The sequence below is a fragment of the Setaria viridis genome, chromosome 5 (assembly GCF_005286985.2).
Source record: "Setaria viridis chromosome 5, Setaria_viridis_v4.0, whole genome shotgun sequence".
In the NCBI taxonomy this organism is placed as follows: domain Eukaryota; kingdom Viridiplantae; phylum Streptophyta; class Magnoliopsida; order Poales; family Poaceae; genus Setaria; species Setaria viridis.
The window spans coordinates 15,008,223-15,080,311 of NC_048267.2; the positions used below are offsets into that span (position 1 = coordinate 15,008,223).

Below are 72,089 nucleotides of genomic sequence, written 5' to 3' on the forward strand. Positions count from 1 at the left end.
TGTTTGTTTATTCCCTCCTAAAATTCTTGTCACATCGAATGTTCCTAATACTAATTAGGAGTATTAAACATAGACTAATTACAAAATTAATTGCACAGATGAAGACTAATTTGCGAGACGAATTTATTAAATCTTATTGGTTCATGATTTGACAATATGATGCTATAGTAATATGTGCTAATGATGGATTAATTAGGTTCAATAGATTCGTCTCGTGAATTAGCCTCCTTCTGTGTAATGAGTTTTATAATTATCTCATATTTAGTCCTCCTAATTAACCTCTGAATATTTGATGTGACATGAATTTTAGTCCAGACTAAAGATCCAAACACCCCTTAGCCTAACTCATCAAAATGACCTACCGAGTTGAGTAGCCCGCTATCAGGTTTACTCCTGAATATGAATATAGAGTGGATCATTGTCTAATATACGGAGCAATTTAAAATTAAATTATAGATAAGTAACATTCTTTAGCATAATTAATTGTACCTACTAATTAGCAACCTCAAATCATGATCTTCATGGAGATAGTTGTAATAGATATACCATTTTCTTAGTTACGAGCTTCGAGTGAGAGGAAACGGAACAACAAAATATCAAACATTTTAATAACATGACCACCAAGAACCGCTTTTTATACAAGAACTACTCGTCGCTTGCAATGTTTGTTTTTATTGAAAACACCTAATTTCGAATCCGACCACTACCAACTGAAAGTGATCAATATATTTGGTAAACCTAAATATTTTCATTCCCAATTATCCATGACAGCCACATATGATAGGGATGAAAATGATCGGGAATAGTTAGAAATTTGTTTTCATATCTACATTTCTTTTCAAAAGCAAAGTCAAACATGATGTTGCTAGAAACAAATACAGCATCGATATCATACAGAGATCAAGAAAAAACTATCCTACAAAAAAACATTCAATATCAATCGAAAATTAGTAAATTTAAGCCAGAACATCGAAGTGCAACATAATACATACTTAGAAACAACCAATCAAGTGATCTACATTTTATAAGTTACATATTTCAGAGTCCCTCCATCGATCAATGTATGGTGTATTTTAGAACCTGAAAGATTACAAAAACTACATTTTGACCATTAATTTAACCCACATGGTATTGTCAATTGCAACATTGGTGTAAAAGTATTTAGTATTCCAATTATTAGTTTTTATATAACTTTTGTGAACTTAAGGTGCATATATATAATTAACTGATTGTTTGTGAATATTTGTAAGTTTGACCTCCTTTTTAAAATAAAACGCACATTGCGAAGATGGATAGATGGGGTTACACTCGTAGGACAAATTCAGAGCGTCGTGTCTAGGTTAGCCCCTTTTCCTCTTGCACGTGGTTAGGTAATTTATTAATTATTTACTAAATACAAAAAATTCTAGTGGTTAGAGCTCCTGAGCAGCACCCAACAGATTCCGATTTAACTTCCTGTGGGAACAAATTTGGATTAAAAAATATAAAAAAATAGGTAGACCTTCCCCAACTAACTTCGGGCAAAAAAAACATGAATAACAACATTAGTAGCACAGATTTGTATGGGACCTTCCACTTTTATTTCCATCTCCAGCAAAAAGGGCCTCTCACTATTCCCAATTTTTGCAAGCTCCAATTCTTGGTTGAACTCAATGACAAAAGAAAGTTCGTGCACACCACAAGACACCAGAGTTTTCACGTACAGTTAGTTGCTTCAAGTCAACCCCCGATGAGAGCAGACGTCGAACCTTCGATGTCGTGCCAGCTGCTCCGCCTGAGGGGCGTGTTTACGTACATGAGCGGTGGGCGCGCACGAGCCGTGCTGCTTGTTCAACTGCCCGCACGGCCACACGGCAGCAGCCAGCAGTATGGGACTGTTCGCTTCAGCTTATAAGCCGGCTGAAAAGCTGAAACGGCTGATTTGTTGTGAGAGGAAAATACTGTTTGGTGGCTGATAAGCCAGCTGAATAAGCTGAAGCAACGATCCAATGGGCCGTGCGGCCGTGCCAGCCTGCAATCTCAGGATAGCAATCAGACACCAGCAGGACGAGTACAGAAAATTCAGTGGACTGAAGTTTAACGGTGATTGAGCAGGATTTGCCACAAATCAAAACTAAAGGGGTGTTTGATTTTTAGTCCGGACTAAAATTTATTTCCCATATTCAAAGGCTAATTAGGAAGATTAAACATGAGCTAATTATAAAACTAATTACAAGACGGAGGCTAATTCCCGAGACGAATCTATTTAGCCTAATTAATCCATCATTAGCACATGTTTAATGTAGCATCACATTGTCAAATGATGGACTAATTAGGCTTAATAGATTCATCTCGCAACTTAACCTCCATTTGTGCAATTGATTTTGTAATTAGTCCATGTTTAATACTCCTAACTAGTATCTAAACATTTGATGTGACAGGAATCTTAGGAGGTTCTAAAGAACCAAACACCCTCTAAAAGATGGCATCAGTGACAGAGGGCACACGACACAAAAGTTAGGAGGATCAGTGCAACCCCTCCTGTTTCTTCAAACAAATCTCAGTGTAAAGATGTTACCTAGGATCCGGATCCTCTGCCCTAATGACTCTTAACAGGAACTGAAGACATGACTACATGGAAGATCAAGGGGGTATTTGGATACGAGGTGTTAAACTTTAACAGTGTCACATCGGATGTTCTATAAAACTAATTGCAGAACCCTGTGCTAATTCGCGAGACGAATCTATTAAGCCTAATTAATCCATCAGTAGCAAATGGTTACTGTAGCACCACATAGTCAAATCATGGACTAATTAGGCTTAATAGATTCGTCTCACGAATTACACTCCATCTGTTCAATTAGTTTTGTAATTAGCCTATATTTAATACTCCTAATTAGCATCCAAACATCTGATGTGACGGGTGTTAAATTTTAACACCCTGTTACCAAACAGCCCCGAAGAGGCTGGAGCACTGGAAACCTGGAACCACATCAAAATGTCTGAGGCTACACTGTTGGAGAACCGACCTTTTGTACCGGTTAGTGACCCCACTTAGTACCGGACGTCTGACTGGTACCGCTTGTTCGGTACTAAATGCCACGCCATTTAGTACTGGTCGGTAGTACCAACCGGTACTAAACTGCGAGACACGTCGCGCTGTTGCGGATGAAAGTTTAGTACCTGTTGGTTTTACCAACCGGTACTAAATGGTTATTTTTTCCTTTTATTTTAATTCGTGGGTTGGTTAGTATTCGTATTAGTGTAGTATATCCATTTGCGTGTAGTAGTAATATTATGCTAATATATATATATATATATATATATATATATATATTGATCTAGAATATAGTAAAGTTTACATACATTATATTTACATAATTTATATACACTTCAAATATTACAAGTGTTCTGAATATGCACTATGCGTCATCATCTGAGTCCCTGATTGTTGACCCACACTTGTTCCATCGTAATAGAATTCTCCCTTTGGATTTACGACCTCCTCCAAAAGGAATCCACATAGTTATTCTTAAATTGTTCTGAGTCGTTCTAGGACGATGAGATCTTCTCTCATTTTAACAATCTGTCACGTGCAAATTAACATCATCATTTTAAACCAATATACATGCAGATTGAAAAATATTGAAGTTGTATGAATTGTGTTTACGTACACGGTTCCTACCTTTCTTGGGACCTACAATGCCGTGAATGAACTCACAACAGTAGTATCCACATAAGTTGTTTCCATCCTCTTGCCTCAAGCACTAAATATGGAAAAAGGAGTTATGAAATATTCAAGCAGTCGTGATTTTTAAAGAAATGACATGCACTAGATGTCCAAATTAAAATCATACCGGAAAGTTATCCCTGATATGAAGTTCTTCCTTGAATGGTCCTGGGTGTTTTTTTTATGAAGTGAGCCCATACCCTGTTAAGCGCATTTACGAGGCTTTGGTACTCTGCTTTTGGTTTCCTCTTTGGGTCTAGCAGTATGATGTGGCTTCGATCAGTATCCAGTGGAACCTGTTCATACACACACACACACGCAATGTTAGATATAATAATTATTAACTTAAACGGATGATGAAAAAGGGATGTATGACTCACTGAAACTTGTACGGCAAAAGTATGTATTGCATGTGATGCTATTTATCCAGGAAGTTGAAAATAGTCTTCATAGTCCGATTTGGCCATTTCATTAAGCATTCCTCGTTTATAACATGCGGATCCATGAAGCCGACATGATAGTATTGTTTTCTCTAGCAATGTTGAATCTTCATTCTGCATGATACAAAATAAAAGAGGGGATGAGACGGCGCACAATTAATGTAGGAGCTAGGATGTAGATATCAGAGCAAACACTTAGGGGGTGTTTGGATCCCCGGGCTAAATTTTAACCCCTATCACATCGAATGTTTGGACACTAATTAGGAGTATTAAACATAGGCTAATTACAAAACCAATTTCACAATCCCTAGGCTAAATCGCGAGACGAATCTATTAAACCTAATTAGTCCATGTTTGACAATATGGTGCTACAGTAAACATTCGCTAATGATGGATTAATTAGGCTTAATATATTCATCTCACGATTTAGCCTAGGGGTTCTGCAATTAGTTTTGTATTTAGCTCATGTTTAGTCCTCCTAATTAGCATCCGAATATCCGATGTGACACGGACTAAACTTTAGCTCCAGGATCCAAACACCCCCTTACAGAACCCATGCACTAATGAGGGACTTGTCAAGGACGTCTTGATGGTACAAATACCGTAGACTTTTAAACTCAATCCATATGTTATCTAGCCCTCGAAAGTAATCACGATCTTGAACCCGAGCGGCGAACATGATCCGTCCATCTGCAGCAGCCTCCATGTACCATTTATGAAATACATAAAATTTTGTTGGCAGTGAGGCACCAACTGTGGCCGCACAAGAGGTCCCCCAACTTAAACTCCCATTTACCAGCACCTGGGTGAGTTTCGATATCGCCCCCCCTTCGAGTTGCTCTTTTGTGAGATTGATCTCAGCAATCCATTGAGTTAGAATCTCACCTTCTTTTAAAAACAATTTGAGTGGATCGATCGATTGTTGAGATTGTTCTCCAAGCTGGGGAATGGTGGACCGTCATCTTTTTTCCTTCTCAAATGCCTTTGTGATTGAGCGATCATAGTCTGAGATGGGTTCTTTCACCACTTTTTTAACCACTAGGGATTTAAAGTATTTCTTCGTTACTTCACCAATTGGTGGTTCCTTGGGCTTCTTCTTTACCCCAAAGTGAGCAGCAACCTCAGCCATAGATATCGCATGATTTTCCTCCAAGGTTCATTCATATGGAAGCTTCCGAGGTGGAGGCTTTGCTTTCTTAGGAGGTGGGTTCTTCTTCTGCTTCGAAGGTGGCGGGACCAAAGCCTTCGAGTTTTTCTTCTTATGAAGTGGAGGCTGAGGTAACGGTGGACTCATGCTTTGGTCCCTTGTAGCTGGTTGGGATGATGGACTCATGCTTTGGTCCCTTGGAGTAGGTGCATCCTTGGATGGTGGCGTTGGTGATATGTGCCTTGAGCTCTGAGGGGATGATGCAAGAACTGTGGCTGCTTGCAGAAACCTTATGTAGCGCTTGGCCCACCAAATCCAAGTGTGGATGGCGTGTCCCAGTTCGGTTTCACCATCGCCTCCAAGGATCTCGAGGTCCAGGTCTTCCCATCCTGTTTCCACTCAGTCAGCCTAGACTCTAGCATATCCTTCAGGAATCTGCATACCATGAATTGTCCCACCTGGTACCGGTACTTCAGCAATACCGTGAGCCACTAATTTGACCGTTTTCCTCACCGGAGTAAGAAACTCACATGGGGTCCTCACAGTGATGTCGTCCATGGGGTAGTGTTCGTTGTTACCCGCAACCATGTCAGATGATTCTTCTACTGGTTTGGAACTCCGTGGAAACGACGCTGCTACGACGCTGGGAAGTGGGGCTTATTATATCCACATTAGCACCTGATGCAGCTCCTGCTTGGCTAAGTGCTAACGCCTCTTGAAGCTGATCCATTCTTTCATTAGTCGAAGCTACTTGTTCTTCTAGGATACACAGCTTCTCTTCTGTTGCGACCTTGCTTCTTCTTTGATGTTTGTAAGACTCAATATCTTCACTGAAACCTTTCTTCCGTGGAACTACACCCATGCCTTGTACACATCCAGTGCGTTCCGGATTCCCAAGTGCATAAGTCAGCTCGTCTTTATCTCTGTCAGGCTTGAAATTTCCTTGTCGTTTAGCCTTTAGTACATCCTCCAACCTGGTGAATTCTGCTATTAATGAATTGATAGTAATAAACGATCCATCTTCCCTATTTAGTGTGCTGCCATGAGCGTAGAAAAAGTTCTTTGCTCGCAATGACCAATCGAGAGTTGCTGACACGATTCCTCTTTCCATTAGGCCATCTTCCATCCTCTGTCATTTTGGCATCGCCATCTTATAACCTCCTTGGCCAAGACGATGATAATGTTTCTTTTTGCTTGCATTATCTTTAGCTTGTACAGCTTGCTTTTTGGCATCTTTCGATAACTTGTATTGCTTGAATGCTTCCCAATAAGGTGCTAGCTTTTGGAACTTATTCTCCAAATCTGGTTCGATGCCCTTCTTGATAAAGTCTTTGTGCAAGTTTTTCTTGTACGTCTAGAAAGCAATTGCCATATTCCTAAAGGCAAATTCCTTCAGTTCTTTTGCTTTCGCTTTTGGATATGTGAAGTGCAGTATCAACTGTTGCCAACACAATTCCTTCTCTCGCTCAGGGAACGAGGTCTTCAGGTGCATTAGTAAGTGTGGTTGCTCTCCATTTTTTAATGCTTATGGGGATGTTTTCTCGAATAATATACCCACATTGATTGACAAATGTCGTTAACACATCGGGGGGGGGAGTGATTGGTGTGCCTTCCTTATCGACTTCTGTGATGATGGTACGCCCCTTCAACTTTTTCTTCCCGCCTTGTTTCTGTTTAGGCCTTGATGAGGATGTAGATGGCTACAAAAAAAGATGCATTAATTATAACCATTGTTGATAGGTAGAGAATTGAAATCATGTACATGTATATAGTGATTCATATACCTCGGCAATTTCTTCCTCCTCTTCAACTTGAGCATCATCACCGCCATCACCAGTCATATTTAGGTACTGGCTGCCATCATCCTCTTTGCCTGAAGCTTCATCTACTTCTGCGTTCTAGTTGCTGCCTTCATTAATAATATTTTGAATGAACTCCTCTTCGTCCCTGTCTCCCATTTTAACTAGTAGAAGAAAAAACAAGGTATTTAAAAAGTAATTCTAAATAAATGATTTCTCAATGTATAAGAAATAATTACTAAAAGAAATAATTAATAAAAAACTATATTGTTATCTTCCATATTAACAAGTAATTCTAACCATTACTAAAAGAAATAATTAAGAAAGTAATTGTAAATAGAATGAAACTAAATTTAACAAAAGAAATAATTATAGGCATCATGTAAGTAAGTTTCCATGTCATTTTCCAGTAATCTTAATGATTTCTACCAATTTCCTATATTTTATAATAGTTTCCTATATTTTTATCTTCCATATTAATAAGTAATTCTAACCATTACTAAAAGAAATAATTAAGAAAGTAATTATAAATTGAATGAAACTAAATTCAACAAAAAAATAATTCTAGGCATCATGTAAGTAAGTTTCCATGCCATTTTCCAATAATTTCAATGATTTCTACCAATTCATTTTTTATTTTCTAATTTCTAGTTGCTGACATCATCATGGGGCTTGCTGACGTCAATGATCGGGGTGGGGGTTGGGGGTTACGTATGCAGACGAAGGGCCGAGGGTGCGGCGTGGTGGGGGTGGAGGTCGGAGTGTGGGGTCCTTGCGGCGGCCGACGGTGGTGGAGGCTAGAGCGTGGAGTCCAGGATAAGGGCAGAGGCGGTCAGGCCGTGGGCGGCCGGCGCATGGCGAGGACGGGGGTGAAGCGCGGTGGAGCATGGGGGGCAGCCGACCGGAACGGAGCGGCGGTCGGCATCGGGGAGCCTAGAATCGTGCGAGGCGGAGTGCATCGCGGTGCCGGGGAAGCTCTGGGTACGGCCGAACATCGAGGATGCCGAGGAGGAGCCGGGGCCGCGTCCGGCGAGGAAGGGGGCCAGTTGGTCGGGGTGGCGGGAGGCACGAATGTCGAGGAGCAGCGCTCCGTGCAGCGGGGCGGAGTGCGCCGTGATGCCGTGGAGCGCCGGGCGCGGCCGGACGTCGAGGAGGAGCCGGGGCAGCGGGCGACGGTGGTTGACGACGGCGGGGGCGGCGGTGTTGGAGAAGATGAGGGGTGGGTTTTATGTAGGTTAGGCCAGATTAGTACCGGGTTGAGGCCTTGCCCGGTACAAAATGGCTTTTAGTACCGGACAAAGCTGCTGCCCTGTACTAAATTGTGTCATTTAGTACCGGGCAAGGCCACCGCGCGGTACTAAAGACCATCTCAAAGCTAACAAGGCATTGGACCACATCATTCTGTAGCTTTATTAGATTGTTTGGATCGATTGCCTTCTGCGAAATTTCATTGAGGAATGCACATAGTTTTATGATTGCCAATCTCAAATTCTCTGGTAGAATACCCCTTAGTGCAACCGGAAGCAACTGTGTCATTAGGATGTGGCAGTCATGTGACTTTAGGTTTGTGAATTTCTGCTATTTCACATTTATTATTCCCTGTATATTAAAGGAGTACGCGCGCGGATGGGACCTTCATCCTATTCAAGCAAACAAACATGCTTTCTTTCTCCTCTTTGCTGAGAGTGTAGCTGGCAGGACATAAGTAGTGTTGTCCATTCTCTCCTTTTTCCGGATGTAGGTCCTCTTGTTTTTCCGTACATTTCAAGTCCTGCCTTGCTTCCAATGTATCCTTTGGTACCCCATAAACACCGAGGAAGCCTAGCAGGTTCACGCAAAGATTCTTCGTCAGGTGTATCACATCAATTGCATTGTGGACCTCTAGAACTTCCCAATAATGTAGCTCCCATCATATAGACTTCTTCTTCCACATGGCTGCACGTCCGTTATCGTCATTCAGAATAGGTTGGCTACAAGAACCCTTACCAAAGACTATCTTCACATCCTTTATCATAGAAAATACATGCTTTTCCATTACAGTGCAAAGGCTTAGCACGAGTGTCGTGCTCCCCTTTAAAATGCTTTCCTTTCTTTGTTAAAGGTGGTTCGCAGGAAGAAATCAACGATGGCTCATATACACCACCTTCCGATAGTGTTTCAAATACATGCTATCGGTTTCATCTAGACAGTGGGTGCACACCCGATATCCCTTGTTCGTCTGTCCTGATAGGTTACTAAGTGCAGGCTAATCATTGATAGTTATAAAAAGCAATGCTCTGAGAATGAAAGTATCTTGTTTGTCCTCATCCCACACAGGTACACCTTCTTCCTTCCAGAGCAGTAAAAGTTCATCAACCAACGGTCTTAGGTACACATCAATGTCGTTGCCAGGTTGTTTTGGGCCTTATATAAGGACTAGCATCATGATGAACTTGCGCTTCATGCACAACCAAGAAGGAAGGTTGAAGATACATAGGGTCACAGGCCATGTACTATGAGCACTACCGAACTCACCAAATCGATTCATTCCATCAATGCTTAAACCAAACCTTATGTTCCTTGCGTCCTTCCCAAAGTCTGGAAATTCTCTGTCAATGTCTCTCCACTGGGAACCATCTGCGGGGTGTCTCAGCTTCTCATCTTGCTTACGTTCTTCTTTGTGCCATCGCATCAACTTAGCATGCGCCTTATTTCTGAACAAGCGCTTCAAATGTGGTATTACAGGAAAATACCATACCAAGCTACTATCCAGATGAACCCTAGACAACACTTAGGACTATACGCCAGCGGAAGCATCCTGCAAAGGCCAACACCACAGGCAACGTTGGGTGTGGAAGCAACCTCCTACTCGATATCCTCGATGATGAAATTTGGATCTTCCTCTGAAGCAACAAAACAAGAGTGAGTAAAAAAGTACTCAACAAGTACAACCCCATCCACGGAGGAGGATACAATCAAGGATATGCATAGTATATATCAAGGATAAGGCTAAGGTTTATCTGTAATAAAGTTAGATTTTAACACATGCAAGGGTTTAGTTTGAAAGGGTTTTCGCAAAGCATTTCTTTAGTAACCGAATCATTAAGTGGGGTTGATCCCATACAAAGGATCCAAGTTTTAATACTATCAGACTCCCCGTTCGCAATAACTCATGGCACAACTGCCGAACACTTCCAAAATCCAACACACGCCGTGAAAACCATCCATCTCCCAAAAGCTAGTTATATGACCAAGCCATAACTCATCCAATGCCTTGGACATGGCTGTTCGAATAGGTTTTAACTCTGTAGAGGTGTACACTTTACCCATAAGTAAGGTACCGCAGCACGATCACCTTAGTGTCAGTGTGGATCCTATCAAAGCCATTACCCACCTTAGCTAAGCCTGACTAGCCAACACGGAAGCAATCAAGGGGTTACCAACCTACCAACAAGGTCTTAATCGGGACTTAAGTCACATAGACTTACTCCTTCTCCATGATTTCCCATTGCTCACCAGCTCTCCCGATGACTAACAGATTAGCTAGTGGGATTTATGCTAAGCCGTTGCCGCATACAATGGTCAAGTGGTTGCACGATAAATTGGGTTAGGCAAGATAACACATCAACTCGGTCCTTAACCATGACAAGATGGATATCTCCCAACCTACTCAACCACAAAGGTACGAGCCCAAATTGGCATTTCACACAAGAAGCACCCATCCATCTCATCTAAGCGGTACGGGTCTTCGGGCTCTGGCTCGCGGTATTGGCCTTCAAGCTCCTCTTCGGGCTCCTCCTCGGTCACTCCGCGATCTACGACACACACAAGGAAGAACATAATAAATAAAAGAAAATAAAGTTTTACCCATTGAGCTTGAAGAGAGGGAGTGAACTAAAAATAGAAAAGGAGGAGTTTTTTTAGAGGAACTGGTATATGATTCAGCGGAAATATATTTGAGAACGACATGGTCGAATTTGGGGTTCATTGGGGGGGATTTAGCGCATAAAATGTTGGAGAGAAGGTGTTTAGGGGCTGGTTTGAAAGGAGTTAGGGACCTTTCTGTAATTATTTTTGAGAGGGAGAGGGCTTCTGATGAAAAAGGGAAAAAGAGAGGTGGGAGGGCCTCGGTGTAAAAAGGGATAAGCGGAGGGGCAAAAAAGCAAAGCTGCCCTTTTCTTCTTCCTCGGGACAGAACAGGCACGGGAGGAATGGGAGGAAGCAGCTGCCCGGGGAGGGGTGGCACCGGGGCACGACGGCAGCCGAGAAGTGGGGGAAAATGGAGAGGAGGCTGAGGGGGTCCCATTCCCCTCCTGACCTTGGGCTGGGGCGGCTCGTGGAGGTGGTTCTATGGTGGCGGGCGGGAAGCAGCGGAGGTGGCTCTGGCGGCGGTGCTTGGGGGCATAGGAGCGAGGCGGAGTTGACCGGGGGAGCTCATGGTGGGGTGGAGAGCGGAGCGGAGGGCCTTTTATAGGCCGAAGGTGTAACAACCTAGCTTAATTAAGCCATGTTTAAATCTTAAACAAAGTCATTAGTACATAAAGGAGAACTTTGACAATAGTGAAGGCTGGTGAAAGGATACTTTTGCCCCTCACAAGCTAAAATGCTGTTCGAATAGTAACTTAAATTTTTGCTTAAGAAATTAAAAATCTGTCCAACTAAGAGTTGTAGAACTCAACTTTCCTGACAACTTTTATTTTGGTGTTTTGCTGAAATCTGAGCGGAAGACCTTCAAAAAAAAAAACTCGAAGTACAAATCTGTGTCAGTTTAAGAAAAACAGATTAAGTCCCGACTTTGGGGCTCTGTATTTCAAAATTTATAATATAACCTCAAGCAGAGCTCTATACCAAAGTTTTAGAGCTTCGAGACCTTAACAACTTTAATTCAAGGAGTAAGTTCTAAATCTGCCCCGAAAGCCTTCAAAATCCAAGTCAAAGTCATCTAGGTTGGTCAACTCAGCCTAAGATTTTCAATCTAGACTAAGTCTAGAAATCAGATCAACTCTACATCTTGGTACGAGCTTATCTCTCAAAAGTTGAACCACACATTAGAAAAATCCATTATAAGAGTTTGAGAATGAAGCTTATACAACAACTTTGTCAATTGGACTCTAATCCAATTCGCCTCCAAAGCCTTTCAAAATCGAAGCTCAAGTCAGCCAAGCACCTTGAAAACAGCCAACTGGCTGATTTTCTCTAAGTCCCAAAAATCAGCGTTCCTTCAAACTTTGGAGCCTTGTACCTCCAAATCTATCACTAATTTGAACTCGGTTCAATTACAAAAGTTGAACTCTGGTCCGAGGACTACAACTTTTGTAAAGGGAGTTAATTTTATGCAATGCTATTCAAGAATCGGGAGATCTAGGTGCTTGAAGACTGGCCCTGCAAAATGATCTCGCGGACCCCTCGGCCAGAGCGCGCCCGAGTGTGTGTGCGTCACGCTTCGCTTGCTGGCTGCCCCGTGGTGCTAGTTCACTGGCGCCGCCCCGTCGCCCCGTCCCCGACCGTGACAAGCTAGGTCGACGCGCTAGCAGCCCCGACAAGCGCACGGACGCCCTGCCTGCTGCCCCATCTTGTCTCCCCAGAGGCCTCGCCGGCCACGCCAGGCGCTCTGCCCGCAACCCTGCCACCGCCCCGGCCACTCCACGGCCGAAGCCGGTTGCCGCCGTGCCCGGTGCTGCCTTGCACCCCGCATGCAATCCGCCCTACCAGGATCTCCGGCCGCGCCCCGACGCCCCTCATCCCTCCCGTCAAGACCTGCCAGGTGCTCTGCCCGCTCACGGCCCACAACGCCGCCGCCTCCACCAACTGTCGCACCGGCCGTGACAAATCCTCCCCCGCCTCGCAAGTAATATGGCCTAGCAAAGCTGCTCATCCCGCACACGCTTGCGTCGCTTCGCCCGCACCTATCGTCTCGCCTACCGCGCCCCTCTTTCCCCTCTGTCCGCCAGTGGCGTCATCACCATTAATGGCCGTGACAGCATGTGCCCCGCTCTACTCCGGCCCACCGGCCAGCCGCGAGTCCCCGTCACCTATATAAACCCCCAACGGCGCTACCGCGCTCCACTTCGCCTCTCTCCCCGCTCCAGCTAACCCTGTCCAGACCCTCACCCACTCGCCAAAGCTCCGCCGCCGCAAGCTCCTCTGCTTCGCGCTCAAACGCCACCGCGTGAGCTCACCGTGAAGTGCTCCCTTCCGCTCAACCCCGCACCTCATCGACACCACCAGCCGCTTCGCCTCCCTTTCACGCAGCTCTAGAGCCTGCTTGTTTCCCACGAAGAGCGCTGCCGCCGCCGGAACACCACCGGACTCTGCCGCCACCCGAAGCTTCCCACCCTTCCGCCATTCCGCCCCGACCGAGCATCCCTGTCGCCCCCAACCGCTTCAAACCAGCCCAAGGTGAGCCCATAAGCCCTCCCGGACACTCACCGTTCCAAGGCCGCCAGTGCATCACTGGGATTTTGCCTGCCCGCCGCCATGCGCCGCCGAGTACCCAATTGTAATTGGGGAAGTTGAATCAGGGGCCTTAGTGCTAAAACTCAGGACCTTTGTACGATTAAACCCTAGACCTAGGGGTTAGACAGTAAGTTCGCCTCGGTTTTTCTTTTTATATCGGTAGAATATATTAACCTTGAAAAATTCACCAAAATTCGTAGAAAACTCACAAAAATATCAAACCAATTTTGCTAGACTCAGTATAAAGTGTAGTTTCTAATAAAAATACTTTTGGCACATGTCTCTGCTAGAATTAAGGGTATGAGTTTTAATTCTTGTTTAAGCTGTTTAAATCATAACAAATCATAGAAAAATGATAAAAAGTTAAATCCAACCCTCAAGTGTCTGTTTCAGATAGTAGAAGGTTGGAAAAATGATTTGGAGCCCAGATCAGATGTTTAATCATCTGTTTAAGTTTTGGCATGGAAATCTATGCTTGGTTTTGCCTTTTTGCATAACAATTAAATCAGAACTGCGAAAAATATGAAATGTTTTGGATTAAGTTAGTGGTGTAATGTACATTGTGGGAAAAATATGGAAACCCACCAGAAATAAATAAAGGTACCATTCTCCTATTTAGGGAACAAAAATAGGGTGAATGTATAAACAAAGATGCCCTTGACTAAAAATTGTGAAAAAATCATCAAAGGCTCTGTATTACCCCTATAACTCACTGTTAATAATTCATGACCAGTTTCAGTAAGTTTTCTACTATAATAATGTTTAAGTATAAGCTACCTTTAAGGTAATAAAGGTAATATTGGAAGAGATACAAAAGAACATTCAGAAATAGGATAACTTTCCGATCTAAGGTTTAATAAAGTTGAGGTCTATATATGTACACAATCGCCATCAAATCCACCCTCAGCGTGTACCACATCCCACCCTCCTTATGTGAATAAAGAAGAGTAAAACCTTCTTTAGGTGAATGTGGCCCTAATATAGCTTCTTCAACACTAACTCGTGTTTTACGCCCTATGAGCAAGTTGGGAATATTAACTTGATGCATTGCATTTCGTGTAGAGTTGAACCTCGCTGACGGGACTTACGAGCTTCACCCAGCGCCAAAAGAAGGAGCCGTAGCTGAGCTGCAGCCCATCGGAGCCGAGCCCGAGCACGCCGAAGACCCGTTCGCTACCTCCCCACGTGAAGGGAAGCCCCGGAGCATGATTTCCTATTTGTAAATAATTGCAATACAATTGATTGCTTTGCTTGCGCATTTACGTTCTAGGAGTTGATTGAAACCATAGATGCATGAATATAGTACCTTGATCTGAACACTAGTATGTTAAGTCGAGTAGTTGCAATGCTTAATAGGACTCGGTAAAAGTCGAGTGATTGACTGTCACTCGCGAGTTATAGGAGTTGTTTGCTTTCCTTTGGTTAGAACTATAAGGACGATGGACGGGGTAGGGCTTTGGGAACTATTTTGGTGGTCGGTGGATTGCCCTGTCTATCTACATGAAATTGGACTAAGGTCAAGATGTGATAGTGTTCGTGATAAGTGTTTGAAAAGTACTAATCTCATACCTAGTATTGGGGAAGCCTAGTACCTGATTGAACCAGGATGTGAGCGGTTCGTTCCACTATCTCTGGGACGGAGTTCCCTTGCGGCCGCATGTGGTGACAAGTGCGGTCATAGGATGGCATTGGCCAGGTCTATGGAGCCTTGTACCAAGGAAAGTGGGCCCGACACGGGTCTGGGAATTGATGGGGACAGCCGACAAAGGAAGCGACCCTTCATGGTGCGTGGATGTTGTGAGATTAGGTTCGCCATGCATGGTTAAGAAACTCGAATCGATTCGTCTTCCTCTCACATATTGGGACTACTTGATCGTTATGCTACACTGTGTAAAAATGGACTTGATGATGATATTAATATTAATGCTTGTCCTAAATTATTTGGAAACTATGCTTGTTTAGTATAGTTGCTAACTTAGACGGGTAAATGAACTTAGAACTTGTGGCTAAAATATTGAAAGTAAGGACCTACTCTAGTCGCTTTTGGCAAAAACAAACCCCAGAGCCAAAAAGCTTGCATGTCTAGGTGTTGGTGGATCAGTACCACCGGTCAGTTAAGTCTTGTTGAGCGTAGTTGCTCAGCCTTATTGTGGCATATCTCTTTCAGGTGATGTTGACACCTCTGAGCTTGCTGCAAGTGGCACTTGGCCTCCCCAGCTTCCTCCTGGGTGGACAGTCGAGTGGGATCCCTCCTCGGACGGCAAGGATCAGGATCATTGATGTCATGATTGGCTTCATCATGATGTCCGGCAACGACGTTAGCTTCTGCTTATTTATTTCTGTTGTTTGAACTTTGCAACTATGTTTGAATTTCGAACTCAATGTTGTAATAATCTTGATGCGCTTGTTTAATCTGGATGATCAATTGTAATCTCTGGAACCACTCACCTTCGTGTGAGCTATACTTTCTCGGTCCTGTGTTAAGTGGTTTATTGGATGAAATCCGACGGACTACCGAGTTAACTTGATTAAAGTACATGATCACGTGTTAGGTGACTTAAATGTGCTTTAGCTAAGTTAATTTGGGTAGTTCCGCCATAGGAGGCGAGGGAGAGGGGGTGGCAATGGGTGGCGCACAGGGCCTGGCGGAGTTAACGGACGTCGGGATGCTCGGGCACAGGGCGAAGCACAGGGCGGAGCATAAGGTGGCGCACTGGCGACAGGGTGGTGGCGTGGCGAGATGGAGTTGCGTGTGCGTGGCATGGCGAGATGGTGGGGCTGGGCTCACGCGACGAGGTGAACAGGGGCGCGGTGGCGTGCTGGGCTGGTGGTGCGCGTGCTCGGTGTGGTGGGTCCGGGCGTGCACGGGGGGACGGCAGGTAGCGGCGCGGCGTCGGTGTGCAAGGTGATGATGCAAGTGGCAAGCGTGGTGAGTGGTGGCAGGGCCTGGCGAGCGCAGGGTCGGGGCACGAGGCAAGCGACGGGCGAGCGGGGCAGGCATGGAGCGGGCGCGCGCAGTGGGGCCAGGCAGCGCGTGGGGGGCCGGGCGCTGGTGCGGTGCGAGCGGTGGGGCTAGGACGCTGCACGGTGCGTGGGTCAGGCGGCGTTGGGGGAGCGCGCGGGGCCACGAGGGGCCCGGGACGCTGGGTGTGCTGGTGCACGGCAGGGAAGGAAGAAGGAAAAAGAAAGAAAGGGAAAGAAAGAAAAAGAAAGGAGAGAGAAAAAGAAAGGGAAGAAGGAAAAACGAAAAAGGAAAAGGAGTTAAGGTAAATTGGATAGGAGTAAAAAGATAGAATATAATTGTGGGAAAAGTTAAAGATGTAGAGAGGGAGACGGCGGGAATTGCAAAAGAGGTCGTGGCGCGGCGGTCTTCTGACCTGCACGCGGCGTGACTCGCAGAGAGGAAAAGGGAGAAAAGGAGGGTGGTCGGAGAAGATTTGAGGAAGCAGTCGGATCGGCAACGAGGCGCGACGCGTGGGTGAAAATGAAAGAAAATGGACGGTGGTCGGCTTTGGTGCTGGGATCGCGGAATTGCCGGGAAACAGGATTTGGGAGCTCAAACGGTGAAAAGATTTTGAAAATGATTTTTAGCGAGTGATTTAACTTGGTGGATTTTTTCGGGACATTACAGTTCTTTACGATTCTCAATAGCTCCCCCAATCCCTTATTGGTCAGACCACTTGCTACCTTCCTTTACATCAATTCCAGTGTCCTACCCAACTTTTTGTAATCATATTTGCAATTGAGATATAACAACTTTTTGTGATCCTCCAATATCTTTTCAAATTTATTTGTCTCCTTCATATTTTCGGAGTTTTTCTTTGCATCTAGCAACACCTGACCCAATTCATCAACTAGTTCATCTTCTGTAAAATCTTCTTCAGCCTCGCCCATTTCAAAATCTGCAAAGGCATCACCTTCAGCCCAGTCAGCTAGAATGTTGTTATCATCATCATCTTCTTCACCGTGTTCCATTACAACTCCTCTTTCGTCGTGCTTGGTCCAAAGAATATAGTTATCCATGAAACCCCAACGAAATATGTGGTTGTGTAGAGTTTTTCTATTAGAGTAATCCTTGCTATTTTTGCACATTCTGCATGGACAACACATGAACCTTTCGGCGACTTGTTGGCCTCTGCTGCTTCGAGAAAAGTCTTTAGGCCATTAAAGAACGACATGGAGCACCGGTCGCCGTACATTCATTGCCGGTCCATCTGCAAAAAGTTTTTAATTTACTTCTCCATTTGTAAAGCAACAAATGTAAAAAAACACTTTCTGAGAATTTTGGCAGCAACTCCCTTTATCCTGAATCGTCGTTAGCTCGAGCTCAACTATGTCATTTATGTAAAGCAACAAAATTAGTTGATTATTTTTATTTCAACATTGTAATGTTATTTATGTAAAGCAACAAAAGTAATTAACATAACACATATTTGTCAACATCCAATACGAATTTCTCAATATCGAACGGACTTTCATAAGTAAAAATTCTACATTCTACATGCATATATAAATTGAAAAACTCTCCATTCATCCTATTCTAATAAAGCATAAATTTCTCTAGCTACAAAGCATAAAACATAGAATACTAATTATGAGAGGAGGGAGAATGAAGTTCCTAACCTTTAGAATAGTTGGAAGAGTGAAATCCTCCCAAATCGTGGGAAAAATAGGCAGCCCTGGCGAGGATAGATCCCCTGTACCGGCAAGGAAGGAAGAAGTCGGACTCCTACTAGGATTCCTCCTTATAATCCGACTAGGACTCATACTGGGTACTCCTACTAGCATTCCTCCTTATAATCCGACTAGTTCTCCTACCCCCTGGAGTATATAAAGGAGGGCAGGAGTACCTAGACCAGCAGCTCACCTAAGCTCACCTAAGATAAGAAGTGCAACTCGACACAAGTTCAATGCAATCAACACACAGGACGTAGGATGTTACGCGATCTAGCAACCCAAACCTGTCTAAATCATGTTCCTTGTGTCACCATCAACTCCTTGATTCTCGACAACACCTCCCACACAAAAGACCACCTTGCGTACTCCCTAGATGGGTTGCCGGTCTAAAACACCGACAGCTGGTGCGCCAGGTACAAGGAGTCGCCAAGTTTCTCCGCGCGAGATCAATTGCACTAGTCATCATCAAGCCGATGTTTGCTTTTCGAAGCGGGCGCAACCTTCGTCTTCAGCTCTTGGCTTTGCATTGCTGACGGTGCTGAATCCTTCAATGCTGCATCATCAACAACCAGGAGAAGAAGCATCTCAATGAAAACTCTCTTCGACAAGAAGCAGAAGATCTCGTTGAGAAAATCAACAATTTCGATCTGTTCAAACACCGAATTCGACTACAACTTGGACTCGACCATGGCTCGGATTAGTCTGCGTGAGCTGGCAATCAAGTCACCGCGCGGACCGACTACAACTCCAAGTCGTGTCCGTTCGGACTCCACAATACAACCGCGGTCCATCAAGCAATCCTTACTCGAAGTCCAATCCGGACTAGAGTCGAAGATGATCACGACGCTCGCCGATGACTACTTCGACAGGCGACTCACCGACGACTACTTCAACTACCCGTCTCGACTAGAAAACTAGTCGGGGCAGACTTTGCAGTGTCGACAACTAATCGAAATTGACTCCAACCAGCCGGCTTCACCAGCAACTGTCGCAGCTTCGTCGATGACAACTTCGACTCTCCATCTCAACTAGAAAACTAGTCGAGGGCGGGTCTTGCGCCCTCGACAACTAGTTGGAATCAACTCCGGCTGGTTGGCTTCATCAACGACCGCTACAGCTTCGTCAACAATCGTCCACGAATCAAGCTAAGTCTCTTTTCCAACTATTTTTCAGCTTGCTTTCCTCTCACGCGCAACGTGCGCTCTACTCGCTGGAGGACATCAAAGTCTTGCGCACCACATGCGCTCAACTCGCTGAACTCTTGCGCACAACACGCGATCTACTTGCCGGAGGACAGCAAACTCTTGCGCGCAATCACGCTCTCTTTTTATTGCAACAGCGACTACTCACTTTTGTCTTCTCTTAAGGTCACTACTCTTCTCGAGCAGAATACGCCTTAACTTGTGAAAGCATCAGGCACATCTGTCATGCCTAAGCCCATACGCGTGTATGAGATAAAGATCTCTCACACACAGTGGCAACGGCTACCCGAAGACTGAGAGCCTAAGCGTAATAGGCTAACTACTCGGTAAGAAATGACTGAAACAAGAGCATGACACACAACTTTCATATTGTGATTGAAACAAGAGCATGACACACAATTTTCATATTGATCACTGAATAAATTTCAGCAGTTTCAATATCCTACAAAAATGCTACATAATGTACGCATATTTTCTTTCAGGACAAGCTTTAGCGATGACGCTAAGCGTACCTCCGAAGGCACAGACTAGTTCCCAGGTTCGGGGGCTAAGCACCAATCACTACTCGGAATATCTCCAATGGCTCAGCTAGCTTCCAAGCTCGGGGTCTAAGTGCCAATAACTACTTGACGAGGCTCCTACGGCTCACCTAGCGCATAAGCTCGGGGGCTGGTCGCCGCGAGACTACTCAGATGATGACCTGAGTGAAGATTCAAGATCCTTGAGTTGATTACTCAATCAATTCAAGGCTCGGAGGCTAATAAGCTACACCCAAGATTTCTTTTAAACCAAAAGAAGAAGATTCAAGATTTTAACCCTCAACCTAATTCTTCAATTCAACTTAAGGCTCGGGGGCTACTCCATATGGAGTGCGACTTTCACCACCCTTCATATATGAAGACTACAATATCAAGATGATCAAAGGCTTTGACACACCATAGCCTCATGGCAGCCTTGAGAAATTTTGAAGATTCAGATGAAGTACTCGAAGAGCACCAAGACTACTCACCGAAGATGCATTCGACCATGAAGCGCTCGGGGGCTTGACAGGGATAGATCCCCAGTACCCGCAAGGAAGGAAGAAGTCAGATTCCTACTAGGATTCCCCTATAATCCGACTAGGATTCATACCGAGTACTCCTACTATGACTCCTCCTTATAATCCGACTAGTTCTCCTGCCCCCTGGAGTATATAAAGGAGGGCAGAGTACCTAGATCAACAGCTCACCTAAGCTCACCTAAGCTAAGAAGTGCAACTCGACACAAATTCAATACAACCAACACACAGGACGTAGGGTATTACACGATCTAGCGGCCCGAACCTGTCTAAATCGTATTCCTTGTGTCACTATCGACTCTTTGATTCTCGACGACACCCACCGCACAAAGATCACCTTGGGTACTCATAGGCGGGTTGCCGATGTAAAACACCAACAAGCTCCTCCCCTAGGTCATCATGGGAGTGAAGAAGCCCGAGCTCTTGGTCAAATGTTGAGCTTGGGCTCAAGGAGGAGGAAGAAGATTATTTTATAGTGTGTACGTTAGTACCGGTTGGTGCCTCTAACCGGTACTAAATTATGACATTTAATACTGGCTGAAGATAACAGCCGATACACACGTGCGTGAACATCATTTAGTACCAGTTAAATCTACCAGCCGGTACTAAATAGCTTCCAGGGAAATCTAGCCGTTGGCCACCCGGTCCTCATGCCGCTATTTAGTACCGGCTGAGGCTCCAAACTAGTACAGGGGCTTCAGTGGTACTGTGCGTAATGACCGGTACTAGCGTCACACGTTAGTACCGGACAAAATGGCGTCTGGTACTAACGTGTTGGACGAATACTTAGTTTGTGACGTTAGTACCGGACAAAATGGCGTCTGGTACTAACGCGTTGGACGAATACTCAGTTTCTCAGTAGTGCTACCAGATCACAGGAAATGGGTGCGGACACCAGCGATAAAACCTAGCTTAGGAACCACATCTTCAGCTTGTTGCAACAGCACCTACCGTCTTCTGAAGTTGAAGTTGACATGGAGGGCATACCGCATTCTTATCTGATCTACATCATACACTATGTACTCGTTGTGAAGCAAGCAACCCTGCAACCAGACGTCAGTGTTTTCAAAGGTAAGCAAAGTGCCTCAGCCTCGTGGGATTTGTATTTGGAAAACAATGCAGTTGCGCAGATGCTGCGCGGGAGCGCACGTACCCTTTTGGAAGTATCCTCTTTAGGTTTCCCAACGGGAACAAGCATGCCGTCATCAGTAGTCCTAGACTCTGCTAAGTCAGGCATCATTCGACCAATTCCTTTTGTGCTGCAACAAGACAAGTGCAACCATATGTTTTTACATATCAAGCAGCAAATACAATACTTTCATCTAAGGTTTTGATTCATCAGTAGTTTATCATGCAGTGTTAAAACGGAATAGATGAGAACAGCTAATGTTGTTTCAGTTGACATGCACCTAATGGACTATCAAAATATTCTCCAACCTTGCACATTATTATATGTACTGATTTAACATCAGGAATTGGCCGCAAGAAATATACATACAAGATGATTTGGGAAAAAAATAGTTACAAGTAAAAGATGTCGCATAAATAACCTACCTTAGCTTTCCCTGGGGCAGGTTATTAGCATTATAATCTCCATCTAGTAGCTCATTCATATCGCCCAATGCAACCTGGAAAATTGAAGTTTCAATAGGCATTATCAACACTGCTGAACTAAAATAATTGTGCAGAACTCCTGGCAGTGAAAATGCTGCACATGTATGACAAAAGTAAGTAGTGTTGAACAGATAAATAGCACACACTCTGAGGCTGATCAAAAAAATGCATGAGTATAGCTCAGAGGTAACTATGGCGACAAACAGACCTCACACAGAAGCAGGACTCCAGCTCTAGATGCTTCGGAAGCACAGCAATAGTTTGCACTTTTTGAAAACATATCGGCGAAGTAAACGCCCTTGCCGAACATGTAACCAGAAACCGGTTACAGGAGGAGCAATTCGCAAACCTGGGGCATAATATATTATCAGAATCGACAATCACAGATCTTGTTCCAACTTTTGAATAGTGTATGGTAGCACAGCTGAATTTGTCGTTTTCTAATGGAATGTATAATTCTGAACTCTGCACAGTAAAAAAATAATTTCCAACGTAAAGAGGTGCTACAATTGTGAAGTAAATCTGCAGCCAAAAGTCACATGAAAACGAAAGAAAAATTCATGCTGATAGATACAGGGTTGATATTTTTGCAAATGCAATGATTACAAGAGGCCGAGTAAATAGCAGGAAACAACTCATCAACTTTGAAAGCTGGATGAAGCATCTCTATACATATTGAAAAAACTGGTAACAAAATAGTTGTAGATAGCACGAATTACCCTGAGAAAGGATTCCAGCCCAGTTGCTCAACCGAGAACCATGCCATAAAAGCGTCCTGTTTTCTGTACTAGCAAACTGCATAAAAGTTTTGAAAATTAGTCATGCGCTGTTCTTTTGGGTTGTGCAGATAGATTAGAAATGAATCTCACCTTCTGAAACTTCTCTGTTTCACCATGCCTGGACACCTTAAATATTTGCACTATGTCCACAGTATAGCCTGAGTGTGCTTTGCCATGTGTGTTCATCAAATATGTTTTTATCTGGTTAGTGGACGTTTTTGTAAATGATCAGAAACCAAGAATAAAACACATTCCATCATTCCATGTAATTTGGTGCTAATAAAAAATTTGACAAATTTTATGTTAGCTTGAAATGTGAAAATTGTTCCCTTTTGTAAAAATTACAAACGACAATAGTGCATCGAGCTACAGAATTTGAATGTCCACACAGTTTATATGTAGATTGTTGGTAGAAAAAAAATACCATAGAGTAATCTTCTGAATAAGCTTCCAGAGGTGTGAAGTCACAACGAAGTTGCTTGTATCAAGCGTAGAGTGGATCATCCTACATTTGGAGGCATGATACTGTTATGTTTCAACATGTGCATGGGTATGATATACAAGAAATATTTTAGTTAAACAATTTATGGTGCTAGCTAACAGCAACAAGTGAAAATTATCAGGGTACATTTTACAAAATTTTTAGCATAACTCTCTAAATACTACATGTTTCAGTTTGAATTCACAAAAGACAACTATACACACATTAGTAAAATGTTTCAAATAAGTTCCCCATCTGCTAATACCTGTCAAATGCCATGAATGGGAGACAATATGTTGAATGTTGAGTTCTATGAAGTGTGTAACCATGGTAGTTTAACAATATATGTATGTTTGCAAAATCACTAAAAATAACCATACTTATTTAGAATGCGCTTAATTCATGGTTCTTAAGGTGGTAAGGCGAGGTGTGCCAAGCCTCCCCATCTACCTAGGAGATGCCCAGGCGCGAGGCAAGGCAACACCATATATGAACCTAAGGGGGCGTTTTCTTCCACTGACTTATTTTTAGCACGTGTCACATCGAATGTTTAGATAATAATTAGGAGTATTAAACGTAGACTATTTACAAAACCCATTACATAAGACGAATCTAAACGGCGAGACGAATCTATTAAGCCTAATTACGCCTAATTAATCCATCATTAGCAAATGTTTACTGTAGCAACACATTGTCAAATCATGGACTAATTAGGCTTAATAGATTCGTCTCGCCGTTTAGATTCGTCTTATGTAATGGGTTTTGTAAATAGTCTACGTTTAATACTCCTAATTAATATCTAAACATTCGATGTGACGGATGCTAAAAATAAGTCAGTGGAAGAAAACGGGACCTAAGAAACTGCTAAACACAGCACATGGTGGAGGATGTGAAAAAGAAAATGAGTAAGGAGGCTGGCCCAGCCCAGCCGTATGCCCCTTTCCTGACACCTAGAATTCCAGCACCCGTCGTCACCTGTGTGACGCCTTGGAAATCATGGTCTAGTTTATTTTTTTCTCAAACAACGCAGGAGAGATATGTGCCATTTCATTAGGATAGGAAAAAATCCGAGTACAACAAGTCAAGCTAACAGCTCAAGCTCAGCACAAACACACACCAGGGGAGAAAATAAATTTACTGAAAACCAACAAAAGAGATGACACTAGCCAGGGAAGAAATGGTCCTTTTATGTGTCATTCAGGTTAGATGTATATGTACTGTTGGTAATTTACCTTTTCTGTTACGGGGTTTTCTGTATATTTCCCCCTTCTGTACTTGTATATATATGGGCCTAGAGTCCCTGTTATGAATACAAGTGCTATTCCTAACATGGTAACATAGTCAAGCTAGGGTTAGATTTCTTCTCGATCTACCTGACTACCTAGGATTCTTTTTTTTTCACGCATGTTGCACTTGCGTGCTATCTCCTCCCGTCGGATCCATACTGTTGCCTGCCTGCGCAGCTCCTAGCCGCCGCTCATCCGGTTCTCCACTCGCCGGATTTGCCGACTGCTTGTCACCGCCGGCCCCCGTCGGCCGCTCGTTGTCACCCGGCCCCGCCGGCTGCTCGTCGTCGCCGGCCACTACTGCCCGCAAACTGCCGGCCCCCACCTGCCACTCGTCGTCGCCGGCCCCCACGGCCCCACCGTTCGCTCGGAGCCGTCACTTGCTCGAGTCCTTCCCGCGTGAAGCGATTAGGTCGGGACTCCGCGTGAAGCTACGCGTTAAGCGATAAGGCTCGTGGCCTGTCCTCTCGGGTGTACAGAGGTAAACCTTCCGTGAAGGTAAAAAAACAAAAAAAAAACTGCGTACTCTCTGCTGCTTTTGTGGGCTGCTTTGCCTCTGCGACGCATGGATTGGCTCTTGAGTGTCAGTAAAAAAAAAACTTGCACCGCTATTCGTCTGCGCTCTTGCTGTTGCTTGCCACTTTTTCTTTGCACTCTCGTTGTTGCCATGGCTCCTTCGGCTCCTTCATCTGGTAGTGTCCCAGTGTTACGTTGTCCCGTGCTATTCATTGGCACCAACTATCAAGATTGGGTTCCTCGCCTACGGATTCATATTCGTGGTCTTCGCCTTTGGGAGTTTCTGACCGGTGAGTTGCCTTGCCCACCTTGTCCTACTGCTCCTACGTACCCAGTGCTTCCTGAGAAGCCTGCGATATCAGAGAAGGTTACGGCTGAAGAGATGGATCGGTTGCTCGCTACTCATGATGCGGCTGTGGCGAAGCTACTCATGATGCGGTGCCTTCTTCTGAGAGTCGAGGGGGTGGTCTTGTGACGGAACCACCTCGGATTAACTCAACTAAAGCACAGTTACGTCGCTTAAGATGCGACACTCATGCCTTAATCGAGTTAACTCAAGGTGCTGTCGGATTTCCTCCGATTTAACCACTTAACAGGACCGAGTTAGCATGACCCACACGAAGGTGAGTGGTTCCAGAGAATACAATAGGTCCACCATTAGATTAACAAGTTGTTACACACTTGGTTGTAAATCAGAGTTTAACAAGTTCTGAAGAAAACAGACAGAAGGTAAAACAAGCGGAAGCTATTCGTCGGGGTCGGACGTCCCTGGTGAGACCAGCCAGGACATCAATGATCCCATTCCCCGCCGTCCGAGGAGGGATCCTACTCGATCATCCAACCTGGAGGGAGCTGGGGCGGCCAAGAGCCAACAGGAGCAAACTCAGGAGCTTCAACTTCACCTGAAAGAGAGCCACAACCAAGGCTGAGCTGCTAAGCTCAACAAGACTTAACCGACCGGTGGAGGACTACTCCACCAACGTCTAGACATGCAAGGCTCCTTGGCTGAGGGGTTTGTGTTGCCAAAAGCGACTACAGTGGGTTTGTACTTTCGATATTTTAGCTCAGATTCTAAGTTCATTAACCAGTCTACATTTGCAACTTACTCTAAGCAAACATAAATCTATCTTTATGTATATAAGCTCATCAACAAGACCATGTCATCATCAGACTCTTTCATTACTCAGTGTAGCATAGCGATCAAGCAGCCTCAAACTGTGAGAGGCAGACGAATCGATTCGAGTTTCTTAACCATGCATGGCGAACCTAATCTCACGACATCCGCGCACCACAAGGGTCGCTTCCTGTGTCAGCCGTCCCCATCAATTCCCAGGCACGTATTAGGTCCAAACTTCCCTTGGCATGCAATGCTCCACAGTCCCGGCCTCTACCGTACTATGACCGCACTTGCACCCACATGATGCACCATGGGAACCTCGTTCCAGGGACAGCAGGGGTATAAGCCACGTCCTGGTTCAATCAGGTACTAGGCTTCCCCATCCCATACTAGGTATGAGATTAGTACTTTCAAACACTTGATCACGAACACCAACACTGTCGAGCCTTAACAGATTCCATAGACAGATGGGGTGATCAGCCGACCACCAAAAGAGTTAACCAAAACCCTGCCCCGTCCATCGTCCTTATAATTGTAACAGAAGGAGAAACAACCAACTCCTATAACTCGCGAGTGACAGGAAATCACTCGACTTTTACCGTTTCCTATTTAAGCATAGCAACTACTCGGCCCAACAAACTAGTGTTCAGATCAAAGGAACTATGTCATGCATCTAAGGTTGCAAACAACTCCTATACGTAAATGCACAAACATGAGAAAGAAGGCATGCGCAAGTTTGGGAAAATTTGGGGTTCATGCTCCGGGGCTTGCCTTCAAGCGGAGGGAAGGGAAGCTGGTCTTCAGCTGGGGCGACTTCGGCTTCTGGAACTAGTAGCTCAGCTACAGCTCCGTCTTCTAGCACTGGGTGTAGCTCGTAGACGCTGTCAGCAAGACGAAACTCTACACGAATGCAATGCAGGAGTTAGTGTTTAGACGGTTATTTTAACAGCAACACTCGCAAGTCTTAGCCCATAAACATGTAGCAAAGCTACGGAAAAAGTGTGGGGGTTCAAGCTTCAGTGGATAGAGAACAAGACCAAGGGTCGGATTGGAAGAAACTTATGATCTGACCCTTAAACCTTAAGGGATAACTGTGTTTTGGGTCCTCAGATCTATCACAGAGAAGTCCCCGAAATCTTACACAGATACCCTCGGGTCAAGGAAAAAGATACAGCCGAGTCCTCGGGCGAGGCAGATAAGGGTCGGCTAACAGACAGGGTTGGGCGAGATGGAAAAGGGGTCGGGTGAACAGATAGGGTCGGGCGAACCGGTGAGGGGTCGGCAGCTTACCTTCGGTTTATAGGTGAAGCTTTAGGGTCGGGAAGGAGCAGACTTGGGTGGAAGGTCTTAAGCACTAGGGCTTGGGCGGAGGCGATGTCCGGTAGTGCTCCGGCGGCGGCGGAGCTTCTTGTGAGCAACAAGGAAGCTCTAGCACAGCGCGGAGGAGCAGGCGGCTGGGTGGATTGGGGGGGGAGCGGACTTGAGCGGAGAGGGGAAACTTTCGAGATTTCAGCGGGAGTGCTCAGGTGCTCTCAGAGTAGGGGCGGCGAAACAGCAAAGGTGAAGGAACTCCGGTGGAACTCTAGCGTTCCCTTTTTATAGCGGCGCGGAAGAGAGAGATTTCGAGTGGCACAAAGACCGGAAGAGAAGGAGGGAGTGCGCTGCCATGGTGGCGATTAAGCGGCGATGGGCGGCGGAACAGGACTTCGGAGATAGTGTCTTCGGCCATTTGGCACTGGAGACAAGGCGACGCAGGCGCGGTTTTGCCAGGGCTGAGATTTTAGCGGAGGCGGGCGTCGTCGAATGGTGGATGTGATTGGTGTGACAGGGAGAAAGGTGCTGCAAGTGAGGTTGCAACAGGTGAAAAGACAGGGCGAACGACGTCGCAGTCGAGCACGATACAGCGGCATTGCCGGCGCACGGCACTGGGGGAGCGAGAGAAGGGAGCTGACGCTGCCGGAGTCAGGGTTGGCGATGGAGGAATCGTCGCATAGCGAGTTCGTGGGCGGCGCGACTGTGGAGAGGCGGCGGAAAAGCCGGAAGGCATCGGGCCTTGCAGCCGGGGATCCGGCGAGATGATGGGCGCGAGCCGCGAGGCGGTTTGATGCAGCAGGCGGCAAAGCTCTGCCACAGCGGCGAAGGAGCACCAAGGCGCGGCCGGCGAGGGCGCGAGCGAGACGAGGTGCTGCAGAAAGGGTTGCAGAGGGGCTTCCGCTGCGATTGGGGAGGAGGGCACGGGAATCCATCCTGTCGCGGCCGGCGACTGGGTGAAGCGGCGAGCGTCAGAGGGATTTAGCCACGCGGCGGAGAAGCTCTGAAGCGGTGCAGGCCGCTTGAGTGCGTTTGCCTTAGGAGATCCGGGGAAAAGATTTGCAAGTCCACCGGTCAGTCTCGGTTGTCCCACAGCTCCAAGATTGAAAGGAGCACTGCCTTGGGGAACTCAGAAGGAACCGACGGGTTGGTTGGTTTCCTAGGGGTTGGGACTAGGACCGGAGGTGGAGCGCTTAAGCTCAGGGGAGCCGAGACAGAGGGATTAGAGACTCGGATTAGGATTAACTCGGCGGATTTCAACCAGGGTCGTCACAGGTCTTAAATGTGATTGGTGTGGCAAGGATAATCATGTGGAGGCATTTTGTTATAGGAAGAAGAAGGCTCAGTCTCGTGAGGGTCAGTCTCGCCGCGGTGGACGTTTTTCACAGGGTCCTAGTGCTCCTGATGGTTCTGCTCGTTCTTCACTGGGTGCTAGTGCTACTAGTGGTTCTGGTTCTGGAAGTCCTCAGAGGAGTTCTACTGGTTCTGAAACACAGGAGATCATCAGGTTGGTCAGTCGCCTTGTTACCTCTACATCACCAGGCACTGCGGGTTCTGTGACTCAGCCCTCTGCACCTACAGGTTCTGCTGCTGCTTCGCAGTCTTCTGCTTTGGGATCACCTTCCACGTCTACTCCAGGTATTTGTCCATGGATTCTTGATTCTGGTGCTTCGTTTCATATGACTCCTGATTTCACCTTCTTTCTTCCATACGGTTTCCACCTGGTTCTCCTACTGTTCATACAGTCGATGGTTCTTTTCTTCCTGTTGTCGGACATGGCACTCTCCTATCTAACTCTTTTTATGTCCCTGATGTTTCTTATGTCCCCGATCTGACCATGCAGCTCATGTCCGCTGGCCAGCTTATTGATCGTGACTGCCGTGTCATTCTTGATCCTATTTTGTTATGTTCAGGATCGTCGCATGGGTCAGCTGGTTGGTATTGGCCCTCATCGTCGTGATTCTTAGCATCTTTGGGAGCTTGACTGGCTTCATCTTCCTTCCGCTGTGCCCGTCAGTCTAGTTGGCTCCGCTTTGGCTGCTTCGTCGACCGCATCTTTTGATCAGTGGCATCATCGCTTGGGTCATCTATGTGGCTCCCGTCTATCTAGTTTGATTCGTCATGGTCTTATAGGTTCTATTTCAGGTCATGAGTCTTTAGCTCAGTGTCAGGGTTGTCGGTTGGGCAATCAAATTCAGCTCCCTATCATTCTAGTGAGTGTGTGTCATAGCGTCCTTTTGATCTTGTTCATTCGGATGTCTAGGGTCCTGCTCCCTTTGTTTCTAAAGGGGGCCAACGATACTATATTATATTCATAGATGATTTTTCTCGTCATACATGGATTTATTTTATGAAACATCATACCGAGGTCTTATCCATCTACAAGTCTTTTATTTCTATGATCCGCACTCATTTTGACACTTCTATTCGTGTTTTTCGTGCTGACTCTGTGGGCGAATATCTTTCTATAGCCCTTCGTCAGGTTTTCTCTGAGCAGGGCACTCTTGCTCAGTTTTCTTGTCCTGGCGCCCATGCTCAGAATGGTGTGGCTGAACGCAAGCATCGTCATCTCCTTGAGACTGCTCGTGCTCTTCTGCTTGCTTCTTCTGTTCCACCTCACTTTTGGGCTGAGCCACTTATTTGACTAACATTCAACCTTCTTCTGCGCTTCATGGTGAGATTCCTTTTGAGCGTCTTCTAAATAAGGCGCCTGATTATTCTAGTCTTCGTCTATTTGGCTGTGTGTGCTATGTGCTTCTTGCACCTCATGAGCGCACGAAGCTGACTCTGTCGGTGTTTTAGACCGGCAACCCGCCTAGGGGTACCCTAGGTGGTCTTTTGTGCGGTAAGGGTCGTCGAGAATCAAGGAATCAATGGTGACGCAAGGAACATGATTTAGACAGGTTCGGGCCGCTAGATCGCGTAATACCCTACGTCCTGTGTGTTGGTTTGTATTGATGTATGTTCTGGTCCTGAGGATCTATGTTTGAGGAAGGTCCCTGCCCGGCCTTATATACACGGGAGGGCAGGGTTACAAGTCTGAGTCCTAGTCGGGTACTATTACAGAGTTCTACTCGGTATCAGCCCAAGTAGTTTTCCATAAACATACAAGACTAGTCTGAGTAGGATACGCCCATCTTTATTCTGATCATGTTCGAGTACATCCCTTAGTGGGCCGTCCGAGGCCTACTCGTGGGTCCGGGAGTAGTCCCGACAGACTCCTCAGTCTGTCGAATGTGTTTTTCTCGGCTATAGTTCTAAGCATAAGGGATATCGTTATTGGGACCCAGTTGGGCGTAGGATGTGGATTTCTCAGGATGTTATTTTTGATGAATCTCGTCCTTTCTATCCTCGTCCTTCTTTTTGATGTTTCCCCGGCGTCTTTGGTCGATCCCCTCTCCTTCTTAATATTACCTGATACTTCTATTGCTATCACCCCTTTATCCCGTCTGGCACCTCCTCAAGAGGTCCCCCTGTAGTCTCCTCGCCTGTTCATCGTGCTGATGTGCTCTCACCGGAGTCTACTTCTCTGGAATGTCCTACTGATTTTTCCATGAAGCCACCAGTGACACATGTCTATACTCGTAGAGTTCGGCCTTCTGATGTGCCATCTTCTATTGTGCCCTCTTCGTCTGATATGCCTTCTTCTCCTACTAAGGCCTCTCTTTTAGAGGATTCACCTCCTAAGCAGCTTCTTCGTCGTAGTCATCGTCTTTGTAGGCGTCCTGATTGTTATTGTCCTTTTGCTTATGCTGCCACTGTTCTTTCGGAGCCGTCATCTTATCGTGATGCTCTTCCTCATCCGGAATGGCAACACGCTATGGCTGAGGAGATTGCCGCTCTTGAGTGCACTCACACGTGGGACCTTGTTCCTCATCCTGCCCATGTGCGCCCTATTACATGCAAGTGGGTTTATAAGGTGAAGACTCGCTCTGATGGCTCTCTGGAGCACTATAAAGCTCGTCTTGTTGCTCGTGGTTTTCAGCAGGAGCATGGTCGAGACTATGACGAGACTTTTGCTCCAGTTGCTCACATGACCACTGTTCGCACCCTTCTTGTTGTGGCCTCTGTTCATGAGTGGTCCGTCTCTCAGCTTGATGTCAAGAATGCCTTCCTTAATGGTGTGAGGAGGTCTATATGCAGCCGCCGCCTGGGTATTTTGTTCCTGAGGGTATGGTTTGTCGTCTTCGTCGCTCACTTTATGGGCTAAAACAAGCTCCTCGTGCTTGGTTTCAGCGTTTTGCCTCCATGGTCACTGCTGCTGGTTTTTCTGCCGGTGCTCATGATCCTACCCTGTTTGTACATACTTCACCTTGTGGTCGGACTCTTCTCCTACTTTATGTCGATGATATGATCATTACTGGAGATGACCCTCAGTATATTGCCTTAGTCAAGGCCCGTCTCAGTGAGACATTTCTTATGTCTGATCTTGGTCCTCTTAGTTTCTTTCTTGGGATAGAGGTTTCTTCTACGCCCAAAGGCTATCTGTCTCAAGAAAAGTATATTCAGGATCTTCTTGATCGGGCTTCTCTTACTGATCATCGGAATGTTGAGACTCCCATGGAACTTAATGTTCATCTTTGCGCCAGTGATGGTGAGCTCCTTGAGGATCCCACTCGTTATCGTCATATCGTTAGGACTCTTGTTTATCTTGGTGTTACTCGTCCTAATATCTCTCATGATGTGCATATCTTGAGTCAGTTTGTTTCAACTCCTACTCATCTTCATTATAGTCATCTTCTTCAGATCTTATGTTATCTTCGTGGGACTATTTCACGCCGTCTATTCTTTCCACGCTCTAGTTTCTTACATCTCCAGGCTTATTGTGATGATACATGGGCTAGTGATCCCTCTTATCGTTGGTCTCTCTCTGCCTATTGTGTTTTTCTTGGTTGTTCCCTTATTGTTTGGAAGACTAAGAAGCAGGTAGCAATTTCTTGTTCGAGTGCTGAGGCTGAGTTGCATGCTATGGCGCTGGTGACGGCAGAAGTGACTTGGATACGGTGGTTGCTTGAGGATTTTGGTGTTTCAGTTTCTGTGCCGACTCCTCTTTTGTCTGACAGTACAGGAGCTATCAGTATTACTCGTGATCCAGTGAAGCATGAGCTTACCAAGCATATTGGTGTGGATGTTTCTTATACACGTTCACAGGTTCATGATGGGGTTATTGCTCTTCAGTATGTGCCTACAGAGTTGCAGCTGGCTGATTTCTTTACAAAGTCACAGACACGTATTCAGCATAGATTTTTCCTCTCCAAACTCAGTGTTCTTGACCAACCATGAGTTTGAGGGGGTGTTAGATGTATATGTACTATTGGTAATTTACCTTTTCTGTTAGGAGGTTTTCTGTATATTTCCCCCTCCTGTACCTGTATATATATGGACCTAGAGCTCCTGTTATGAATACAAGTGCTATTCCTAACAATTCACAGCCAGACTAATGGATCACGGCATAGAAGTAATCTAATTTCAAGCCTAATAGCACCAAACTAATATCAAATTATGTCATGGCATACCAGGGATTAGACATCTTTACGAGGCATATCAAAATTTTGACCCATTGGCAGAGCGGCATACCTGGTCACTTGAATAATCCTCCAGGAGTTTCGTTGCAATCTCAATCTCACCAAGTGCTTCAACCTGGAAAAGTGTTAGATAACAATGTAAGCAGATCCTGAACAAAGATGGGTGATAAGGGTAGGGAATATTACATTCATATGTCAGATACATACAAATAAGAGACATGACTGAATTTCCCAAAAAAGGTAATGTGGATATGAAACTTTAATTCATTGCCCCATTCTGATTGAGCTTTAATAAGAAAGACAGGTAGGTTTCATCATTACACTAAGGACACTATAACCTAAGGCTTAAAATAAAACTAGGATATCAATACTTCAAAGAACAAAAGGAGGTTGTGTCTTGCTTCAAAATAATCACGGTTTCATACCCAAATACTTAAGAGTCTAGTACAGTGTCATGCTAAAAAAATTAGACGACAGTAGTTTATTACCATTTCCAGCTTAGCTTTTAGTTTCTGAGGAGTGTCGATAATAAATTCACCTGTCAGATGGTATGCGTTAGAAGGCCCAGTTCTACTAAACTTAAGAAGGCCCAAAACAGAGGTGGATATAGTATATCATTATGTAAGGTCACTAAGCTAGAAAATTCGGGACTCACTCATCTTTCTGAAGCCAAAGTTATGAGGAATCACGGTGTAGAATTCTCTGCAACCAGTGGTGACATAAAGGAAATTAAATTTCAATAAATATAAAATAGTTTAGAATTTAACTATTTTATAAAAGGGGTTGAAGAATTCGAGCAGAGTAGTTCTGACAGTGCAGAAAAATAGTGCAAAAGAAATGTTGATGTCTCCAGAAAAATATCGTATATTGGCATTTTTTCTAAAGCCTGTTCAACCTCAGATTGGCGAAGGACCACAATCAGTCATTACATCCAAGAGCCATAGTGGAAATAATAAATTTTTTTCATTGATATTTTGCAAGGTTTTCTGGCTACAAATAAATAATAACCAGGATGTCATTTACTTAATGGGGTGATAAGGACTCCACAACATTTTTAAGTAACGAAATGCTTAGATTTCTAGCTTTAAACAATGAAAAATGTAAGGTGACACTAATTATATATGTTAACCACACATCAGATTCTAGTCATACTCTTCTCCTGCTATCAAATATAAAGAAAAACGTATGGGCTTTACCCAGTCAATTGCTCAAGCTGTATCCTGTCTGCCTTTGAAATAACATTGGATATCCTTTTCAGAACATCATAACCCTGTGGAAAGATAGGAAATGTTATTATAAAAACAAGGGAAAGATTAAACGAATGGCTAAAATTTCAATGCATACAATGCTGAAAGTACCACTTTGCAGAACTTTTGCAGCATATGGTAAAGTTAAGTTTGTAAACCGCAACCTTCTTTTATACTTTTCACCTAACTTGTAAGATAGTTTAAGTGCAAATTGTTTATGTGAATTGTTCCTCGCCTTGTAACATTAAGTACATAACTCATCTTAAGTATTGTAGATTTGCTTAGCTTTCCAAAGGGAAGTTTATCAGCATTATAACCTGGTTGATTAAACAAAATGAATTACAAAATGTGGACGCAACATGAATATATACTCCAAGTTTCAACATAAGTAATGAATACAAACTTTGGACATGGTAGAACTTATGATAATGCCTTTTTTCTGCTCAACTCCACTATTTGAACTGTGATCAATAACTAATTTTACTCCCTTGCTTTACTGTCAGTTTTTCTTTTATGAAATTTAAGTCTAAAAGTGATAACTCCAATATTATAGGACATATCATGCACTAATTTAACCATTCCATGAAACTTTTCACTTATGAGTTATGAAGGAGTAAAGGTGGTCACACATCACTAAAAAAATTTTTTTGGCTACCACGTCCATCATATAGTATATAAACAAAGCTAGTTGCCTGTGTACGGGCATATTTATGATTCTAAAACCAGTTCAAAGAACAACTACGCAACAACTTACCTATTTCCATCATTTGCTGCTTGATCATGCTAATATCGCAAATCAAGGATATGAATTGTGCGGTTCGAGTTTCTAGTTGTGACTCTTTTATCTGATCAGTAATGGAACCTTTCCTTTCAATCTTATCCTGGAGCAAATAAGAACAAAGGATTAGACCCAAGACAAGAACTAAACTGCAAACCAGTTTCAAATTAAAACTTACTGTTTTGTTGTCAGCTTCACCGTAGTCCGTTTCAATCCAAGTGTATTTCTTTGCATAAGGTTCAAAATTTTTGCGATCAGACCAATGATTATTAGTTTTGTTGCGAAACTTTCCCTTAAATTCATGAATTGCTTGGTTCCGTGTTGAATAGGCTTGTAGCTTCTCATTACCTCGTACTCCTACTCTCCCCCATCTATGATAGACAATGAAGCTTCCACCAGCATCAGATTCTACAATTAACAGGCGCTGGTTAATACTATATCTAATATCAGCCATCGACTTTACCCGTTTGGCAACAAATACATTTCATTTGCGCATTACAATTGAAAAGAAAAAGGCACTGAAGCAAACAAGAACAGGAAGGGAAGCTTCCAAGATTTTCATGGGTCAACATCATATCACTCAGTTGTCGACGATGTCAAATGGACTGAAGAAAGGCATTTGTAGAAATAGTGATTTGCAGGACAAATCTAAAACCTGGATGATATAGAACTTATTGTTGTTGTTTCCAACGTTAGTCTGGTTCAAGGTGGCATCATAGATCTCATCACCCTGTAAACATGCCCACTATAATATGAAAAGGAAGTATTGAAGGAAAGACAAAAAAATCATAGTAAAACATTGGAATGTCATTCTGAAGATGTCGGCATTATAGATTCCTTCATAAGTCTTCCTTAGAATATTATTTTCAATTTGTGACATAATTACTCCTGTTACAATAGGGTAACACAATATCTGTTGAAAGATGATTAACACGAGGGAATGCAGCAGTCATTTAATGAATAATGAGACTACCGTGTTGGCATGACTAATACAAATGATCTTGTTTTAAATGCAACTGATGTGCGTGCATGGTAGGAACTGAGTAACCGTGGTTAGAACTGAAATGCGCGCCCAGAGTAAACAAGCACAAGAAAAATAAGCGGTAAAACGAACCCACACACCACTTGCAAGGCATGATGGGCCTTTTTTATGTGATCAGGAATGTGCAGATCCAGCACCGCCCCACCCTTCTTTGTGGCGGTAATCATCTTCCCATCACCACCTGCACCAACCAATTATTGGAAAATAAGTTCGGTCTCTCACTTTAATAAAGTGGGCAGAGCCCTGCCTATGTTTACTAAAACCTCTTATACTATGAATAAGGAAATCCATCAACAGAATTTTAGACCTGTTGCGGCATTCGTTCCATCTGCAGCGGCACCAGCAGACGTTGAGAGCAACCTCAGTCGGTGGGGCGGGCGGAAGGAGAAGAGTTGGAGATTTTGGATCGCTGTCAATGGGTTTTTTGGGTGGGCGGGCAGAATCCTCAGGAGAGAAGTGGTGTGGGAGTCGTGATGGGCGGCGACAATGGAGAGTGCAGGACGGCGAATGTATCCTGGAGGCGGGCAAGAATTCGAAAAGAATTTTGGGCAGACCATCTTTGTCGTCATCGTCCAGTTCCTTTGCTGCCTGTCAAGAAAGATCCAATTGGAAAAAGACGGATAATTGTGTTGATCACCAATTTCAAATCGCCCACACACTACTTGCACAGAAACTGGCACCCTTGATACAGCTTTGTGCTTTCGCGGCTAGGCAACACGTACGTACCTCACAGAACAGCAAAAAAAAGCTGTAACACTTTTGCTTCTTGTTCTTCTATGTAAGATGGCCTAGATTCGGTGGAACTAATCTACGATATAGAAGAACAAGAAGCAAAACTCGACCGAGCAAAAAATAATCGGCCATAACCCTTCTTCTGTAATTGATAGGCTATATATACCTGGTCTTTGGTTGTGTTCTTGTAGGACTCTGTCTCCAACTCCAGCCGCGCAAATCCCATTACTTTACCCGGCCAGGCGTCGTCGAGTTGAGTTTGACGACATGTTGTCTCTGTTGTCGGCGTGGTGGTGGAACCAAGAAGGGAAGTGATCAACTGATCAATTGGAAGGTGAATTGACAGCAATTGATGGGGAAAAAAACAATTAGGAAAGGAGAGGTGAGCATGTTACGGTAGAGGAGGAGATTAGGGCAGGAAGAAGGACGCTGATTAATTGAAGGTGTTAATTAGAATATATGTTAGGCCATTCCCAGTGGACGGAGAGTTTCATTTCACAGTTCTAAAGAATACTATGTCATCTAAATAGGTTATCTAAATAGGTTCAAGTTGATGAATGAAACAAGACCTCTAATGCATAATTCGTTTTGTATTTTTATTATTGTCTTAGTTGGTGCACAAAAGTTGGGTGCGTTTGTGTGGAGGGGTTTTGTTCGGTACGATTCACAACCACATTAAGCCTATTCCGACTAGTATCTACTGCACTGCTAGGAAAGTTTGATGTTGGAAAACCATCCCACCAAGAACCATAGCACCTATGTTTTGCATGTCAGACATAGATAGCCAGCCACACAAACGTGCATTTGACATACCAGAGCCAAGACCATGACAAAACTAACAACAAAGTTGTCGACTCGAAAAAAAAAGTGTAGCTTTAGTATGGAAAGTTAATGTGTCGTACTGTCGTTTCTAATAAATAATTGTAGGGGAGATATTATTGAATATACTGTACTGCACATATGTGTAGTTTCGTGGTAATCTTCTGGCTTTCGCACATACTATAATTTTGTGAAATTCACTGAAATGTAAAAAGGGTTTAGCTCTTGCCTCTTGAAACCAAATGTCGCAAAACTGGTTGGCACTTAAAACATGCAAGATCTTGATTCAAATGGATCAAGACAACAAATGCACACACCATAGATGTGCTTATCAACTACTAATATGCGTTATCATTGAATTCATCAGTATTGATGAAAGAACAAACAGAGACACCAGCGCACCAACCAGAAAGCCACAAAACGCCCAACACAAGCATGTACGCAGAAGCAGCGAATACTGACCACTGAAGGCGATGGCTGTACCTTCTGTCTCCTCTGAGGAAGAATGAACATGAAGTACACTTCTGCCCTCCTCTTCTGTTATTGCTTGTGCTGATCATCAAGTCATCATCACTTCATCTACTGTATCACTAGTGACATCAGGCTGTAAGTCCCTACAGGCCTCCCCGCCTGCTTAACATATTAAGGGCATGTTTGGAACCGCTCTGCTAAAAAAATAGCTTCACTCCACCAATTTTACATTTTTTAGCTTCACTCCACCAACTCCAGTAAAATAGGAAGCTATGTACCTGTTTGGCTACCGGATGCAAATCCAGCTCCAGGAATTGTAGGAACTAGTGGGAATAGTCACTCTTGCCCTTGGGTGTTTTTTTCCCACGAGCTACAGTACCGCGTGGTGCTATAGTACCCACGCCGCTACAGTACATGAGGCGCTACTATACACATTTCTACTATGCTTCATCTTATTTTTACCCATGAAAAATTTTCATATTGGAGAATATAGACAGCATTGTTCCAATAAAAATTTAATATACCTAATAGGTGGAACCAAATGATATTAAAAATCAACCACAACAACATTAACTAGCTCTAAGCAAGAGAAATGACGGTGGCCAATTCATCATGAAATACATCCATAGTTGGAGCATTGGCATCGGAAGTAGACTGGTCAGACGCCAAGGGAGAAACTGCATATTTGTTATACCTTTTCGGATAGTAGGTATGTAATTAGGATCACGATCAAACCGATCAAAGTCAATGTCTTCACCTCCATGTTCACGGATATAATTGTGAAGGACCATAGTAGCCACAACAATCATCTTTTGCTTGTACATAGGTACGGTGGCATCTTGTAGAGAATTTGCCACTTCATTTTTAATAATCCAAACGATCGCTCAATAACATTGCAAATAGATGAGTGAACATGATTGAACCTTTCCGCGGGAGTCTTTGGTTCCATACCCCTATGCCATTCGGGTAAATGATACATTTCACCCTTGTAAGGAGCTAGATACCCAGGACGATTAAGATAACCCACATCAACGACATAGTATTTGCCCTACAAAATGAGAAGATAATACAAGTTATTATTTGTTCAACACTGGGATAAGTAAAATATAAATTATATAAAGGCGATGTTACCTTGTGGAGGATGTGGGAAGAATTCTTCATCCACTCTAATTGCATTGTACAACACACTTGTGTCATGCATAGCTCCGGGCTAACCCATGGATACATAAGTGAAACGCATGTCGAAATCACAAATAGCCAGAACATTTTGGGTTGCCATTTTGGTTTTCCCAATATATCTTACCATCTCATCGGGTGACAAAGCGACACGGATATGAGTGCCATCAAGAGCACTTATGCAATTTTTGAAGTGTGGATATGCATGACTATCATCTCTTATCCTTTATCGACAGTAGGGAACTTTGGATTTGTTAGTCTAATGAAATCTTTTGCCATAGACCTCATCAAATTTCCTACTTATAGTTTCACTAGAGTGGTTGAATCTATTGCCTTTCTTAACTTGTCTGCAAACAAGTTAAGAATGATCGAAGTGTACGCCTCGGTTCAGTCCATCATATCTCCCTGACCATGATATTCACATGTATTTTCAACTATTTGGAACACTAGCAATTGTTCAAATATCACAACACTCATGACATATTCATATATGCATAGCAAATCTATCAACATATATGAACATACATCAAGGACAATTTACATACCTCCTCTTCTTCATTCTTCTTGGCTACCTTGGAGGCCTTCTTGCTGTGTTCTTGACCTCAAACTCTTCCTGGCCACTTCTTTCCACGGCCATGGCCGACATTTCCTTCGTCAGCACCAAGAATGGTGCCATCCACGCTAGGGTTAGCCCCAGCCAGGGAGTGGCCGCCCTCGGCCAGGCCTCCAGCCAGGGGCTCTTCCAGGCCAGGCTCAGCCCCGACCAGGGGGTGGCTGCCGTAGGCCAGGCCGTGGATGTCCCCGATCAGGCCGCGCCCAGCCTCGGCCAAGCTGCCGGCCAGGGCTTCATCTAGACCCGAGTGGCTGCCGCCGGCCAAGGGGCGCTCGCCCCTAGGAGCCAGTGGGTGGAACAGACTCCGGTCGACAGAGGTAGCGGCACGGGCGGCATTGGCGGCAAGAACTCTTTGGGCGGCATGGGTTTGGATCAAAGTCAATCCGATGGGAGGATTACTCACCGATTTGCTAGGATTGGGGAGTTGAGGATCATCCTCGGCATCCATCTTGCCGATTTTTTGGGTGCTGGAGGAAGGGGAGAAGGTGGCGGCGGTGGCAGAACAGAGGAGTTCGCGAGGGAGGGGAGGCGGCGGCGGCAGAAGAGAAATAGGGGCGCGGGGAGGAAAGCCTCGATCTTTTTTTTTCTTCCGTGAAACGGTATGTGTAACCAGTGTCATTGGTGGGTAATTTCCACCCAACTCCAAGGAGAAGGTTTGAAACTAGTGTTTTCGGACCACCCTTTGAGGTGCTCCGAAAAACCTTGGAGTTAGCCTCTAGATCCACCTTTTTTCTAAAGTTGGTGCTAGTGGAGCGGGAGGTGTTTAGCAAGATAAATCTGGAACAGAGCTGCAAAACTTGGAGCGGAGCAGTCCCAAACACGCCCTAAGTTTCTAACCGGAGCACATGGCACAATTAGTTATATTTTCATAGGCTCTTTCTTGTTCATTAGAATGTCGGATAGACAGAAAAGTAGCATACTGATTCTTGGAGGGTCCTCTCAGTGACTTTAGCTTTGATAGTTCAGTTCTCTACGAGATGGCAGGGGGTGTTTGGTTTCAGGACTAAAATTTAGTCCCTATCTCATCGAATGTTTAGATACTAATTAGAAGTATTAAATATAGGTTAATTACAAAACCAATTGCATAAATGAAGGCTAATTGCGAGATGAATCTAGTAAGTCTAATTAGTCCATGATTTGACCATACGATGCTACAGCAAATATGTGCTAATCATAAATTAATTAGATTTAATAGATTTATCTCGAGAATTAGTCTTCGTTTGTGCAATTAGTTTTGTAATTAACCTATATTTAATACTCCTCCTAATTAGTATCATGGCCATGGCCCACGGCAAATCAGAATATCAGATCATGGCACGTCCTGGTAAAAACCAGACAAGCACGGCAGAATGGATACATAAAATTCCGTGTTTTGAACGATGATTAAGCAGGATTGACCTCAAATCTATACCTAATATAATATTAAAGAGAGGAGGTTTCTTTCAATCCTTCAACCGTCGTGGTTTTTTTTCAAAAAAGCCCCTCAAGTTTTTGGTAATCAACCCGCAGTCCAACTTTTGAAGAAAGGGGAGCTCGGGTGGAAAAAGGAGGGAAGAGAGGGGGTTAAAGGGGGAAAATCTTGGACGACCGGCGTCTTGGTCTCGATCACGGCCGTGGAGAAGGGGAGGAGGGTGGGGCCGCTAAGGCTTGGGCGGTGAGAGCAGCTGGCAGGGGAGGTGGAGGACGCCGGAGTTGACAGGAAGAGCGGCGTGGAGGCGGTGGGGCGATCGGTGGGCGATGTGGTCGGCGGCGAAGTTGCCGCCGAGCATGGTCGGTGGGAGCAGCCGGTGGCGGGGGCGGAGGTCGGAGAGAAAGGAGGAGGGGGATGGGGAGGGGGTAGGCGGCGCTCGCCGGCGTCGGTGGGGCGGGGTCGAGCGGGCAGGCGGGGGAAGAAGGCATCGGCGGCAGTGCTCCACTCCTCTGTTCGGCGCTCCTCGTGCCCGCCGCGAGATCCCCGACGAGATCATGGACGAGATCCTGCTCCGCTTGCCCTCCTGCTCCGCGCTGGCGCGCGCCGCCGCCGCAAGCGGCGACTTCCGCGCGCTCGTCGCCTCCCCGCGCTTCCTCCGCCACCACCGCGCGCTGCAACGGGACCCCGGCGCGCTCCTCGGGGTCTTCACCTTCTCCCTCAGCAGCGACGGTGGCAACGGCACGAGCTTCCACCCCGCGGAGCTGTCGCACCCACCATCGCCGGCGCCACGGACTTCTCCTTCGGGTTCCTCCCGGCGAATCCCTCCGCCGCGGACGGAGATGGAGCCCAAGCCGAAGCCGAGGGGTGGATGGTCCGGGACTACCGCGACGGCCGCTTTCTCCTCGACCGCGTGGCGTCAGGGACCGAGAGGGGCACCGTGTTCACCGAGCTCGCCGTCTGCGACCCCCTCTCCCGCCGCTACGCCCTGCTCCCGCCCATCCCGGAGGACCTCGCCGCGATCGTCGACGGCGTGCTCAACGTCTTCGGCGGTCGGCGCGCGTGCGAGCCTTTCCTCGCCCTCGCCGAGGCCTGCTATGACGACCCCGACGCGGCGCCGCCCTTCACCGTGTTCTGGTCGGCCCGATGCCAGTGGAAGGTCGCCGCCTTCGCCTTCTCCTCGAGCGACGGGCGGTGGCGCGCGCTCCCGTCGCCGGACTGCTTCATCTGGCGCCGGCACAGGTCACCGTTCGGCTGCCCGATGCACACCGTCTGGAACCGGCGGCACTACGCGCACGACCGCTTCTACTGGGTGGACTGCCTCACCAATCGGTGGCTCATGCTCGACACGCGTGCTATGGAGCTCGCCCTCTCCATCATCCCCTTGCCGACCGGCTACTGGAGGAGCACGTTGCCGTCGTTGAGGCCCCCGACGGGTACGTCGGCGTGTTCGCGCATGACTTCCACCACCCCGGCGGCAAAGCCGATCTCCACTACTACACGATCGTGCAGGACGCCGACGGGCCGTGGTGGTGGCTGGAGAACACGATCCCGCTGTCGTGGCTAGCAGCGTACCACCGGCCGTTCTGCCTCCGGGGCACGGCCAACCGCCAACGGGTGCTTAATCCTCGAGGTCAGCGAGGAGAAGCCGGCGTTCATGGCGAGCTACCGTGTCAGGGACGCCGAGCTGTTCAAAATCGACGTCAAAAGCTTCCAGCTGGAGAAAAGATCCTCGATTCCTAAAGAAATCGAAAAGATCTGCCAGGCACAGTGCGCCGGGTAGTGTTGCTGGCAGTACTTCGGCTTCCCGCCATCGCTGTCCGTGCCCACTGTATGAGCAGCATGGTGATATCGCTGAACAAAATTATGTTCCAGCTGGCTGCTCATAGAGTTAGAGCCTTGAGTTTGTCTGGCATATATATAATAATGATACAAGCAACAATTTGTACTGATCCAGTCTATTCACAATCCCAATGCATACATACAGATACATCTTACAGGTACAAAGCAAAACAACAATCTCAACATTATTCAGCTGTACAAACCCCACAAGCAGGGGTAAACATTACCCAAAACTTATAGGTTACAGTCACATCCATGTCACTTGCTGTTTATTAAGTTCCTCTTGCATACTCTGTCTCATTGCCATGGATTCTTATTTCCACCAGTACTGCAGCGATGAACAGCTCCTAGCTTGCTGTTTATTAAGATCCTTTTGTATACTCTGTCCCATTGCCATGGCCTCTTACTTCCACCGGTACCATACCAGTGCGCTAATACAGCATCGCACCTTACACACAAACGATGGCAACTTGTAAGAGGCAAAAGGAACCACGAAGAGAGACCGAGCCGGGTGCTCCTAGATTGCTCTGTGTTTCTATATCTTCCACACCATGTTCATCGTTCTCTTTGTTCTCTTAAAGGACCGCTCGAGGTCAGCTAACCACAAGATTTACCACAGCCTAACAAAGGAGGAGGATGACCCAGTGCCTCGAAAAGCCGGTCCAGGGTCTGCTGAGGATGGTTCATTGATACCAGAACTATTTCCATATGATGATGCATTCGAGCTCACCAAGTCTGTTACAGCAGGTGCAAAACTCTCCACAAACATGCCACAAGATATTAAAGTCTCGCCAGAAGGCATGTTGATGTACGAAACTGTACAATCCTGAAGATCTACGCAAATGAGTCTGTTTTGGTTGCCAAAGAAGATCTAGGTGCTTATGAGAAGGTGGACATGCTAGAAACAATACTGGGATTTTTTACCAAGCTTGAAGAAAACGGGATTGCAATTGGCCAAGAGCCCTCTCAGTTGCTTGTTGTGTGGTTCTGAAGGCTTGGTGTAGTTCATGAAGTCGAACAGGTTCTTAAGGAGCTCTTAGAAGACATGAAGACCAAGCAAACAGTTGCAGTATCGGTGGAACAGAGGTTATATAGCACTATGACACATGAATCGGGAATAAGAAGATAATTATTTTAGAGAGGGTAAATACCCGTAGCAACGCACGGGCAATTCTACTAGTTGAAGTAAAGAGGGCACCGATGAATCATAAACAGCGGGTACAAGAGTCAAAAGGTTAGGAAGATCAGTGCAGGCCCATCAATAAAGACGTTCCCAGATGCCATACTAGTTGCAGGAGGCAAGTATATATTCTACATTTCTACAGAGAATAGAATGATCAGGTAGACTGATCTCTACAGTGTGGCATTGACAGTCAAAGACAGGCAATGCATATTCAATCTCGATACTAGATTTGCATGATCAACTAGTGTTTGATGGATACTAGGTTAAAAAAACAATACAGCAGAGCAGAGCAAACCGCTACCACTCAAAGTGGGCATAGCATGGGATTTTGCGACAATCAGAGCTCATGGGTTCTGCTGAAAGATTCAATTTTGAGGTAAAGTGGGCATGCTACTCAAAATCCGAAATTTTGGGGAAAACTGAACGATGAGATCAGAGATTCAGAGCCCACGGAGCTGCAATCGCATGAATAGTATCAAGAGCACGATTCTACTAGCCCAATAAGTGCTCCATTCCATGCCAGAAAGTATGGAGAGCATATAGTCTGCTTCCGGTCCGGCCTGAGTGAGTTCACATATGCCACGAAAACAAAAAAAAACATACGTATACCCCAAAATCCAAATCAAGAACCACTCGCAGGTGCGGGACGGCGTACGGCAGCTGTGGCGGCGTCGTCGAAGGAGAGGTTATGCCGGGAGGCGGAGCTTGATCATCTCGACCCCCTCCATGGGGCTCTAGCTGCTAGGGCCTGTCCTGGGGGTGGAGAGGCCGAGGCGTTGGGCCTTGGAGGGCGCGGGCGGCGGTTGGAAGAGCTGGAGGAGGGTGTTGGCCGGCTGCGGGGACGGGGTCGCCGGGGTGGAGGCCGAGGCGGAGGCGGCGGACGTCGGGGTGGTCTTGTCGGAGGCGGAGGCGCGGAGGTGCTCGTCGAGCTCGTCGCGGTCGGAGGCGCAGAGCTCGATGCGTGTGGGCTCGCGGCGCAGCATCGTGTGCGCCTCGGGTCCGCCACGTCAGGAAGGGAGAGGGCCGCGAGGCGAGGTGATACAATTTGTAGACAAATGGAACATCGGTTGGACTGGGCCTGACCAGACGTATCGTGTCGGCCCATGACGGGCCCATGGGTAATCGGGGCGATTCAGATTTCAGGCTCGGTTTTCTAGTAGTTGAAAATACACGCCACCAAGCGGGACAGCAAGAATGGGAACTTGGTTAATCGTGTTGGTATATAAGAAGTATATAATGTAAGAAAGTCTATGTAGATCAAATTGATGCGTTGGTTGGATGCCATAGTTTTTCCACATTTTGCGGCGTTTGATTTGGCTAGGTTTGCATTAGTTGTCAGTTGGACTTGCGGTATGCCATAAGTTTGTCGAGTAGTATATACAGAAGAATGGCTTGACAGAGGTAAAAATGAAGACACCACCAAACTGCACTTATTTTGAATAAAGTATCAACTATCAAAAGACACACTTCCTTGCTAGCCTGCTAGATTAAGTAATCATACAACTACATTTTTTTTTTGTTTCTGTTGTGTGCGCTCCGGGGGAGACCAGGGTCTTCAATTCTTCATTGTGTATTCTTGCGAAAAATTGTACGAAAGAGTGACAAAGTGCAAATTTATGATATATAAACCCAATGGAAACATGCTTTTATAAATGGAAGCATGCGCACTTTTGTGATAAATGTATCAAAAGAAGTGTAGTTTCGACCCAAAATAAGCATCTTTTTTTTAAAAAAAAATGGAGAGAAGCTTTGTAAATGTACCAGAAAAAGTATAGTTTTGAACAATCCCCACACAAAAGAAAAAATGCTTCACACACGCAAAAACATGTTTTTGGAAATGGAAACAAGTGTCCTTTTGTGAAATTTTCTAGACAATAAACCGGATGATAGCCAGTCAAACACTCTTTTAAGCTCTACCCTTGTGTCAGGAACCTTGTCTATGTTGAGCTGGGCTATTGGATGGATTGGGTTATCGCATGGGCGGTATTGGCAAGTCCACAACTTGGTTGGATAGGAATACAAGAAGGGGGACGACGCCACAGGGAGGAGACATCAATCAGTCAGAATCAGAAACTTATCCCTCCTCTGTTCCTGTTCTTCCTCCTCGCAACTGCTCTTTCTTCCCCTGTACTCTGTTCTTCTTCCTCCGGTTATCCCTGATGAATCTCTAGTCTAATTCCTTTCCCTTGCTTTGCTACCTATCCCAACTCTATCTTCCTCACACTTGTACGAGCTACTACTGTATGCTATATGTGTTGTTCCTGTTGGATTAAGCAAGGGGTTGCTAACACCTTGAGACCTTGAACTTTTTATTCTCATCCAGCCAAGGTGGGGGCTCAATGGTCCAGACACCCTAACGTCCTTGAGGGAATGGAGCTACGCAGCAAATACTAGGCATAACAAGGAAGCCAAATGATAACTTGCTCCGTTCACATCAAAACGAACTAATCGGCACGATGCAGCAAGCATATCATAAAATGCAACTCTTTGAAAAGCCTCAACCTGACTGGGAAATATGTACTTCATCAAATCGCATAAACCCAAGTCGAAAATGTTTTTGCCTTGGGTCATTTTCTTCAGCATCCTACATATTATCTCAAGGTTTACCATCCGACCGGACTTTCTTACAACAGTGTTTCTGCTTCTTACAACCAACAGGGTTTCCAGGTCTGTACTATTAACTTAGGCCTTGCCATCGCTGAGTTACATCCGAGGGATGTGCATTGAACGGAATGGCGAGTTGTCTATCGATCTATTTTCCTGTGGTGGCAACCTAGAAGCGCCACCAATCCACTGCCCAGGCAGCCTCCTTGAGGCAGATGCAGGCTCTGGTGGGCCATGAGGGTGCTGTTGTTGTGAAGAGCTCCACCAGGTACCTTCATTATTCACGGACACCAGCGGGTAAGGAGCGAGGCGGTCCCTCTCCCAGGCGTAGAACTGGTTTCCTCTGCCATCCTCAGTCTCCATTGTACTAGGGCCCGATGAAGCCGGTGGGAACAGGCAAAAAGAGGTGTTATCCGGAGGTGCCACAGCAGACCCGCCAGCTCCCAATGGATGCATGCCTCCTGATCGCTGTGACCCAGCAAATAAGCTAGAACTCTGCTGGAGTTGATCATTTATGTTGCCATGTGCTCTTACGAATTGTGGTGCCATTGGAGGAACACTTGGGATCCTAGGTGTTCCAGACCTGCAACAAACCAAGAATATGTCTGGCCATCAAGATATCTAAGACTGTTGTATATGAAAGCAGGCATACTAAACCATGTGTGTTCATGACTACTTTGTTATACAGCTGATGGAACTGATGAAGCACCAAGATGAAACAATGCTATCATCTGAAAATAAATTTGAAGGAAACCATGGCATGCCTGGAACCCTAATTTCCAGTTCTGGATACCAGTAGTATCAGTGTCTTACCGTCATTACTCAAACTGGAATGCCAGCATAACACCAAGATAAACCAACAGGCTGAAACAGATAGATAATGTATTGGTCCGAACAAAACCATATACATACCCATACTTAGTTATAGCTACAAATGGACATAGCCATCCAATCAGATAGAAATCTAACTAAGTACACATAACTCCTATGATTATGTACTCCCATATGTCAAAAGAAGCATGTATACTCCTTATGTGATAAATAGGTACAAAAATTATTGGAGACTACAATTTGGTTAGTAGACTAAATCAGGTCTAGTGTCAAGAAAGAATCCTCATGCCTTAATTTGAACAATTGCTGTCTTGTGCATTCTGCCCATGAACGGCATTCACAATCATCATTTTTCTAGACATTTCTCTAAGAACAGATTAACAATGCAATCGTACCTAAATTACTCCCACAAATCAGCAAAAGGCCTGCACATATTTCATAATCCACAGTGCACGTGTGCAAAACATAGCAACTCACAAGAACCATGAATCCACATTTCTGCCTAATTGGTGAAGGTAATTTTACAGAACTAGGTCATGTCAGCCAGAACATCATAAAGCATTGAAGGTCGTCAAATGTGCAATTTTATGCATTTTCTGCAAACACAGGTGGCGTGCTATTTTTAATTATGGAAAACACAGTTAGCTAATAACAGGATGAGAAATGAAAACGATCTTACCCGCTTCCATAAAATGAGGGGAGAGATCCTCGTTGTTGGCTATCATTATCAACCCCTGCAACCCTCATTACCCCCACAGGGAGTACTGGCTGCTCAGCTACACCATTATTGTTGTTGGATTGAGGATAGGAGTGCGGCATGTGTGCCCACGGGTTATGATGGAAATCAATGGGATGTACTGTCTGCACTGATCGGCCATCTGATGGTCCGGCCAGAGGGTTCCAGTGATCATGATATGCCGTGCCATCCACTGTTCTCTCAGCTACATGGGAGCTTGATGGTGCTGGTGGCGGCACGGGTTGTAAGTAAGCGAGATATGGACCTGGATGAGCTGTGCCAGGTACAGGTACAGCCACATGCTCAGAGTTGAAGTTTGGACCCATGAAATCATTAACTGCATTTTCAATATTCGAACACTTTAAACCTCGACAAATGTGATTACACAAATGGAACATCAGTAATTGTCACTAATGTAAATAAAAAACTTACAAGTAGCTGGCGCTGCGGCCTCTAATTCTCTGTTAGAAGAGGAAACATTAACATGAGTCAATAGAATTAAAAGCTAATAAAACTGTAAACTATCATACAAAAAACTTAAAACAAAAGGCGGTAAATTCTAAAGCAAAGAGGCACCATTGCAGCTCTACAGTCTCCCAGCATCGAAGGTATAAACAAGCACAGAGAACTAAGCACTAGCACACTGACTAATATCACAGCAGAGACATATATTTACATATCAATATGATTGGTGAAAAGTGACATGAGGAAGTGCTTGTTGTTAAGGCTTTGGTGCTCTTCGTTATAGTCTATTCAAAGTTCTAAAACAGTGGTAAGTAAGCATTCCAACAACTGATGGCACAATACAGTTCCAAAGGCTGCAGTAACTTTCTAGAAGCAGGTATGTAAAGGATAACAGCTGTAGTGATGTAGTTATAAACATCCACTAATGTTCACAAGTAAATACTCTCAACCATGCATTTAAAGGGGAAATTGGACATAGCAACAAGTAGAAATTTTGGAGGGCAGAACATACTCAAACAACGCAGGTAAGCGGCCAATAGGACACCACTGGATGCGAAGTGGCTGCATAAACAGTAAAATAGTAACATAAAAATTAAGCAAGTAACCTGATTGTAAAATAGTAACATAAAAAATGATATTTAGAGTGTAATGCAAAATAACTGTAACTGTAGCCAGTAACGCCTGCTTTACTATTGTTTACCCAACCTCATAATGACTTTGCAATATTTCATTTATTGCAAATATTGGTTTCTGCTATGCTCTAAGCTAGGCTTTCCGGTCCCAATAAAGAAAACCCACAAAAAATATACTTCCAACATTTGAAATTTTCGTTTCGCTAGGACAAGCCTTTGACCAATAATTACTCTATCAGTACCTAGTTTTTGTGACACAAAATTGACATCATTACATTCGTATCCAAACATACTTTCTAAAGAGTGTACTTTTGTATCAAATAAACGAATTATTGATAGAGTAATTGTTGGTCAAAGGCCTGTCCTAATGAAACAAAACACACCTTGTAAATAAAACAGAGTATGCAAAAATTAATTCAGAAGCTTTGACTCCCTTACCACAAAGGTAGCCATATCTGATTGAGCGACATCATAAGGGCCTTCATCATAGCCCCATTCATCATTGTTTGCATCCTGTGATGATCGCGGACCATTTGCATAAAGCCAATTCCCCATCTCAGTTTTGCGACAATTGGGGCATTGCATAATTCCTTTGGCATTAAATGCTGAACCAATGCAATCTGATGAAACAAAAGGATACAAAAAATAGACTAAATTAAGTGCTATATACACGCAAAAAATTATTACGTAAAATAAACACTTTCAATTTCAGTTATAACAGTATTATGGATTCAAAAGGATACTAAGCAAACAACAGCATGTTTCACCTTGAATATGAAAAAGGATTCCTTACATCTACTTTATATAACAGTTTACTAGTAATCACAAAAGATGACAGAATGATTGATCAAAGGTGCAAAGGTATGGACAGAATGTATCAGTATCACAGGCATTGCTAGCAGAACTAGTTAGCAGTGCTATCAGTTAATGATTTTGCCTCCTGTCTTAACTGTTTGTGATGAATATCCTTTGTTATCTACTAATCAGCTTATTGATAGAAAAGTTTTTCAGTCATTCATCCCAAAGCAATGTCCTCTAAGGTGTGCAATATCCTCTAAGGTGTGCATTACCTAGTAACTAGTATATGTCCTAACAACATGGCCATTATTAGGCTTCGACAATAACAGTGTGATATGGGGTATCCTTGGCACTAACATTTTGAGGTTATAAATACAATGGATTTCTTTTTTTGCAAAGGCACATAGCAAATTCAGGAAAGAAAGAAACTGAACAAACATAACTCAAGACAAATTAGACCAAATTGGCACAGTAAATCTAGTTAACATACCCAATTCCAAATTCCTTCCTGCCAATTTCAAAGAACTCCAAGCCATAGAAATAAAATGGCCTCAACCCTTAATAGTTTTTCTAAAACTTCTACAAGGTCACATCACACCAAAACGAAATGGCAGATTCATTTTTTCCCAATTCTAGTCCCACTAACAGATTTTGACCAAAGAGCATGCACCTACCACGTCCAACCATAATTTTGCAGCATATGATACTGCTATATAAACTCCACAGCAGAACCCAAAGACGACCAACAATTTTAAACCTCAGACATGCAGTTTTCATCAAAACCAGTCATTAGGATTGTAATTGTGGTAAAGATTATCACACGTGCTCATTCAGATCATCTTCCAAGATGATATCCATTCCCAAATTCCAATTTTTCCCAATTCTAGCCCCACTAACAGAACCCCAAAATTGACCCACCACAAGAATTCAAGAAGCAGCCTCCCTACGCCGCCTCCCACCTCGCCAACACACGGGGCACAATCAAGAAACGAGCGTGAGATTTCGAGGCAGCGAAGCCGCTCACCGAGGTGGAATTCGTGGCCGCACTGCAACCTCGCGGTGGACCTCTCCTCGCCGCCGGCGACCACTGCGTCGAGGCAGATCGAGCACGACACCACCGCCGCATCCTTCTCGTCCCCGCCCTCGCCCCCTCCGCCCTCCCTCACCTGCTCCTCCTCCGCCACCTGCTCCCCCTCCCCTCCGCCTCCTCCTCCCTCGGCCACGACAGCCGTCTCCTCCTCATCCTCCTGGGCGCCAGCGCCCATCACGGAAGCGCTCGCCGCGTTCCCCACCACTGCGACGCAGAAGAAGCTCCGATCTCGGTCGTGCGCGCGCGCGCGCTCGTGGCCCTCGCCCGGCTCGCTCGATGCCACCAACGAGCTCCTCGTGCTATGCCTCCCTCTCTGCCTCTATCGGTTTTGCGTCCACCAGAAATCAGAAGACGGGGGAGGGGAATAAATGGAAGGGAATTGCGGTTTTCTGCAGGGGGCGCCTGGGAAGTGTGATAATTCCAAAAGCGGCTTCAGCCATGTGGTTTTGCCCTTACTTCTTTTGTCTACCATGGTAGAACATTGTAATTCTATTTGAAATGTAAATTTGTTTTGTTAGTTATCTACTTCCTCCATTCCAAATTGTATGCATTTCAAAGTTCATTGATTTTGTTATTCATCTACATATACATTATGTCTAGGTGCATAGTAAAGACTATAAATCTAGAAATGCTAAAACGACCTACTCCCTCCAAATCGTAATTAGAAGTCGTTTTAGACAGCATTGTGCATACCAAGGAGTGATTAATTAGGAGGAAGTTTTCCTTATTTGCCCTTATTAAATAGGCCTGTGAGTGTCTCATTTATAGCATTACTTCGTAGTCCGAGTGGTAAGCTTTCTGCCGCCCAAGGCTAGAGGTGCAGCGTTCGAACCCTCAGCCGCGCTATTTTTTTTACATGTACGTGTGGATTTTGCATGAGGAATTTGAATGGCGCTGTGCACGCTCGCTGCATGCGCTCGCGTTTAGGCCGTTAGAGCGTGTGTAGGATCAAGGAGTTCGTTTGTTTCGCTTGGGCGCGTTTAGGCGCGATATTTTCGTTCTTTTGGTGCTCACCGCTCAGCAGTCTTTTGGTTCGAGTGCCTGCAGTATTAAAACGCCTCGTTGCTAGCTCTTGTTGTTCACTTGTTCATCTAGGCATGGCTTAGCCTCTTCTTTTCTACTCCTTCCACAGCAAACCGTACGATGCAATGGCTGATGTCTTCCATGGTTTTGATCTGAACGTGCGTATAGAGGAAGATGACGACGGTAATCTCCCCTTCAATCTCAACGATCCTGTACTGGAGGACCAAAACAACAATGGTAATGTGCTGATTCTTACTCATTTTTTATATTCCTCAATTTGATTTGTACTGGAGGACCAAAACAACAACGGCAATCTTCCTCAGTTTGATTTGTACTGGTTGATTTAGATTTTCTACAAAATTTGCCCGGTAAGGTTTACAAATGAGTTTTTTTTTTCTTATAGCTAGAACATGCTGTGTCCAAGTAGTAACTATTGCATGAATGTTCTTGTTTTTTTTCTCTATAATTACAACTTGCCGTGGCCAAGCATAACAATAAACGTGCTTGTTTTTACCCTATAGCTAGAACATGCCATCTGTAAGCTGCATGATTGTGCTTGTTTTTTTGCTATAAATAGAACATGCTGTGGAGAACATTGTGGACAAAATGCTGCCGGAACTAATGTTTGTTTTCTTTTAACAGAACATGCTGTGGAGAACCCTACCGTGGAAGAACAAGTTCAACGACCCCACCGAAGGAAAGAAATGTCTGAACACCTCCGAAAACAAGTTTATCAAGCTTTGTTGGCTAGGAGCAACAATGGGAAACTAGGCAAGAATGACACTGCAGCTGTTGCGAAGAATTTGGGCTTAATATTCAGTCAGTTCACAGGGTATGGCGGAGAGGTAAAATACAACTTGCAAACTCAGTTCCGGATGTGGTTTCTAGTCTAAAGAAGGGTAGAGTATGCCGTAAGCACGTCCCTGTTGATTTAGAAGCATTGAGAAATATTCCTCTAAAACAAAGAATAACTATAGATGATGTGTGCACCGTACTAAATATGAGCAAATGGCAGATTCAAAAGTATTTGAAAAAAGGTTACCTTAGGCGCCATTCTAGTAGCATCAAGCCATATCTCACTGAAGCTAACAAGAGGTCTAGGTTACAATGGTGTGTTGACATGGTTAATAGGGAGTTGCCTGATGATCCAAGGTTTAAGGAGTTGTATGACTTTGTGTTCATTGATGAGAAATGGTTCTACCTATGTTAAAAATCTGAAAGATATTATTTGCTACCCGAAGAAGATGATCCCCATCGGACTTGTAAGAACAAGAACTACATCCCTAGGCTCATGTTCTTGTGTGTTTGCGCTCGACCAAGGTTTAGGGATGGGAATTGTATTTTTGATGGTAGGATTGGATGTTTCCCTCTTGTTCGTTATGAACCGGCTATGAGAGGCAATGAGAGAACTGGCCGTGTCCGTGGAGACTTGGTTATGAAGCCCATTACATCGATCACAAGAGACGTGATTAGAGATTTCATGATCAACCAAGTGTTGCCGGCCATTAGAGCGAAATGGCCAAGAGAATACTCGACAGTATTCATCCAACAGGATAATGCACCCTCTCATTTCAAATTGGATGATTCGGATTTTTGTGAGGCCGCTAAGCTAGGAGGATTCAATATTCTCCTAATTTGTAAACTACCAAACTCTCCGGATTTCAACATTCTTAACTTGGGGTTTTTTCGAGCTATACAAGCAATTCAATATAAGAATAATGCAAAAACAATAGAAGCACTTGTTCCAGCCGTGCAACAGGTAATTTGATCAAATTGTTCACACATACTCAATATCTTTTTCAACAACAAATTTGCTCATTCATTCATTTCTTGCACAATTCTTTTGTAGGCATTTTTGGAGTACTCGCCACACCTTGCAAACCGGATGTTTCTAACACTACAAGGTGTCTTGATGGAAGCTATGAAAGTGAAAGGTTGCAACAAATTCAAGATACCTCACATGAAAAAAGAGACACCAGAAAGAGAAGATCGGCTGCCATCTTGTATCCCTTGTGATCCATCATTGCTACATGAAGCCGAGGCTACTATTGCTGCATGAAAAAATTTGATTGATGCTATAATTACTAGTAGAGGCATTCTTGTAATAGTTTAGCATTATTTATCTAGAACATGCTTCTTATCGATGCTTTGGCGTCGTCTTTTGTCGGCAGCAAGCCCTTGTAATGCTCCATGAAAAGCTCGCAGTCCACCTTGATGCGGCCGAGCATGGCATCGATGGAGTAGTCCGTGTGGACGAGACCACAGCTAGGGCATGGATAGAACCGCGAGTGCGCACGGTTCCATGCTTCGCGATCCTCATGGACGAGACCACAGCGACCGCATACAAACACCCCCGGCGGCAAGGAATCCGGCACCACTTCCATGGAGTCCAGCAACTCCGGCGTGATGGAGTCCGGCAGCATCTGCGACTCCAGCACCACCTCGTCCGACTCCTGCGAGTCTAGTGCCACGCCGTCCGTGGGGACCAGCACGTTGCCCTCATCTGGCTCCTAAGAATCCAGCGCGACGGACAGCAGCAAGTCGACGACATCCTCCACGGCGACATCCTTCGACTCCGGCCCGATGTCCTCTGCGGCGAGCACCTCCGACTCCGGCCCGACGCCGTCCGCGGCGGTCAGCACCCGCGCGCCGCCGGTCTCCATAGAGACGAAATGAATCGAACAGGCAGCAAGCATGCTGTGGGCGGTTTGCGTGGAACATGCAGCAACCGAACAGTCCGTGATTAATGATGAGGACATGCTGTGGGCGGTTTGCGTGGAACATGCAGCAACCGAATAGTCCGCGATTAATGACACCATGCGAACGGCCGGCGCGCTTGACTAGACAGGGGTAATCGTGTCCAAAATCACCCTCATTATTGTGAACGACTTCTTTTGCCGCAACCGGCCTGGCCTCCAGAACGACTTCTAATTAGGATACGGAGGGAGTACAATTAGAACGGAGGAAGTAGTATGGAAATTGCATATTTTAGAGAAACACCAATCTGTAGACACATATTGTAAAGATTAATAGACTTACACACGAGTCACTAACAAATCGATCCTGCAAGAATCGTTAACAAAATGATGAAGTGGTGCAGATACGATAGCTCAAGATCCATCGATAGTAACTTAAGATTTGTTGAGGCATCAATGAGGTGCCGAGGATAAGGTAGCTCAAGATCTGTCGACAGTAGCCAAAAACCCATGGATGCAGCAATAAGGTGGCGATGATATTGTTGTTTGCACACATGCTAGTTTTCGGATGGGATATCCTATTGGTTGGTTGAGACTTGGAATTCAGCTAGATTGTGAAACAATGGACAAGGTGGAACGGATTCGAACACGGTGTTAACAGGTACAAGGTGGAAATTGGTGGTGCAGGATATTGGCGATGATGCTGAAAGCTGAGAAAAGTAAACCATTGAGGTGGGGAATTGCACACTTTGCAAGGTGTAAGAAAAGAAGCAAGGTTTCGAGGGATAAAGAACCCACCGGCTGTGGCTTTTTATAGCTATCGTTGCTCGTCGGCTATATGCTCAAAATTTAATGCAAGTTGGTAGGTGAAGATAGAGGCTGCCGATCAATACCGATCATATATAGAGCCTAGTTACCTCGATGACGTATAGTTTATAGCATTCGTGTAACATTACCACTTATTGGTGGTTGTATTCGAAGGATTGGTAAATGCTAAAAATAAACTAACACAGTTGCACATTGCAAATATGTTTCCGTATTAAAAAGATAGCAAAGTTCCAGCCCCAAAATATTTTGAACTTTTTTCAGTAAAAAAAACTGGCATAAAAGTGATGCATGCCTAGGCAGCTCTGGTAATCAATAAATAATATTTATACATCCCAAGCCATTTTAATATAAAAAAGAGAGAGAATTACTCTTTCAATTTTCCTTGCTTCCCGTGTGTTCTGATATTATTTCAAAATCTCGGGGGCTATATGTAAAATCAAAAATCTTCTGTGCAACAATAGACCGGAGCTATTAATGCCATCACACAGAACGCAACGCAGACCACCCACCGGAGCAGATCCCGCCCGTCCACCCCGCATCCAACGCCCGGAGCCACACTCCCGGCCGCCTGAAGTCACCGCGCCTGGCGTCATTCGCAGGCCAAGCCGAGTGCTGAGCGCACCGGCGGCCAGGCCAGCCTACACGCGGGGCCCACGCCTACACCTGTCTGACACGCGGGGTCCGGGGCGCTAACACCTGTATGACATGCGGGGCCCGTGGCGCAACACCTGGATGACACGGCCGGGTGTCCAGGCGCGGGCGCGGAGGCGGTGTGGATTGGTTTCGTTTGACCGGAGGCCCGGGCTGCACGGGATGGGGGTCCCCACTCCCCACCACGGCTGACGCAGGGTCGCAGGCTGGCTGCCGCTCTGCTCCTGCTCATGGGCGCAGGCAGTTCCACTTTCCCGACTTTAACATTACGTAAAAAGAAAATTCTTCATCATATTAAACTTGTGGTATATGTATGGAATACTAAATGTAGATGAAATTAAAAACTAATTACATAGTTTTATTGTACTTTGTGAGATGAATCTTTTAAACCTAATTAGTCAATATTTGGACAATAATTCACAAATACAAAGAAATACTATCGTTACGCATTTAGGCTAGTCCCAGTGCAAGATTTCATCGCACTGTTTCCAAGGATGCTACATCATCCTATGAGGTGTATTCTCATGAATGAAATAGAGAGTCCCAGTGCATAGTTTCATTTCACGATTTCATAGGATGACCATGACATTTAATTGTGATCATGTGATTGGATATGGTTAGATGAAATGAAACTCTATAGCCCCTAATGCAAGTTTCATAGTCTCGGAAACAGTGTATACACAGTTTCATCCTGATGAAACTCCTTCCCTCTCTCACTTCATAATTATCATGCCATGTCATCACATATGCTGATGTGTCACTGTATTTAATATGCATGAAACCTCTATGAAACCCCCACTGGAATTAGCCTTATGATAAAATACAAATTTTGTGTCTTTGGAACTAGACAAGGCCTCTGCTCGGCGCCTCGGTCCGCGCTCCGGTCTTTGGAAACTGGATGCCGTCAGGTTCTCAGGTGACGCCGGGGTCTGGTCTGGGTACGGCCACTGGATGGGACTCGCGTCAACTCGTGTGTCAGTGAGCCTGGTCCGTACCAGGGGCCTGCGCCTCGGAAAACCCGCCTCCAGTTGTTCATTGACTCCGGAAAGCAAAGCTGGTCGGGTAAAATTTTGCTGCAAGACACCTCCTCGCTGCTGGACATCCGATCTATTAAAATAATAATTTTCTAGAGCAGAGGAGAGAGATAAACTGATGCGTGATGCGGTGGTGACCATCAATCGAGCGCCTGAACAATCTTCAGTTATTTTTCTAAGGTCTTGTTTACTTCACCCCAACTCCAACTTTAGTACTATGCAAAAAGAAGATTCTCCATCACGTCAAACTTGCGGTACATGCATGGAGTACTAAATGTAGATGAAATTAAAAACTAATTGCACAGTTTTGTTGTACTTTGCGAGACGAATCTTTTAAGCCTAATTAGTTAATGTTTGGATAATAATTCACAAATACAAACGAAACGCTACAGTGTGCTACAGTGCCAGCACAGTAATTTGGCACCTCCTAATTTGACCAACAAGGCCTAAGATTTGTTGTTCGATTCGTGGAAGTGACTAGCCAAGGAGCACGGGACAGCAGCAGACGAGAAACACGACGAAGATGGAAAAAACTAACGTGTGCACCCCACTTTAGGCGGGCAAAATTGACATTTCGCAGCCTTCCTCTCTCCTTCAAAGTTGTAAATGGATATTTTATTCGGTTTGGTGCCTACCGGCAAATAGACATAAAGGAGTGGTGTCCATGAGCAAATGCAATATTAAACGATGTCCGCGGGCAAATGCCGCGTTTCTACAATGTTCGGGAGCAAAATTACCCCACCGACGCTCCGAAGAGAGCTTGCGTCCGCGGCGCGGTTTCTAGTAGTCGCCTTGGTGTACATTTTCGTGGCACAGTTATTAAATGTGAGAATTTGGTAATTGTGCTTACTAGGTTTTATGGTGATGAAACTCTTCTCACACATGATGAAACTCTTTCTCCTCTCTTCTCATAATGACCTTGATACGTCAATAAAATTACTAATGTGATACGTTATTTAATGATCATAAAATTTTTGATGAAACCTTCACTTGACCTAATGCGGCACATCTTGTGCAGTTTCCCCTCTCCTCGCTGCAAAATGTCCAAAGCGGTCGGAGTTGTTTGACCTTCAAACCCATGCGAGGAAATTTGCTTTCTAGTTTCCGGAGTACTCCCTCCGGTTTTTATTAGGTGTCGTATTTAGTATTAGAAAAACGACGGGAAAAGATGTCGTATATCTGTCCAGTCTTCGTAACGCTTTGGTGGGGGAGAGCATGCAATTAAGCAAGCTGCATGTACGCCTCGATCCCGCGGAGATTTTAGGCGGCGTTTGGTTTCAGGGATAGATACTAATTAGAAGTATTAAGGGTCTGTTTAGGAGCACTCTATTTCAGAAAAACCAGTTCCAACTTTTCCAGCTCCACTCCACCAACTCCAGAAAAATATGGAGCTGCTGCACGTGTTTGGCTGGTGGCAGTGTACCCTTTGTGAACGGATCCACATGTATGTCTCTTCTCTTTCCTCCCCTTCTCTTCCTCTGCTCGCGCTCGAAACTTGAAACTTCAAAGACCTCCCCTTTTCTTCCTCTACTCGCTCTCGAAACTTGAAACTTCAAAGATCTTGTAAATCTTGTTCAATGCTTCTTGAATCAAAAACCATTTCTCCATGTGCAAAAGAAAAATAACTTCTCCAGTTCAAAATTCTTGAAATTCCATCAAAATTCAGTAGTAGAACTAGCTAGTTTTGCTCAACAAAGTATGCCGTCTTGCTAGGCGTATGTGCAGAAACAGCACACATGTAGCTACATCACGCTCGATATTCCTCAGCTCCAGTCTCCAGATCAGAAGAGTACACTACACCCACGACTGAGGCAGGCACTGACCCCCTGCGCACTTACTTGAGACAAAACTTACAGACTTGCATTATGACGACGCCTGGAGTGAACTGAATCTGAACCTGAACTGAATGGGCTGCACTTGCATGAGCATGGGTTGCCAACTCGCCATGGATGGCAGCAGGATGGGCGGCCGGCCGCTCAGCTCAAAGGAGATGCAGCGCCGTGCAGCAGGTCAGAGAAAGGGACCTTGGACGGAGATGACAACACAGGGGAACTTCCAATGCATGTTGGGATCGGATGGGGCGGGCGTGGAAGCAAATGCAGCGCAGCGAGCCAGTCTGCGCCGCCTGCTGCTACCCTGCTTCTCCGGTGAGCGACCTCGGTACCTGCGTGTCGCTCTCCCTCGCCACCGACGAGCGGTCCGACGCGGCATCGGAGTCGTCGGTCGCGGGGTGGCAGTGCCGCGGCCGGTTGGGGCGGCGTGGCCCTGCAGGGGGCAGGGAACCGGGTCGGCGCAGCCCTGCATGGGGCAAGGGCGGTGCAACGACGCGGCCATGCTAGAGGGGGCGGCGCGATGGCGCGCGGGAGGTAGGGGACGGTGCGAGGAAGAAGATGAGTCCGCGTGAGTCTCAGCAACGTAGAAACGAGGTAAGTTGTGTAACTTCACGAGGAGGTCTGAAAAGGAGTTTTTAAAGTACCTCTTAATGTATTCGAAAAAAATGTGGATCTATTCATATTTCACATTTTTTCTGGAGCTGGAGTTGCTGGAGCTAAACCCATTTGGCTGCGAAATTTTTAGAATTGGTGGAGGGGAGTAATTTTTCCTAGAGTGGAGTGCTTCCAAACAGACCTAAATATAGATTAATTACAAAGTCAATTGCATAAATGAAGACTAATTCGCAAGAAGAATCATTTAAGCTTTATTAATTCATAATTAACACATATTTACTGTAGCCCGTATGGTCAAATCATGGATTAATTAGACTTAATAGATTTGTCTCGCGAATTAATCTTCATTTTATTCAATTAATTTTATAATTAATCTATATTTAATAGTATCTAAATATTCGATGTGACTTAATTCTAGGAAACGAACACAACCTCAGGCCCTGTTTGCCACGGCTCCACTCCTAAACTCCAGCAACTCCATCAAAAAATTCAGTAAAACACCCAAATTCCAAAACTCCATGGAGTTGCTAACTCCATGGAGCTGTAGTGCAAATGGAGGCGGAGTTTTGGAGCACCTCTTTTGCTGCTCCAGAAACCTCTCTTTTGAACCTCCTCGTGGAGTTGGTGGATAATTACCCATCAATACCACTGGTTATGAAAAAAAATGTTTTGTTCTATTCTACTTGTTCCCCGTCCCGCGCCTCCCTCCGTTCTCACGACAGTAGGGTGCCGTTCGGGTTTTGGCCACCGCCGGTCGCCCCCGCCGCCGGCCGCCGTAGCCCCGCCGCCGGCCGCAGACCAAGCTGCCCTGCCGCCAGTCGCCGCCCAGCGCCGCGCCTAGCGCCGTCGTCAAGGCCAGTCGCCGCCCAGCCCCGCCGCCCAGCCCGCCGCCTACCCCGCCGCCCATTGCCGCCCAGCCCGCCGCCCAGCTCGCCGCCCGTCTTGCCCCGACTGGAAAAACTATCCAGGGGAAGAAGAAGAAGATGGGATAGAGAGGATGACAAGTGGGACCTTAATTGGAGGGGCAACAATGGCAATCCACACTAAAATCGATCTTTTTTGGAGCTGAGAGCATCCATCTAGCCAAACACCCCATTTTAGTTCTGGAGTTTTGGAGCGGAGCTGGCTCCATGTAGAGTTCTGGAGTGGAGCAGCTCCACCTGAAGTTGGAGCTATGTCAAACAGGACCTTAATTGGCATGCAGCGGTGGAGTACCGGATCGGAGTACCTCTACATGTGATTTGCATGCTCGCCGAACACAGCAAACTAACGATGGCAGACTGCATGCGAGGGACTCAGGGACAAGCCGATGCGCATGTTAATCGCCGGAGAGTGGTTACCGAGAATTATTAAGTCGCGGAGAGAACATTACGCGGTGTTTAACCACCTCCTTGGTCTGTGCACCGGAGGCTAATACGGCATCTAAAAAATCCGGAGGGAGTAACATGTAATTCAGTATAGAATTTTGCAGCTCAATGTGATATACGAGAGGATACACTTCTACTTCACCGAAATGCCATCTTTCATGCGACACACCCGTGAAAACTAAGAATAGCAAAGGAACGGATTCGGATCGGGTGGAGTGTCTGGGCACCCAAAACCAAAACCCGAACCTAAAATCTGAATCCGCCCCGAATACCGATTCAGGTGAAAATCCATCCCCAAAACCGAAACCCGCGAATCCTCAAAACTCGACGGATTAACCGAAACACACCCTCAACACACCCACGCACACAGGCACGAGTTGGCAGCGCATGGCCGGCCGTGGCCTTGGCCGGCAACGGGGAATGGCGAGGTGCAGCGGCGTAGGAGGCAAAAGGGCAGCTTGCCGAGGCAGGGGAGATCACCAGCAAAGGGGCCGGCGGTAAGGAGGAAGCGGCGCAGCAGGGTCTTCGGGCGACAGCGGACCGACGGATAGAGGCCGGCACGGCGATGGAGAGCAGCCGGTGATAGGCACAGGAGCACCGAGGCTTCACCACAACCCCGTTTTGGCGGCTTGTTGGGACGAGGAGGCCGGGGAGGTGGTGTTCGGCGGCGGCGCTCGAGCTTGGGCCGGTGGCAATGGCAGCTGTGGGATCTGACATCTCCGACGCCAAAAGCTACGGCGGCGGACAAGGAGTGGTCGAGGGGGAAGAGGAGGGGGTCAGGAAGCTGTGGGAGGCGGCCATTTGAAGATGGTGGAGCGAAGGCCGAGAATTTGGCCAGTGGAGTGGCGGAGTGGAGGCGTCGGGCGGACTGGAGGTTGGGTGGGGTTGTTTCGGAGCTCGATGGAGCTCCATGGGTGAATTTAAGAATCCGCCCCTGTTGGGGGGAAATATTAACGACCTCCTTATGCCCCTTAAACACAGGTCATAAGGCCCCGGGCCCACCTGCGGCGACAGTGACCTCCGCCGACTTGGCATGGACAGGGGGCATTCCACTTCGCCTCGCCCGACCCATGGTCCTAGGGTCGGATATGCCCGACCCCTCGCCGCAAGGCTCCGCCTCGCTTGACCCATGGTCCTAGGGTCGGATACTCCCGACCCCTCGCCGCAAGGTTCCGCCTCGCCCGACCCCGAGCGCAGGGGGTCGGACGCATCCGGGCCCACAAGATAGGGATCTGCCTCGCCTGAGGACGGGCGCAGACCAGCGGACGAGGGCGCAGATCTTGTGGGCCCCCACCGACCTCGCCATAAATGTGATGCGGCTCTGGCGCGCAGAAAGGCGCCCGCGCTCCTCGACGTGACTCGCCACAGTATTTGGGCGGTACACTGTAGCCACGACCGCACAGGCTACAACAGCACCGTCCTAGTCCGCGGCCTCCCCTGTTCGCCGTAGGGCACTCAATACCCGCGCCCCCTGGCACTGGAGGGAGCACCGCCCGGTTTCACGCTCAGTCCGGCGGCAGAGACATGACGGCCGCGCCTCCCGGTCAGCACGCAGGGCTACAGGGGTCGGCTGTCCTCCAGGACGTGCACAACTGCTGCGCCGGGACATCATCATCATTACGCATGGCCACAACAGTTGGACGCCACACACATCTCGCACGCTTGGCAACACGGTTGACCGGAGGGTCGTCGACAGGGCCAATGACAGCCGCCCCCCTCCGGCGGCCATGCTGCCGGGAGACAAAGATCGGAGGGGAAGGCGGCGACCTAGGGACTCGGTCCTTCCCCCTGTGCTTGACTTCACCTGTTTATCTCTTTTACTTCTCCTGGCTCCTGGCTCAACTGTAACTCTCGCCTCTTCCTTGCGCTATAAAAGGAAGACCGGGGGAACCGAGCAGGGGACGACTCTCAAGCCAACTGAACTCGCACCCTCTCCTCACGAGTATCAGTGCACACCCACAGAGACTTGGGACTAGCTTCCCTCTCTCGCCCGTTTCAAACCCCGCATGAGTAACACGAGCAACCGATCACACTGGACGTAGGGTTATTTTTGCTCGAACCAGTATAACCCCCATGTCCTCTCACGCAACCATCCGAGCCTTACGTGCATAAAACAAATTTACTTGTCGTAGTCTTGATCCGCTATTCTTGACAACGACAACCCCAAACCCGCAAATCCGTGGACGAAAACTAGGAATCAAAACTGAAACCCGCAGATCCGAAACGCACGGATATCCGCCTCGCCCCGAACTTGATCCGCTGCCATACTTAGTGAAAACTAATATGAACGGAAATACGACTGAAACTAACAGGAACCGGTAACAAATCGGGATCACGATTATATGTTAAAGCTGTTGACCTGCTATGCTGCAATGCTGGTATCGCTGCCTACTACAATGCTGCATGGTTGGCTGGTTGCTGGGCGCTAGCTTGTGGCTTGCTGCTGCTTTGCAAGGCGCAAGCACGAGCACGAAAGTACCTGCAAATACGAGCGAATACCCTTTCTTCTCCCATCCGGATCATGAACAGTCATGTCCCGTTCCCGTCTTGTTACCGGTCAAAAGCGGTATACGGGATGGAACTGTACGGGATTTATCCCATCCATTTTCAACCTGCCCACGCATCACCTATTTATTAATTGGCGCCAATCTTCTTCCCTACAAAGTAGTCCTGTTCATGGTCCGGTTTTAACGGTTTCCAATTTGTTTCCGGCCCAAGCTAACAAAACGCGCTGGTTCGGTGCAACATGGTTTTAGAGACAATTCTGTATTTGACACCAGAAAAACTGCTAGTTTCTTTCTTGACCTTCAAAAAATTTTAGTTCCCTAGTTGACACCTAGTTCAACTTTCGTTCCTTATACGACACTCTGTTGGATTTTCCATCCAGTAACCGTTAAATGCCCTGCGAAAAGATGATTTTGCCCCTGTGAGCTCCACCACCCTTCTCCCACCCCTCCTCCCGTTCTCCCTCTTCTGCTCCACACCGCACGCGCCTCCCCTGTTCCTACTCCTACTCCTACTCCTACTCCTACCTACAGCATCTCCACGATGAGTACTGGGCGCACCTCGAGCCCGTCCTCATCTTGGCCGCCGACACCAGCATGCCACCCAAGGCCGTCAAACTCCGCTGCGCCCTCTGCTCCGCCGTCTTCTCCGCCTCCAACCCGTCCAGGACTACCTCCGAGCACCTCAAGCGTGGCACCTGCTCCAACTTCGCCACGCCACCGCCGGGGCCCATCACCGCCTCAGGCTCGCATCAGTCGCCCACACCCACGCCCGCGCAGCACCACCAGCTCGTGCTGCCATCCAACTCCACCGCCTCCTCCCCTATCCCCATCTCCTACATTGCGCCTCATCGCCGCGCCACCAGCACCGCCACCACTCCGGCAGCCGCAAGTGCCACTCCATGCCTCCCGCCTACACGCCTGTGGACCCCGCCAGCACCTCGTCGTCATCAACCCATCCTCGGCCTACTCCCCCGCGCTGCCGGCGCCCCCGCCACCGTACTAGTCGATGCTCGTGCTCTCCGGCGGCAAGGAGGACCTTGGCGTACTCGCCATGCTTGAGAACAGCGTAAAGCGCCTCAAGTCCTTCTGCAGGCACGTGATGACGAACCCAAGCAGCTCCGCCGCCGCCGTCGGGCTCTCGAGCACTAACGGTGGCTCCCTGTCGCAGATCGCGAGCCTCAGCTTCTCGAACGGCAACCCACCTGGGGCTAGAAAAGAGCACCGTCCCAAGAAGAGCTCCAGGATTGTGACGCCAAAGCCCCAGACATCGGCGACGTCCTCGCGGGTGTCGGGCTTGAACCGCTCGGGGCTCAGGTACATGGGTGTGGCGGAACCGCCCAACTTAAACTAGTTTAAGTGCGCCTAATTGCTGTCAGAACAGTAATTATCCGAAACACACTTAAAACAGTATAAGTCCGGTAGTCCGTCGAGTGTCTCTAGGACTCCTCGAAACATCCACGACGTGATCCATAGCCATACATTAGGATCACTTCCACGATGGGAAGGTATCAACAAATATTACATTTTTACATACATATTGATGTGCGAATTGTTACAAACCATAGTTTGAAATAAACTTAACAATGCAGGTTAGGGCAGTTCTAAGAGTTGAAAACATAAACAAGTCCATAAAATAATTAAACAGCTAAGTTTTATTCTAGGGTATTGTGAGACTCGTAAAATACCCTAGTTCTTCGGGGCTTCTCCCTCAGTGGGCTCCTACTGAGTTTCTGAAACAACAACGAAGGATCCCCTGAGTACGAGGGTACTCAGCAAGACTGACCCGAGTAACCAATATAGATAGTTTTCCAAAATTGAATGATAGATGTTTAGTGTACTGGCTGACTCGCATTTTTGCGGAAAGGCTTACTATAAGTGGAACCTTAACTTATCTAACCAGTCTAGATGAATAAAATATTTTGAGCACTCAGTGGAACTAAGTCATACATCATATTCATTCCGAAAAAAACCATTATATTCAACTGGATTACACTACGATGCTTAACGGTGATCAAGTGCATTCATATCCGAGAATTGCGGTGATCCGGACCGATTTACATACTGCAGGAGATACCCGACCACCAGCCATGTACAACTGTCCGGGTCGCACATAACGACCTTTCGATTAGCCGTACCCAAAGATTGGGAATATGACTACCCAAACCCAGGGACGCACCCCCACATGGGACCTCACATCTGGCCTAGTCTCCATGTGAGTTTCAGACTACGCCCCTGCCATTCTCCAGCACGTCAAGCACAGGTACGAAATATTACCGATCAGAGAGCCAACTAACCTACCGGGGTTTACTAGTCCCATACCCAGTAAGCAACCAGGTAAAAATCACTATAACCAACTTACTTAGTAGGCATAACTACCATCTCTAGCTTCTGTTCGCATTTCCAAATTTCAGGCTATTTTTCTTGATTAACATGTATGACCAAATTAACCTTAGGGTTAAATAACCAAGTCACTTAAAGGTATCTAAGCATTGCTAAGCATAGGCTAGTTACTAATTAGTGAACAAGTGGCAAAGATGTCCTAAAAGATAAGGTAATGTCCTGAAAGACAAGGTATGATTATGCATAAAAGTGGGTTGTAAACAACTCCTAGAATTAATGTGCACATAAGAAAATAACCAATAATTGGACTCATGATAGTAATTCCCGAAAGTAGATGGGTTTAGATACACCGGGGCTTGCCTTGATCCACAAAAAGGTTAGCATCTTCCAACGATCCTGCTTCGCAAGTAATCAACTCGACAACCTTCTCAAACTCCGGAGGTTCTTCAGAAATTTCTAGAAAGTCCACCTCTGGAGCTTTAGTGTCTACGATTTAGTACATGCAGAAGTTAGATATGCAAACTTTTAAACACATGACTATACGACTTTCCTTCATGATAAAGTTGCAAGCCAACAAGTGACTATACAACCTATCTTCGTGATAAAGTTGCAAGCCAACACTAAACTACCCATAAAGATTAACCCACAATTTTTAATTTCTTTAAGTAATCTAACTTAAGCCTTTTCTTTTATTTTAGAAAACCATTATAATAATTTTCTAATATCAAAACTTAATTCCTATGATTTAATAAGAATTTGTGAATAAGAAAGCATTGTTCAAAATTTTATGCATTTAATAAAGGTTAAGCATTGATTTAAATACCTTAATCAAAAGGCATTAAATAAATACCTAAATTTTATTATTTTTCCTAGGGTTTAAGAACTTTAATGCATAAAGGAAAATAAAAATGCTAATAAAATTGGTTTCACTATTTTTGGATATTTATACAATTTCTAATGAATTAAATGGTGATAAACGAATTTAAACCATTTATCTGCAAAATCCAAACCCCCTGGAAACTCTTCTCACGCACCCTCGCTCCATCCCCTGCGATTGACCTGCGGGTCCTAAGGCCTGGTCCCCCTCTCTCTTCTAAAATCCTATTCAAATCGGCCCCCCTATCCCAAGTCGCTGACAGGTGGGGCCCTAGCAGCAGGCTCTCCTTCCTCCTCACGCTAAGGACAGGGCACGCGCGGGTTGGGGCGGGGACTTGCCGGCGGCGTGGTCGGGCTGGGGGGCATCCTTGGGCCACGACACTCCCACGGGTGGTAGCGGCCCCCCTGGAGGTGGCTTGAGCGGGCCCCTCCACGGGCGGCGGCGCCATGGCTGGTGGCCGGCCGGCTCTAGGCACGACGGCGGCACCCTACGGGCTCTACACGGCCTAGCTATGTTCCAAAGACCCAGCAATCGAAGGGAAAGGGCGGCACGGAGGAGCTCACTGAGAGGATGGTGATGGCGGCGGGCGGACAGAAATGGCGGCAATTAGGAGCTCGCCTCGACCTAGGACACGCGAAGCTCACCCAAAATAGGGCGTTCCATGGCCGGAGTAGCTCCGCTATGGCGGCCATGGCAGCGACAGACACACACAGTGGCGACGGCATTCCGGCCAACCTGGCCATGCTTTAAGTCAACGAGCAGCCTCAACACCATCCTTGGCTCACAAGAAGCTCACTTGAGCCCTTACCTAGTGACCCCAGCCCCAGTAACCAAGACCTGCACGGTGGCGGTTCATACCAAAACAAAGTAGCGGCCGGGCTTGAGGAAGATGACGATGACGGAGCGCTGCGGTGGAGGGAGTGGAGTGGTGGCTTGCTGAGTGTGTACAGGAGCTTCAGGCAGAGCTTTGAGCGGGCGGAATCGAGGAGAGGAGCGGCGGAGCGGTGATTTCGGCCGGCGGTGGTGCTGCTCGACTGGCTTAGCTTGCGATGGTGAAAAACAGCAGGGTGAAATGGAGGAGGGCGGGGGCAGTAGAAGTATGAGTTTTTACTGCTCGCATGACGGCCACGTCGGCGAGCTCCAGGCGTGCATGGATACGGACATGGCTTGCGAGTTGCGCTGGCCGGCATGCGCAGGTGGCCGGCGGTGGCACGGCTCTATGCCTGGACTCGACCTCTGTTATTAACACATGCTCATACTCAAATTCTTCAAAGTTCAGAGGCTTAAAACTTCAATATCCCCATTGTGACTCGTGAAGATCCTTTAAGCAAACTCGTAGTGCAAATCAAGCACTTCAATTGATAGATTGGCCTCAAACCCAAACAACCAATCTAAGACCCTGAATCTGAAGCTCCAAGATTCGAGCTGAAACGACCATTTAACTGAATCAGATAGATGATTCAGTTTCGTCAGACATAAGAACAGAACCATTTGCCCAATTTTAGGCTCAATTAAAATAGCTTAAACTTGATCCATAGCATCCATCCTTTATCCCTCTTTGTTCTACAACTAACCAAGGTTCCATTTTGCACCTGAGCCCATATATCTTCTACACTGGATTCCTTAGAAATTTGCACCAAAGATGGTAAAGTCACTCTACTTTCGGACTTAAAAGCAAAAATTACACCAGAAGCAATTCTAGTCTGTTCACTTGCTCACCTTAAGCTTCAATTTAAATTGACTCCTTTACCTTCCTTGGCCAACAAAACATTCCAAACTCCCTTTAGCAAAGTTAGAGGAAATCCAAAGTTCTACCTTTCATAGATTTACACTTTTGACTGAATCTCACTCCATTCTTGTTAAAAGCATCTCTGAAATTTTTCTAAATATGGAACTTCAACTTAAACTAAACCTCCTCCTTTTGAACCCTGCAGTCAGCAACTTAATCGGCCAATTACGACAAAAATAATTCAAACTGCTCTTCCAAAAGTCCCTTTATGAAAGTTGTAGGAAATTTACTGAACTTCAATTTACCTATATCTCCTTCAAGAGTCCCTTTATGAAAGTTGTAGGAAATTTACTGAACTTCAATTTACCTTATTACATCTCCTTCAAATTCCCAGCCAATCAAGGGGAATTTCTTTCTGAACCTTACTATTGTTTTGCCTCATTTTAACAGCTAAGGCTTCGATAGCTTACCTTCAGATCGACTTTTGTGGCTGAAATTCAGTAGAGGCTTGCTCAGGACCCTTAAACAAAGTTGTAGGAAATTTCAGTGACTCCTTTTGCTACATTTGAAGTTCCTGCTGATTTCGACCCTAAGGGTTCGAAATTTTTTTATTCCAACCCAACTATTACAGGATTGCTAATTTTCTAAACTGAAAGTTCAAAGGGTGGTTACTCCATTTTCTGCACTCAAACTCTCAAAACTCCCTTTATAGAAGTTGTAGAGAACCTATTTCTCTACACTTCTCTTATTCATCTCAAAAGTCAAATCGTTCTTTTTCCATTCCAAATCTAGCTCTGAAGCTAACTGCCATTTCTTACCTTTCACTAAACTGAGTTTGCACTGACTGTCTGTACTTCTTAACAGAACAGCACCACATTCTCCAATTAAATCTTGAATTTCCACTTAACACTTCAAATGCCAATTATCTCATACCAAACTTGGAGATCATGTTAAGCTTGATATAAAAGTTCCATTTTGCCCATAAAACCAAAGGTTCACATAGGATTTCTTCAAAATCTCTTGAATTAAAATTCAGTCCTTTTAGTACAGACAGTCATTCCTATTTTCAGTTAGTGAACAGGAGCATCCTTCATTTTGATTTTTTGGACAATTTAAGGTCCATTTGCTTCTCAAATGGTCTCTTTAAGTTCCAATTATCCATAAAGTCCAAATCCACGCATTTGTCATCTTTTTCTAAATTTGAATCTCAATTTGGTGTTTTTGGTCAACATTTGACTTAAAGTTGACTTTTGCCAATAAACTCTCTTAGCACCCAAATTTTATCCTCAACCTCAAAATAACCATTCTTAAACCTTTTTAACACCTGGTTGTTACAATGGGTGAGCGGATGGCGACGGAGACCCTCCGGTGCTCGCCGGTGCGGCCGTAGAGGATCTTGGACACGCTGAAATCGCTAATCTTGACGTCCCCGCGGGAGCTGGCGAGGAGGTTGTCGAGCCTCAGGTCGAGGTGCGCGACGTTGCGGGAGTGCACGTGCACCAGGCCCTGGAGGCACTGCGCGGCCACCTCGGCGAGGGCGCGCTCGGGGATCCCGCGCTCTCCCCAACGACCGAGGACGCCGCCAAGCGTCCCGACGTCCATGAGCTTGAGCGAGTACGCGGGGCATGCCGCCCGCGGCGCTGGTGAGGACAACATGGTAGCGCACGACATGCAGCTAGCCGGCGGACCGGTGGAGCGCCTCGTCCTCCTCGTCCGGGCGCCGCTGGGGTCGGCATAGTGGACCGTCTTGAGCGCGAACAGGGCGCCCGTGCGGTGGTGGTGCACCTTGGTGACAATGTCACAGGCGCCCTCGGCGAGGTGGCAGACCTGCTCTAGGTCCAACAGCTACAGCTCGTCACCGGCCTCGGCTGGCGCCGGCGCCTTCTTCGTCGCCTCGCTAGGCGCCGCCGGGATCCAGCCGTCGAAGAACCATTAGCTAGAGAAGAGAAGGGGATCGATTTGTTTGAACAGCTAGGGGCAATTTTGTCCATCGACAAAAAAATTGATAGGTCTCAAGTGGCGTGTCACAGCGGTGGCTAACAGAATTGACGGCAATGTCATATTAGGGATGAAAGTTGAAGTGAGTGTCAAATAAGGAATTAAAAAAATTTCAGAGCTAAGAAAGGACGGGTCATTTTCCTCCTGGTTTTATGGGTTGACGGCGGTTTGAAAAGTATATACCGGGTTGGGTTGAGCTGACTGGTCCACGTGGTTAAGACGGTTTTAGCGACACGGCAGAAGACTCGTGAGGTGTCATCTTCGTGGGATAGGCGGCGGGCTCATGGCGGATAACCGCTCAGCAATTTGCCTGCGCTGTGGAGACTCTACCTGCCCGGTGACGCCGCCGCCGAACATCAGATCCACTGCTATGACTTGACTTCTCTTGCTCTCTGCTACCTTCGATGCGGAATTGGAGTGAGGGAACATGGGAGGCTAGCCTGGTTCGTTTCTTGTTGTTACTCCTGCCGGCGTCGGATTGGAGAGGAACCGAGCGAGGTAACAAGGCAGGCCTAGCTTGTTGCTCGCCGGTCCACAAAGATAGCGGCGGCTGCGTGTCTTCTTCGCACCGCCGCCATTCTCTATTTTTTTTTGACTTCTTCCTTTGTAAACGACGCAGGGTCAACGGGTTTCTTGGGTTCAACCCGTAAACTGGCTAACATGACCTTCTTTTGATAGGGTTTATACTGGTCCTGATCTAACCCGTGTTAGGCATCGAGACGACAGTTCTATCCGGATTGGGTACGGTTCGGCAGCCGGTTTTGTGAAACCGATGAACATGGCTATTACAAAGAGCATCATGGAAATAAAAACATTTACTATACAAAGCATAATAAGCCATTGCTACTTATGCTTTGTGTAGAACTAAACACATCACTGTTATGGAATTTATTATTGAAAATTGTTGGGTACGTGCTCCTGAAACTTATGATTATGGAAACTTTAGCTTTGCGTCTTGCATAGAAAACTACAACAAGTTTTGCCTTTGGTAGATTTTGTCTTTTGTGGCTTTAGAAGTTATGGTTATGGA

General features: G+C 46.0%; 2 protein-coding genes and 2 pseudogenes across 2 annotated transcripts; 1 reads left to right on the top strand and 3 right to left on the bottom strand.

The window, feature by feature from the left end:
• Positions 1 to 21,413: 21,413 nt before the first annotated feature.
• Positions 21,414 to 36,329, bottom strand: LOC117856261 (poly [ADP-ribose] polymerase 2-like; annotated as a pseudogene).
• Positions 36,330 to 41,710: 5,381 nt separating this feature from the next.
• Positions 41,711 to 43,331, top strand: LOC117856262 (uncharacterized; annotated as a pseudogene).
• A 3,578-nt stretch (positions 43,332 to 46,909) lies between these two features.
• Positions 46,910 to 51,904, bottom strand: LOC117858190 (E3 ubiquitin-protein ligase IPI1). The gene is made up of 6 exons (XM_034741210.2): positions 51,497 to 51,904; positions 50,113 to 50,294; positions 49,554 to 49,603; positions 49,010 to 49,038; positions 48,521 to 48,914; positions 46,910 to 47,593 (listed from the first exon to the last, which is right to left on the bottom strand). Exons 1-6 carry the CDS (start codon positions 51,735 to 51,737, stop codon positions 47,110 to 47,112), a joined length of 1,380 nt encoding a protein of 459 aa, XP_034597101.1. The 5' UTR covers positions 51,738 to 51,904; the 3' UTR covers positions 46,910 to 47,109.
• Positions 51,905 to 65,114: 13,210 nt separating this feature from the next.
• Positions 65,115 to 65,435, bottom strand: LOC117856264 (mitogen-activated protein kinase kinase 5-like). Its single transcript, XM_034738661.1, has one exon. It carries the CDS (start codon positions 65,433 to 65,435, stop codon positions 65,115 to 65,117), a length of 321 nt encoding a protein of 106 aa, XP_034594552.1.
• Positions 65,436 to 72,089: the final 6,654 nt, after the last annotated feature.

Coding starts and splice junctions, on each gene's coding strand:
- LOC117858190 (XM_034741210.2), bottom strand. CDS start 51,737: ATGGGCGCTGGCGCCCAGGAGGATGAGGAGGAGACGGCTGTCGTGGCC. Junction 49,039..49,553: donor CGCTTACCTGCGTTGTTTGA/GTATGTTCTGCC, acceptor CTCTTCTAACAG/AGAATTAGAGGCCGCAGCGC. Junction 48,915..49,009: donor GGCCGCAGCGCCAGCTACTT/GTAAGTTTTTTA, acceptor TTGAAAATGCAG/TTAATGATTTCATGGGTCCA.
- LOC117856264 (XM_034738661.1), bottom strand. CDS start 65,435: ATGTACCTGAGCCCCGAGCGGTTCAAGCCCGACACCCGCGAGGACGTC.